The following is a 72,089-nucleotide window of genomic DNA, read 5'->3' as shown; positions in this document are numbered from 1 at the left end:
AATGAAAAAATAAGACATTTATAAAAAAAAAAGGTAAAATGAGGAATAATAGAGGTTCAAATGAACACCTACATCTTTCCCAAATTTTAAAGATTTTTTTTAAACGTACACAAAAAATGAAATGAAAGATAAAATCTTATCTTTAATCATTATCATTTATCATCTTTCATCATGAATATTGTTTATCATTGAAATAAAATGCTACTGCGAAATGCTTGCTGAAACAAAAATATTTTAAAGAAGACTAATCAAAATTATTTAGATACGAAATCCTTTCCTACTGGAAATCATCCCTGAAAACCTAAATAAGAACGAAACAGAATCTTTGATACAACTGTCTTGCGATGGAGATTTGAAAATGTAATTTATAAATTAGAGTTATGTAAATTTTTGCTAAATGTAATATCCATCGCTGTCCAGAAAAGCACTGTTATTTTTAATTTAATTTGTTGTAATAATATATCTTAGTGGAACTAGATTTTCTGTTATGGTGGCAGTAAAAAAAAAATTCAAATGAACTGAACCTTGACCCAAATTTGCGCTTAAAATTATGTTTAACTGAACCAGATATCTCTTCACTTATTTTAAGCATCTTCCTGAATTTTTAATCTTCTTCAAGAAAATTATAATCCGTAATTTAAGTAAATGTACAATGTAATACTAATAAAAATTTTGATAATTTTTTTAAATAAAATAAATAATAAACATTTGAAAAACGTTGACAACACAGTTGTAAGACTTTCCCGTTACGCGGCATTCTTCTGATGCACGGCTTACACACACAACTTAATTAAAAATATTTCTCATTATATTTAAATACAATATTTTTTTGTTTATTTAAATCAATGGTTCTAATTAAAGCGCGCGCGCACACCGTTAACATTCGCGCGGGTATGGCGGTACTAGCGGCCACTTTAAATAGTTTTTTACACTTTAAATATTATTAATTTATTTAATTCTACCGTTCATCTGTGTTGTCGCAACATAACAGATGCGGCCTTTCACCCGGAGGTCCTGGGTTCGAATCCCGGTCAGGCATGGCATTTTTCACACACGCTACAAAACATTCATCTCATCCTCTGCGGAATAAATTGTTTGAATACGGACCCGGAGGTAAAAAAAAAAAAAAAACGTCAGTGCTACACTAGCGCCCCTTGTGGTGAAAGGGGGTGCTATTTACTCAGAATACTTATTTAGCCGCTAGTTTATTTAATCATTTTTTAAAATAGGGATTGAGATTTTGTAAAACTTTTTTTTTTGCAAATATAATTATTTTTTAATCGTTAACAAATATGCCTAAGAAAAATAAGACCTTAATTAGGCAAAATTTCAAGATACTGAGGGTGACCTTACTGTATAGTCTCACCCCTTGATCTTTTAAGTTGAAAATTTAATGGCATCAATGACCCATATATAGAAGTAATTTGACCAAGTATGGTCAAAATTGGTCCAGTAGTTTTGGAGATATAAGGAGTGCACGTTCGAACACACACACACGTACGTAGGAAAATCCGGAAAATTTCCATCCCGTTTTTTGGGTTTTTTTAGGTGTCAAAACGTTAAGATCCAGTGAAACCCGCATATGCCCAAATTGGACCGATTACATTACTTTCCCTTCTAAATCTATAGCTCTAGACGGGAAAGTAAAAGAATGCATTTTTTTATTGTATTACAATTTTGAAATATTTTAAGTGTTGCTATCCTGAAAACATATTACATATGTAATATTCAATGACAAAAAAAAATAAAAAATTTAAAAACCGCTCTTATTAGGTTGTATTACAAATTTTATGAAATTTATTTATCAACATTATATAACAAAAATTTTAAGTTCACAAAATAAATTAAACTTTATAAAATTAATTAAAACAAATAAACACAACTGTCAGCAAAAGAAAATCTTTAACGCTAACAGCTAGTCACAGTTAGAAATGTTCTTATAAATCAAAGCCATAAAGATGTACCGTTATTTCAAGAAAAAATAGTAAAAAACTCAACAAAACCCAAAAAGATGACGATAATATTTCATCAGTTTCACAACTTCTAACTCAAAAAACATGGTTCATGATCGTGTAGCGAAAGAAGCTTTTTTGCAGCCTCCTTTTACTAATCGCGTTGTTTCGGACGATCTTGTCTTTTTGCTGTAAAGTGACAAAGTGATTGGAATGTTAATATTAACGATAAACCTCCCCGCAGTTAAGAATACTGGGTCACGGTGGAACTGTTCATGCAGGAATAATCGTCGAGAGGAGGTAATTCACCATTTGCGAATAGGTAACACTAAACATACTCATGGAAACCTCATGAATTGGACTGATTCACCCGTTTGTGTTCGCTGTGACCGCTAACTAACGGTACACCACATCCTTGTGGAATGGATATATTATGCGGCATTGAGCCGGAAATTTAAATTAGGTGCTAATATTCGAAATATTTTAGAGAATAATATGACGATGTTATCCAATGTCTTATTATTTCTCAAGGCGTGCTTCTGTATTCAAAAATTTGCTTATTACTACAATATGTTTCGTTTATGTCAATACATTCATGCCACTGGCGTATGCAGATGGTAATTTTGTTGTTTTAAGTTAGATTTTTAATATTGTATTTCATTGTGATTTTGTTTCGCTATACGGCATAGGCACTTTATATATTTTCTGTAATATATAAATAGTACATTTCACTGTTTCTCAATTTTAGTCCTTTAAACTAGGAATTTAAAAAAAATTCTTTTTACTGTGCACTTACACCGCAAGAAGAACTTTTATACAAATTTTCGTCAATTTATCTTCAATACATTTTATTGAGCGTTGATTATGAATACTCACGACATGTTTTACATTTATAGAAGACTTATTTACTGTAAATAAGAGATAAAAAAATCTCCTGTGTACTTATGTACGCACATAAGAAGTTATACATCTTTGACATGAATAAAAAAATAATTTTTCTACGTATTCAAACAAATTTGAACTGAGTCAAACTATCCGATAGACGATACCATGAATAAAAGTTTGAATAACTAACACTTAAATTAAATAATATTTATTTTATATAGTTTCAAAACTATTGAAGTATTCGTCATATAAAAAAAAAATTCATCGAATATATTTCGATTAGTTTAGTTCCATTAATCCTTTGGATGACGGTTGAATAGGCACGATGGTTATTGTATAAAAAATTTGATGCGAATATTTTATTAAAAATTTTGTTTTTGGTAAATTTAAAATTATTTATGCAAAATCGAGAATTTATCTGATATATATACTATTTTTTGTGTCATTAAAAAATACTCATGAAAAATAATACTTACATAAATATAACCTCAAATCTTGATACACAATTTTCACAAAAATATAAGCTGTAATATAAATAAAATTTTATGAATATGAACAACAATATTCACAGTTTAAAATATCCGTCTTCAAAATCCGTGTACATAATTAAATATTTATTAGGAGTCAATCAATATCTGTTATGTTTACAACACGTGCTGCATTGAACGAATGACTGAATTACACGCATGTGCGTGGAAACTCATCCATTTGGGCCTGCGCAAATCTTTATGGTGTGTTACATCGGCGCGCGCAACTTCCGTAACTTGCTGAAAATACACTCTGATCAGTTTTTCCTAACGCGTCAAAAAAAGTATAACTTCAAAAAGAAAGATAAAATAATGAGATGCAGTTGATAATATTACATAATCTATCTATACCATGACTAAAATTTAAGTTATCAATTTAAAATTTAATCAATTTCGTTTTTATTAATAGCTAAATATTTAAACTAGTCTTTACGCTATATTAATATATATATTTTTATATTTTTTTTTACAGAGACCGCTTGATTTAAATAAAAAATTCAACAATTCATAAATAAAACTATTCCATATCAGTAAAAAATATATTTATAGAAAAGCATCAGAAGCTGTCAACAAAATAAAGGTAAGTTAAAATTAATTCTTACGATTTTAATTTTTAACTAATAATAACTTAACCACTGACTATCATGATTGGGCCACCGTTTTACTTAACGCACTATTTTTGAACTAGGTAAAAAATATCCTATCTTTACTCAGATACTATCATGGTGGGATCATTTTTTGAATTTTCCTCTTAAAAAAAAAAAAAAAAAAAAAAAAAAATAAATAGACAAAATATATACTACGTACTCTCTTTGAAGATGATGCAAATATATCAGTTAACGGAAGAAGACAATTAGGCTGATGTATCTGCTCAACACATGTTTTTATAAAAGTCTGAATTACTGATCCACATCTGTATTATACTCACTTATATATTTAATTGTTATTCAATTAGTCATTGTGTGAATTTAATTATAATAAAACTTGCATTTAATGTAAAAAAAAAGGTCTGTAGATGAATTGTAAGGTATGTTTGTTTTGAGTATGAGCATTAGAATTATTACAAGAGTGACGAGTGCAATTACTAATCATGTATAAAAGTTTTGTTACTGTGAAATAATAGTTACAGAGTAGGCGGACTGAAAACATGGGAATATTTATGTAATTAATATTAATTTATACTGACCGATGTTTCAAACTGTGTAATGTGACGTGTAACTATGAATATATATATATATATTATTATTATTATGCTTTTACGGCCAACATGGAACCACTTAAGTCAATTTTAGTTAGATCTTTTCTGAGAAAAGAGTGTTATTTTACTCTTCCGAGCTGCCCAGTATTTCTTCATCCGTTCAGATCTTGCTTTCTTTTCTTCATCTGTAAACACCCTCTTCGTTGTATTTTGTCGTTTGTTTGTCTTTTGTTTAAATCTAATGTTTTTTGTCTTTTAGCTTTGTAATTTTTCCAGTTTTATTCTGAAGGTCAGTCAGGGAAATTCCCAATTCTGTCATATCTTCTCTAATTTCTTTGATCCATCCTATTTCTACCTTTTGGAAGCAGAGCTTTTTAATAATATTTCTTGACAGTCTTGTTTCCGGTGTCCTTATGAGATGACCAAAGAAAGAGATTATTTTTTCCGCATAGCGTCAGTAACAGGCTCTATTTTTCGATACACCACCTCATTTGGCACAATCCACCATCGGCCTTCTTTTTGGTGTTTTTTATTGATACACGTTCTGACAATTCTCCTCTCTATTTTCATAATTTTATCAATTCTGTTTTTCTGAGTGATTTTGAAAAGGGTCTCGCTTCCGTAGGTTGAACTACAGTTTTATAATGTTTAAGTTTTGTTTTAGCCGAAAGGCATTTTTTGTTATATGTTGACCAAGTTAATTTTTGGGATTTAATCATTTTATTTGTCCTGTTTTGCCATGTCACTTTTCCATTTAAATTATAAGTTATTATTTCCCTGAAACATATATTTTTTTTCGTTATGGTCTCTTTGGACCGCGTTGAACTTTTTGCACAACAGATGTCTTCCGTCTGTTTTCCCAATACAATTTCAATTCGTCTCGTTTAACTTGTTTTTGTTCATCAGTCCACTGCCTCCCAGTTCTAGTCTTATCTGTAAGTTTCCGGAAAATGTGTTTATTAATTTTATCTCTAAACTCAGTTCTGTTACACTCATCGCCTTCGTTCAGTTGTAGTTCACTGAGATCCTTCTTAACTTCGACTACCCAATCCGTAGTCGCTTTCATATTTGCTAACACACTAAAGACGCGCTTCGTTAACTTATCATCCGACATCCTGAGTATATGACCGTAGAACTTGACCCTTCATTTTCTCATCATCGACGTCAGCGGTTCGTTGTTCCCTTTATAAAGTTCTTCGTTACTTCTTAGTCTGTAAGATCGGTCTTCTAGTTTTCTCGTTCCCAATATTTTCCTCAAGATTCTTCTTTCACGTATTTCCATTTCCTTCAGTTCATTCTTTTTCCTGAGTATCAAACATTCTGATGTGTAGAGTGCCTCTGGTTTGAGCACGGTAGTGTAGTGTCTTATATTTGATCCGTATGATATACTCTTTTTGTTGTAGATATTATTTGTTATCCCGTATGCTCTTTCTAATTTTCTGGTCCTTTCCGTGTTAGCTGCCTCATCGAGCCCATTAGCTTGAATAATTTCTCCAAGATATTTGAAACGATCGACTCTCCTGATATTCCCTCCTTTTGTTTTTATTTCTTTCTCCTTGTGATGTCGGTATTCCATGTATTCCGTCTTCTCGTAAGATATCTGTAGTCCTGTCCTTATGGCTATTTCCTCTAGTAACTATCGATTCTCTAGCCTCTTCAAAATTTTTTGTAATTATTGCTATATCATCTGCAAAGGCCAAACAATCCACTTTTATTTGGTTTTTACCAGCTCCTAGTCGCATTTCTTTTAATCCGTTTTCCTCTTTCTTCTTCCGCCATTCCCTTATTATTTTCTCTGGAGGATTAGATTAAATGAAACATATATATATATATATATATATATATATATATATATATATATATATGCAGAGTGTTTCTAAAATGGTGGGCTCGCCATATTTTTTCGGATTCACAAAAAATACTCTTAGAAAAAATGGCGATTTTTCCTTTCTCCATTTTTCCTCTCCATTTTTACATTGTTAACATGATCAACAGTAATAGTCGCTGTGTAAAATTATTCAAAAGTGAAAAATTAATATCAATTGTTTTATTATTAAATTTTATTGTGAGAAAATTATTACTTAATTTGATACTAATTTACAATACTATATAATTAAGAATAAAAAAAAAACTATTAATATTTAATTGAATTGAACGTGTGGAGGACATGAAAATAGACAAAAAATTACAACATCAATTTTCTGCCATAACTCGGCTATTTATTAACCGATTTAAAAAAATAAAATGTCATTTTGTTCAAAATAAAAGGCTTAATATTTTAGACCATTTAATTTTGATAAAACTAATATTTACGGAGATATAACGGATTGAAAAATAAACATGGCCGCCACTTTGTAATTTGCGCAGGTATTTAATTTCTGATTTTTTTCTAATTTTAAAGATTTATTACCAAGACGCTCAACAAATATTAAATGTGATTCGTCTATTCGAACTTGAGATATAAATTTTTATATAAAAGTAACAAAATGGCGGACAGTGGGAGAACGAAGTGGAAATTGACATTTTTTCCTAAATATATTTTTTGTTTAGTTTTACAAGTAGAATATGGAAATGTATAGCCACCCCACATTCTAGAATCACCCTCACTCACTCTCTCTCCCTCTGTGAGTGTGTGTGTGTGTGTGTGTGTGTGTGTGTGTGTGTGTGTGTGTGTGTGTGTGTGTATATGCTAGTAATATTTTGTTTCAACAACCGAATGCATGGTATTTTTCACACGCAACAAAATTCTATTTTTATGTCCCATACACAAGCTTAAACCTTACGCGGCGGTATAATCAACAAAAATTATTATTTTTCTATCATTATATACTGTTCGTTAGTTCCGATCGATAACAAATAATCACGAAGATTTTTTTTTGTCTTCAGTCATTTGACTGGTTTGATGCAGCTCTCCAAGATTCCCTATCTAGTGCTAGTCGTTTCATTTCGGTGTATCCCCTACATCCTACATCCGTAACAATTTGTTTTACATATTCCAAACGTGGCCTACCTACACAATTTTTTCCTTCTACCTGTCTTTCCAATATTAAAGCGGCTATATATACGACTATATATCGATAAACTTATGTACTTTTAACATTATTGATAACTTTCAAGTTGGTTTAATATGAAAAACCCTTAATTCTCTACCAGTCGGTCAGGGCTCGTTCCATTCGACCTTCCCCTTTTGCGACGATTAAACAGAAAGTTATGGTAACTTTTGTTGGAAAAAGAAAGTTTTTATAAATGTTTAATAATCAGAATTTGATAATATATAAAAGTAAAATATAGCATTTAATAAGTTTGAAAAAACAATAATTATAAAACCCATAAATAATTTATATAATCGATGTAAATAAATTTTACTTATTAGTTTTATTAATTTGAATAAGTAAAGTTATTAGATTAATCAAATTTTATTCTTTATTGCAGCGAGGTTGATGTGTTGGTAAGTATTTTTAACTGTAATTTATATAGTGCTTATATTAATTAAATTGTATAAAAGCGTTGTAAAATGTTTGCAAAAAACATAAAGAAATATGTTTGCTAATACTATAGTCAGGAATTCTTCAATAAAATTTGTATTCTGCTTAAAAAAGGATACGTAGGATATTTTCAAACTGTCAAAAGACGGGTTGAAAATATCTAGACGTTAAATATAAGACGTTATTAATATCTAGCCGGTCAGGACTCAGCTTCACCGTTCCTGTCTAGCCAGCTGGACCCTTGTAGTGTTCGTAATCCTTATGATTGTGTGAATAATACTAATGAAAATAACAATTTAAGTCTGAAAAACTCGTTTTTCTAATGTTTCCCTCGTTCTTGATATAAGGGATCTGATACATTCCTCACACCTACTAAAGGGCGGCGCCTCAGTCGATGGCTTAACATTTTCCCTGAGATAACACAAATGTACCTTGAAAATTTGAAAGAAATCGGTTGGTTGGTTCTTTCGGGTGAAGTTCTATTACCCCACACATACCACCCCTCGATAATTTCGAAAACTATCAAGTTTAGTGCACAGTGCCAATTGGTGTCACCAGGCCATTTTTGGTTCTCTGTTAGAATATAACATTTATTTTCCTCCTTAACGTATTTGCATTACGCACACGCACGCGAATACATAAATGCATTTTTTATTTCCTTGTACGAAGTAAAGAAAGTATTGTAATCGCGAAAAATTTCGGTTTTCAGGATTCAACGGAAATATCCATTTTGACCATCCCTGTATCCATTTTTAATAGTTTCGGCGTGACATCTGTACGTACGTACGTATGTATCATATTCAATGTAATTATTCATTGGAAACAATTTTTATACAGGTTGATAATTATTAAAATCTCAATATATTTAAAATAAGAAAAAGGAAAGTTAAAAAAAGGAGATGAAGTCCTTTTCGAAACGATGTGCCTTCCCCTTTTAAGATCCAAATATATCATTAATTAAGATTTCATTTGGCTACAACTCTGGAACTAATGAAAATAGGTTCCACTTATGATATATTGTTGAAAAGCTCTAAATGAGGGCTTATTACTGCAGTTATGAAAAAGGCCAAAATCCATTTTTTGTTTTTAATTTTGGGCTTGCTGGACACTTTTGGTCCAGTCGATTGCAATGAAAAGGATAGCACCTATCCTTTTCTGTTGTAACATCTAGTTGTGCACCACAACTAGATGTTACAACAGTCCTAAATACAAAATTTCAACATCCTACGGCTAATCGTTTTTGAGTTATGCGAGATACATACGTACATAAAGACGTCACGCTGAAACTAGTCAAAATGGATTCAAGGATGGTCAAAGTGGATATTTCCGTTAAAATCTGGAAACTGAAATTTTTCGCGATCACAATACTTTCTTTACTTCGTACAAGGAAGAAAAAATGGTGGCGGTTTTCGCCAAAATAAAATAAAATAATTTTACTGGAAAATTTTATCAAGAAAAATTTGTTACAAAAGTTGAAGCTTTTTTTTTTATAGGATAACAATTTACCCAATTTTTTCTCTTTATTATTCATCCCCACACCCAAAAATGACTTGAATTTTTTAAAAATTTTTTTTGAAATTTGTTACTTCTGAAGTTAATGGGAAAATTTTACATGAATATTTTTTATATCTTTATATCAACGGGACTTTAAATGACGATAACAATTTTTTTCCCATCCATTCCTATAGTCTTTGACAACGAAAAATCATAGACTGATTTTTGGGACAATAATCAAAAATGAACAATTTGGAACAGAATAATCATTGTCTGACGTAGCGCCTACTGTATCGTTAATACTTGTTTAGATTTTTAATTATATTTGTTTTAATATAAAGTATTTATGTTTTGTTTTCTGCTACAAATATAAATTCATTTCTGATTTGATCTATTTTAAAATTGTGGTAGGTCCCTCAATCCGGCCACTTAACCATCCCGGCCGGAGAACCATGAACGTATGGTAGATTTTAGAGCGTGGTTGGACTGTATATTCATAGGTGAAGAATGAAGACAACGCCTTGTTGTTTATTAAATAATGGTTTAATGAATTGTCGTCTTGACAGTTAATGAAATGAACCTTAACTTGATACATATCTTTACATATATAATTAAATTAAATAACATATAACTTATACTAATAAACTAAACGTTCATCCGAACATGTCCATCCGGACTGAGAGTATGACTGAGTAACACTAATTGTCCATCCGGACGAAATGAAAATGCTACTCGCGCGGGATTTTAACGTAGAATGCTAGTACGAGCCTAACTCTCAGTTGAGCGCTAGCACCCACTAGATCGCAGCACCGGACGACTCGACGTGGAACGGAACAATTTTTTTTATTTGAAAGTACACACACACACACACATATATATATATATATATATTTATCTTTTATTAAATACTTAAGTTTCTGAAATACACTTTTCTGCTTCGGTTGTCAGAAAAAAAAATTATTCTTTGAGAGCAAATTTTGTTATAATTTAGGGTACCTTTTTTTCAATTATTTTATTTATTGCTTTATATTTTAAACTTATTGTGATAACTCAGTGAAGACGTAACAAGTATTAAATAGAGAATATATCGGTTTTAGTAGATTATTTTTCGCGTAAAAGTTATTGCGAATACGTTCACAATACTATTACGCTTTATGTTTCGTTATCTCAGAATATGCGTTACTGTTACTCGTTCATCAGAAAGAGATATCTATCTACATGTCCTTGCCATTGAAAATATAGAAAAAAAATATTGAATTTTATTTAATAATTAACTTTAAAAAAACAACCATTGGTCATTGTACCAAGAATGTATCTTAGATTTGGAATGACGTAATATTTATAGTAATTGCTTCTGTGTACTACATGTAAAATTAAAGTACGTCTGTAAATATATGTCCATTGAGTGTTGTTTACTTTTATGTTACCTTTGGGTTCCATAAAAAAGTAAAACAAAATTGCTTTTTTAATTTAAATTTAGACAGTTATTTCGAATTGTACCTCTTCTACTGTTTATAAAAAATTATGTATGAACGACGAAACAAGTTTTTGCAATACTAGAAAAATTAAAAAAAAAAAAAAAATTAGTCGATTGAATTTTAGCAATATTTATTACATCATCATTAGAGATAATTTTACTATTACTTAGTTGTTTCCTATTGACGAATAATCATTCAGGACTTTACAAAAGAAGTCCTGTTTTTCCTTTGGAAAACTTTTATTTTTAATTAATAAAAAGGTTTAAAAAATGAAAATTAAAATAAGTAGAAATGTATGTAATAAATTTTGAGGGAATTTGAAATTACAAAGGAGAATATTTTTGTGATAAGCGTTTCCTGTGTTTAGAATAGATAAATTTAACTAAAAGATTCCAAGTAGCTACGAATAAAAGTAAATAAAATTTAAAATAAATATATTACGAAATGTCTTCTTTTTTTATAATTATGACAGAATTCGGTAACTATTTTAAAAGAGATGACACGCGATCAAAAGTCAATAATCTTAGCATTTATTGTTATTTTCATCGCGCTGATTGTAAGTATATAAAAAAGAGTTGCTTTATTGTAATTTTTGACATATAAAGATTTTAAAATGAAAAAAAATATAAAAAAATTACGTATCCCATAGCGACGAGGGTAACGTATTGAAACTGTATCAATATTGTTGTGTTTGCATATTTTCTTTTAAGTATAATCCGTATCAAATGTTTATTAATTGTTCTTTCTTAAATATAATTCATTAAAATTTGTGTCAACTGATTTCAGTTATTGATAGACTGAAATAAAACGTTAACGCGATTAAATTACAAAAATGAAAACGAGTTTCTAAATTTTATATGTCAGCAAACAAAACCTAAAGCTCGTGTCACTAACTGACTTCATCTAATTAACCTTAAATACAGTGGCGGCTCGCGTATAGGCACTGTGAAATTGCAGCAACCCTATTTTCACTTTATTATCGATAAAATTTAATATATAGTCCTTTAATTTAATATATAGTCCTTTTTTCTTTAATTCTTTCTTTATACTTGAACAATATATAATCCTTTAGCTTAATATCAGTAATCATCTCCAGTTTATGAAAAATATAGAAAAATACTTATTTAGAACTGTGCGCTTCACAGTTCCAGCGGCACGGTGTTTGACTGTTGTGAACATGCGCACATAGGAAGCTGAACGCAAGGCTGTGAGGGAGAGTGATTACTATCGCTCCCGCACTGCCAACCCTGGCGTGTTGGTGAAAGATAGTTTTTTTTTTACTTCGCGCGTGTATGGAACGTTCTTTGTTCGTTCCCTTTTCTAGTTTAGTCGGTGGAAGAAATATGAAAGCGATTTATTTGTTTTTTTTTAATAGCGATCAAAAGATGACGGAAAGCAAGGGTTCTTTGATTGTCAAATCTGTCCACAAAGACGCTGGAAGGGCGAAAGAGAAGGTAATTAGTCAAATCAAATTACGTATTTGTTACTGTGAACATAGAAATTTAAATTAAGCTCCGTTGGACTGTAGTATTTTTAAGCGGACTTTTTATTAATTTATTATCTAATAATACTAAAAAATATTATCTGTATTGATATTTTATTATTTATTCGGTTAAACCGAATACTGTTTTTAAGCACAAAATGCTTAAAAACCGTGTACCATATTCCTGGATGTGATAAAATGTAGAATTAGATTACTATCGTGCTTCTAGCTTTTCTATTTGATTCATTTTTTCCGGATCTTTTATTTTATGAAAAACTTTAACCTTTAGCTTTGAAAAGGTTCAAAAAAATATTTCTGGAGCAGCAACCTCACTAATTTTATCTACCAGCCGTTACTGCTTAAATATTAAATTGGCCGATTGTTATGCTTAGTCAATGATTATATACAATACAATAACCAATTATTTAGTCTCAAAATAATGTATATTATATTTGTACACCCTTCTGAATTACGAAATTTTTTGTGAGGGTACTGTGTAACTTACGACGGATACAATTCGTGGGAAAGACATCGTACTGATAATTTTTTGATGTTGTATGTGAGTAATTTATATGAGAATACAGTATATAAAACATAGTTATTTGAATACTAGTGTTTGTGTCATAATTGACTTCTATTAAAAAAAAAAGAATCATCATTATTATTATAATAAAAAGATGTTAGAATTTAAAAATTACAGTAAAGTGACACTTTTTTCTTGTTTATTGATGATTAATACCATGTTCATTTTATTGATGATAAAAAATTAATAGAAAATACAAGACATAATACATATATATTATATATATATATATATATATATATATGTATTATGCATATTATTAGAGATAATATTACTTTTAAAAAAAAGGTGTCAAAAAACCTGATAAAGGTCAACTGTTATATAAGTTAAGAATAACGAATGTACGAGTATAGTTAGAAGACAGCGGCAGAAATACGAACGTGCTTTTATGATAAGGCATCAACAGTAGATGTATTATCTTTTCCACCAACCCTTCTAAAATACATACAAGTGAAGCGTCACGAACCGCAACTACTGTATGGTGTAACCTATAAACGTGTTTATGTGTGAGTAAGTACGTACATTTGTATTACGTATGTGTGGTAGACCAGTACAGTATTTTATTTCAGAAAAGTAAAGTCTGAAAGAAAAGATATTACTTAAGTACTATTTCTTTCCAACACATCTGAAATACGAGCCAAGCAGACATCTAACCGTATATCAGCCGACATCATTTCTTCTACTTCTTTTTTCTTTTATTTTCTTTGTAAAACTATAGGTTACCTTCCTTTCATTTATTGTTATACTCTTCGGTGTTATATCCACTCTACGCGTTAATTACACACAGACATCTAACACAAACATACAAAGATGTACGAGTACATACATATATTCTTAGTAAACATCCGCTAACACGTACTTCGTTAATAACATCACCTTGGTTACACAAACAAATGTTATACTACCGACTAAGTTACTCGTAATCTTCTAAGAACTTCATACTTATTAAATTACTTTCTTAACTGGGAGGTATAACCGACCATTATCTTCAGTAAAAAGGATCGTTTAGTTATCCTAGAATTAAACAAATAAAAAAATTGTAACTTTTTGAAAAATAGTTTATAAAAAAAAATAAATTAATAAATAATAATAAATGTTGAGGTCATTATTTGTAAGCAAAGTAATACTTTCAAATGGTTCGGATAAGAAGGCGTTTGAAGCAGAAAAATAACTTTTGACAGATTGGAATTTTTAACGAAAATTCTGATGTAGACCCTACATGACTTCCTTGTATGCCTATTAATTTACATATTCACATTTTTTTTAAAAAATGAAAAGAATATAAAATTCTATTTCGCTAATAACTTCCGATTTTTTTTTTTATTGTTATTTTTGAATTATTATTATAAGTCGAAAACTTTCCAATGGAAGTTAAGCATACATGATTCATATTTCTTTCGCTTGGCATTCTTCTTTTGCCTCCAAAATTCTTACATTCTTTCAGAAAAGGCCTTGTTCCGTTCTTCAGACTATTTCGGACGATGTTGTTTAGGCTTCTGCGCTTCTGTTTTACCTTCCCATTTATCTATTTTATTTCTGTATGTGTTTCTCTCTATGATCTCCTTTGTACTATTATTTACTGTAAAACGTTTTTTATAATCACATGTTAATAATTATTAATAAATCAATATATTTAAATTAAAAAAAAAAAGTTAAAAAAGATACATGTATATAAAGTCGGATTCGAACTGATGTTATGCCTTCCCCTTGTAAGATCCAAATATTTCAACAATTAAAATTTTAGTTGGCTATAACTATGGTACCAATGAAAATAAGTACCACATATAATACATGGTTATCATAAAAGAATGGTACGGTTTTGAACATGGTTTAAATTAAAACAGAATTACTTACAATTTATGTTTTTAATTTTTCAAATTTCTCAAACATGTTTTTACATAATTAATCAATTTCAATATGTGCGCCCTTAGTCGCTCGAAAAATGACCAAACGATACTCAACTTCTCTCCAAACATTATTTAACATTTCTTCGTTAATGGTTGTCATTGCTTCATTAATCCTGTTTTTTAAGCGGTTTAGGTCGCGAAATTTTTGTGTATAAACAACGCTTTTGATGTACCCACACAACAAAAAATCGCAAGGTGTCAGGTCTGGACTCCTTGGAGGCCAAAGTACGGTTTCATGCCGGCCTATCCATCGATCTCCAAATTTTTCGTTCAAAGCGTCCGTGGCCGATACATTGAAGTGCGGGGGAGCACCATCTTGTTGGAAATGAAGACGATGAATGTTTTCGAGTTCATCCGGCTGAGGAAAGCAATAATCGGTTAACATGTCAAGATACACGACTCCATTAATTGTTTTTTCAGCAAAGAAGAAAGGTCCTATTACACGATTTTTCATCGCACCACACCAAACATTAACTTTAGGCGGATCGCGTTGGTTCTCAATAATTGCGTGTGGGTTTTCAGAGCCTCGTATTCGTGAATTGTGTCTGTTAACACATCCATTCACATGGAATGTAGCTTCGTCTGTAAAAATTATATTAATAAAAATGATTCGTTTTCACTTATTCTGTCCAACATTTCAACAGCGAAATTGTAACGTTTTACACCATCATCGGGTTTCAATTCCTGCAGTGAATTATAAGAGTGTAATTTCAGTTTTTTATGTAAAACATTGGGAACCGTTGATTTTGGAATACCTAATTCGTCGCTTTGACGGGGGTTGGACTTCCCAGGACTTTTAATTGCCGATCGTCTAATTAGTTCGACCGTTTCGTCTGGTACACTTGGTCTGCCGGTTGATTTCTGTTTCTTAATCGATCCGGTTTCTTCGAATCGTTTGAACCAACGTGTTATGTTATTTTTGTGTGGCGGATCTCTTCCGAATTCACGTCGAAACGCACGTTGAACTAAAATTACGGATTTTAATTCAGTCATCAAAAAAACACACTTTGCTTTGTTTTTATCCGAGAACATAGTAACTCGCTAAACTCACCGCAATAACAATACAAGAACTGACGTTGTGGTTACAACTGCTGATAAACAAACGTTTGGGTTGGAGGCATTCAAGGATACCAATATAACATCTAGAAATTTCCCTACAATCTTCCTATGAATTACTGAAACCGCACCATTCTTTTATGATACCCCTGTATATCGTTGAAAACCTCTCAATGAGAGCTTAATATTCCACTTAAGAAAAAGTAAAAAATCCAAATTTGTTGAATTTTGGGCTTTTTTGGTCAAGTTGATTGCAATCAAAAAAGTTGTAACAACTAGATGTTGACAGTCCTAAATCCAACATCTCAACATTCTACGGCTAATCGTTTTTATGCGAGATACATAGATATGTACAGACGTCACGCCGAAACTAGTCAAAATGGATTCAGGGATGTTCAAAATGGATATTTCGGTTGAAATCTACGAACCGAAATTTTTTATGATCACAATACTTCCTTTCCTTCTATAAGAAAGTAAAAAAGTAGCATTTTAACGAAAAATGTTTTAAACTAAAAAATATTTATCCTTCGATGTCAAAACTAGATATTACAATAATAAAATGTAGAAAAAAAATTAAAAACAGAAAGAAGATCCCTCAGAATAATATAACCACCGAAGCAGGACCAGAATAAATAATAAACTAAGATCAATTAAAAAACTAATACACTAGAAATAGAATTCCGGCCATATTGGAATTTCCGGCAACGACAGTGCTTATAGTATGGTAAAAGAGGCTTGTTTGCAGCTTCCATTCACCAATCATGTTGTCTCGAACGATCTTACCTGTTTTCTGAAGAGGGTGGTTTATGATGGCTGGTAAATGAATGGAATGTTACCATCACTAATAAACTTCGTCCGGTTAAGAATACTGTTACCGTGGAGCTCTCCTTATATAGCAATAACCATCGTAAGGAGGTTATGATTTGCCATTCGCGAATACAGCTCACTCATGGATTTAACTTGTTCCATAGAGCTTAAAAAGGACAAAAGCTCAAAAGTTTGAGACAAAATTATTATTCGGAAACCCGGAATTTCGAGAAATTTTGAAGTACGTTTCGTAGAGGAAAATGTTTATGTTTTAAGCCAGCATCTGGGTGAAATAATTGTTTAAACAATTTTTTTGTGGGAAAAAATGCTTCTTTTCGTTTTGTCCTTATAAAATGAAAACCGTTCGAGCAATGACAATATATTAATACAAAAGTTGTACAAAATTGCCAAACCTGTAAAATGAGATCTTATGCGTTTTGATTAATGTGTTTTCCGCCGAGAAAAGACCGGAAAAACTACTTAAAATGGTTATTTTTTCGAAAATTTTCAACTCAGTTGTTTTGTATTTGAAGCATTGCCTTTTGGGGAAAATAAATATATTGTCTTATATAGCCTGCCTACGTGGCGTGAGTGGTAGCGTCTCGGTCTTTCATCCGGAGGGTCCCGGGTTCGAATCCCGGTCAGGCATGACATTTTCACACGCGCTACATCTCATCCTCTTAAGTAATACCTAGTGGTAGACCCGGTGGTTTAAAAAAAAGAAAGTAATGTTTCATAAAATAAGTATGCAGAAGCCGGATTCTAGCAGTGCATACTTTGTGCATAATAGACATTCTATCTAAATTTTTCATGCCATTTCTTGCAGCATTCAATGTATCTCGTACGATCGTTGAAATGAAAATTTAAAGACGTATTCGGAAACTAGAGAAGTTAAACAACAACTCATTAATTTACTTTCATTCGTTTAAATGACGTTGAGTTAGTTTAAAATGCACCCAAACCTCGAGTGTTAAATACTAGCGCGCCGCGGAAGGCGGTGGTAGAGGGGGGGTACACCTTTGGGGGCATATGTTTGATGCAAGCGCCGCGCTGCACTTCCCCGCCGCTGCCGTATACCCCCAATCATACAATTTCCATTTATGAGTAAAAAACGAAAAAAAAGCTTTTTTTGCACAAAAATATTGTTTAATCAATTGTAACACCGAGTTACGAGTTTAAAACATATACGTTTTCATCTGCGAAACGTATTTAGAAATATCCCGCAAAATGTTTCCAGGTAACAATTTTGTCAAGATAAAATGCCCTTTTGACTGGTCTAGATATCTGATGACACAAACTGATGCACCCGTTTGTACTAGGTGTGACTGCCACTGTGCACCATACCTTTGTAGGTTGTATCTGTTATGCGGTATTGCGTCGCAATTTAAACTAGGGGCTGACAAGTGAAGTTCGTTGTAGAACGATGAAACAATGTTATCAAATCTTTTACGATTTCTCCGTTATATTCAAATATAAACGTCCGTTTATATACAAATATTTGAATATTCAGTTGCAGCTTTCAGCTATTTATACCACTTGGCGTGTAGTATTTGGTAATTTAATTGTTTTTAATTTAGATTATTGATACAATATACTTCATTGTGGTTTTATTTCATTTTTGCGCTTGTAATTTTTAATTTAAATGTTAATTTTTAATTCTTAATATTTATTTTCGTACTACGTAAATACCGTGTCCGGGTGCTGATAACGATACTTCATTGTGAGCCCAGGAAAAAGATAAAACAAGAAATAAATTGTAAAAAAAAATTATTATTTCTTGAACAGAAGATGAATTAATCTAATCGAACAAATAAACCTTTGATAAAAGTTGAATATACAAAACTCATAAAGATTACATCAAACGAATTAAAACAGAAATCCAAAAATTCAACCTTATCCAAGTAAGTTTTCTCATGCAGAAATAAATTTAGAAAGTTTTTATACAATTTGAACATACCTATGGAATAAAAATTCTTTTTAATATTTTAAGAAATTTAAATTACACTGAAACAATTACAATTAACAATTAAAAGAGGTTTGAATACTTAATTTTTTTTATTAGCTTAAAATTTTCCCCTAATTGATCAAAAAAGAAAAAAAAATGCGAAAGTGACGAAACATCATAAAAGTATCGAAAATTTGCATACAACGTAACGTATAGAATTTTTTATGGTCTGCTGTAAAAAAAATTACAACAATTCGCATTTTCGATTAGATCGAAAATCAAATATTTTAGCAAGAAAAATAAAAATAATCACTTTCGGCACGCTGGAAGGTGTACGTAGATTTCACCAGTGCTAAGCAGGGGATAAAAAAGATTTCCACCTTAAAGTTAAGAAAAAAAATTTACTAAATACAATGATGGTTGCATATGAAAAAAATTTCACATGTTCAGCATACGATAAGCCCCATCTTATAATTCTAGCAAAATTTTGACCATCCCTTGCTATTAAGGGTTGGTCATATCAAAAATTGTTTCAGATAAAAGTTTTATGTAATGTTTCGAGGACTAACGACCATTTTAAACCGATTCGATAGTGTGCCTTTTACGGGAGGTATGATTTTTTTTTGTCTTCGAAATCCAACTTTTTCTACCCCCTGGGCCAATGATTGGTGATATCAAAATAATCTACTCAGAGAAGTTTTAGGACTTTATTAATGAAATAGTAGGAACTTTAAACGAATTCGGTATTTTTCTTAATAAGAAAGTTATAGCAATATTTTTTTTTTCTCAAAAAAGGCCTCCCATTTCGTCCCCAAATTTTGTCCGTTAAGGAACTCGACCGAGATTTTGGGTCTAGTTATTTTTACGGAACAATTTGAAAGTGATTGGTGCCAAACTACAGTAATTATCATGTCCACAAGAAAGTGAAATGTATATAAACGTTTGAACTGATGGTAGTTTTGGGGTCTGTAGGATGTGAAACACGAAGATATGTCGAAATTTTCCGTAAGTCAAATCATGGTACCTATTACAATAGGTAACTTTCTTATGAAATCTACATAAAAGCCTAGTTGAAGGAAATTCACTGAAGAAGATAAAAAAGATCAAATCAGAATTCTGGGAAGAAAATGAAAAAGGGCACTAAAAATGACATTTGCGTGATCCTTTGATGGCCTATTTGTACAAAGAAATGTTATTTTCGATAACTTGTAACTTCTTTTGGTTTTACACAGACAGTCCGTATATTAACATGCGTGAATATATTAACATATATGTATATATATATATATATATGTGTGTGTGTGTGTGTGTATGTGTGTGTGTGTGTGTGTGTGTGTGTGTGTGTGTGTGTGTGTGTGTGTGTGTGTGTGTGTGTGTGTGTGTGTGTGTGTGTGTGTGTGTCCTTCTCAATAATTTCTTTCCTTTCTTTCCGTTAAAAATTTATAAATACTTGTTACGATAAAATCTGATATAATTTCATGAGAAACGTTCAGCAGTAACTGACAAAGGTAAGATACTTACCTTACTAAGATATTGCAGATACTTATCTGCAACCTATAAGAGGGTAAAATACCTGTCTCTGATATACTTTTTCCTTTCTTTAATATTTGTAATTTCAATATTTCCCATTTCCTTACAAAACTAAATTTATTAACCATATCATGAATTTTATCTTAGTATTCAGGCTACACCAATACCATTCTTCGTCAGATTTTATCAAAATCTTTTCTCCTCACTAAATCGCCTTTATTTCGTAATCTATCCCATTTCAATATTATTTATGTAATATTACGTAAAAAAATCGCGTTCTTTTTTTCTGGTTGTCCCATGATATATAATTCAATACAGTAAAGAGTTAAAGTAAATAAATATATTTAAAGGGTTTCTTTAAAGTTTTTAAATCAATGTCTGATCCCTGGAGATTTTTTTTAGCATAAAAACTCTCCTGGACTGCGGAACTTTGCTTTTAATTTCATGTTTAGATCAGCCACCTTTTGTAACTTTCCTACTTAAAGAATCACTTTTTATAAATTCTGATTTATTGTGTGTTTTCCAGTCTAGATTGATTAACGTCAAATTTTATCTCATGATGGATATATCATTACAACGTATAAGAGATTTACTTGATTTTTTATTAATTTAAAATATCCAGAATTTTATCATTTTTATTACATAATATTTCTTGATTTTTAAATTCATTCTTTACTTCCTTGTACGAAGTAAAGGAAGTATTGTGATCGTGAAAAGTTTGGTTTTCAGATTTCAACGGAAATATCCATTTTGACCATTCCTGAATCCATTTTGATTACCCAAATGTGGATTTTGAACTTTTTTTAAACTGCAGTATAGTATAGCAATTTCTCAGTGATTTTTCTTTTTTAATTTTATGATTTTTGAAATCTAAGTATACTGTCAAAAAGTAGAGTATTCAAACATTAATTTTTTTTTATTCGTCTCTAAGCGAGTAGTTTGAATACAATCATATTTACATCCTTGTACTAAGTAAAGGAGGTATTGTGATCGCGAAAAATTTCGGTTATCAAATATCAGCGGAAATATCCGTTTTGACGATCCATGAATCCATTTTGACTAGTTTCGGCGTGACTAATGTACATAAATATGTACGTATCTCGCACAACTCAAAAATGATTAGCCATAGAATGTTGAAATCTTGGATTTATTCAAGATTGCATTCAAAATGGGGGGTGCACCCATTTTGAATGCAATCGACTGAACCCAAAATCCAAAAGACTGGATTTTGAACTCTTTTTTAACTGCACTAATTAGCCCTCATTAAGAGCTTTTCAACGATATATTATCATAAGTGTTACTTATTTTCATTGTTCCAGAATTAGAACCAAATAAAATCTTAATTAATGAAATATTTAGATCTTATATGGGGAAGGCACATCGGTTCAAATCCGACTTCATCTCCTTTTTTTTAACTTTTTTAAAAATTTAAATCTATTGATTTACTAATAACCTCTGATTGTAAAAGAAGTTTTACAATAAATAATAATTTTCAATAATAACAATAAAAAAAAAAATATCAGAAGTTATTGATGAAATACAATTTTATGTATTTTTAATTTAAAAAAAAAAATGCGTAAAAATCATTTAATAGGAGAACAAGGAAGTTATGTGGTGTCCACATCAGATATTTTTATACTAAAAAAATTATTTTCAATAACATAAATACAGTTTTCACAGTCCAATTTGAAAACTTTACATAAAAGAATAACCAATACGTAATTTGTGGACAGGAATAAAAAGAAGGAATCCAGAAAAATGAACTTTTACACAGCCTTCAAAATATTACAATTTTCAGCTTTTATTTATCATAAAGATAAGATTCTTTTACCTTGGATTGACACAATACAAATGATTTCAATTCTGCACACGACTTTTTTTTCCACGGTTCACAGCATTCTGGTTTCCGGTTACTCAACGATCGTGGGTAAATAAGCTTCATTTATAGCATATCTCAACGATATGCTCTGCTTCTTTTCATTTTTACGAAAAAAATAAAATATATTTCTTTACATTACAACGTTCTTGCTCAAATTCATTTAATAAAATTTATTCATAGAAAGCAATGTCTTGGTTGAAGAAAAGTATTTATATAATTAAAAAAAAAAAAAAAACTTTAAAAATATTTCTGAATTTTACTATCTGACGATATATTATTATTTTTTTTAATTTTCTTTTAATTATTATAAAAACTCATTGAATTTCAGAGAAATCGCTTTTTTTAAAAAGAATTTTAATTTTTTTTTCTTTTAAATAAATAAATCTTTTACTAAAAAATGAAACTGAATAAAAATATTTAAAAAAAATAATAAATATATAAAAACATTTAAAAATTGCATCAAATTAAGAACAATACAAAAAACCCAATTTGGAATTGATTTTAAAAAGACTTGAGATTCAAAAATTTGAAAAAATGCTGGTAAAATATTACATGACTTCTATCTGTATAAATAAAAATGTAAATGTTCGTTTGTTGAAAATCCTAAATCTCCGATAGTTCTTCACCGATTGCTTTGAAATTTTTACACAAAGTTGCATTCGAATACGAGCGTGTTTTTATATACCTACTTATTTATATACCTAAGATGTCACACCTGTGACAGGTAAAACCATGTTGTTTTTTTAAAAACCAGCGCTATCTGTTGGATCTAAAAGCAACACACGCTATACTAAATATTTTACGATTTACGCGCAGGGAAAAAAAGAGAAAAGGGAAAAATCGGAAAAGGGAAAATCTAAAAAGTAAAATGGAAGAAGGGGAAAATGGAAAAAAAAGGGAAAAGGGAATGGAAAGGGTAAAATAGGGGAACACGTGAAAGAAGACGAGGGAGAAGGAAATAGAAATGGGGTAAGGAAAGAGAAAGATTGAGGAAAGGAGAAATGGAGAAAATATAAAGGGGTAAAACGAAAGCGGGAAAGAAAAAAGGGAAAAGGAAGTATAGGGAAAGGTTGAAAAGGAAAGGTGGAAAGGAAAAGGGAAAGATTAAATTTTGCCACGTTCCGTAATGTTCATTTTGTTAATGTTTTATCAAACTTTCAATTGTGTTCAACTGATATATATATACACATATACTCCAGTTGAGCAGTACCAAAGCATTGCCGGGTCTGCTAGTTTGAGATAAATATAACAAATATTATTATTATTTTGTATAAAAGTAAACTTACGTAAATGGGTCTATTCATATATAAAGTCAATAGAAAACTAAAATTTATGTTTGGGAAAGGAAACATAAAATTTGAGAAATATATTGATAGATTTATAATTTAGTATTTTCCTTATAAGAGAAATTTATATAACGTTATAACAATAACACTAATAGTAGAAATTCAAAGGACTATCAAACATGTTAAGAGTAAAGGAAGGAGACAGGGTAATCTTAGGAATTCCAATCATGTAATGTGGGTTATCGGTGAAGGGTAAGCGGTTTGGTTGCGTGTATGCAACGGGTGTATAACGACAAATACGTGTAAAACCCACCTCCTTGTATTATTACGTAGTAGAATGGTAGGTGAATTGGCAACACTGACTGTAGAAGTAACAGGTTATAATTCAAATGACAGGATGTCGTTATAACGTATCATATGGATTTCTACGCAGTATCTTACAAGAGAAATTCACGACGGTTAATCGTTTATCAAACATACCTTATTTTAAAATTATAATTTACAAAAAATAATAATATTAATTATAAATTGTATGCGTGAAATAATAATTAGAAAACTAATGCGCAGCAATTCAAGACAAAAATTACTTGAAATTAGAACTAGTTCTGCGCAAGAAGGTCGATTCTCCGTTTCCGAACGTTTTGCTAACTATTTCGAGGTCAGAAACGCACTGATTTTCAGAGTATAACGCACTACTACATTCGTTCTTTAACCAGTAGAACCAACACACAAGCACCAAGTTTTATAACTCTCTTAACATTGCGACTCACTATGTAAGTGCGTACGAAAAATACAAATTAATATCTTTGAGATTATCTTGTCTGTTGTCAATAGGAACGGAGTGGAACGCAAGGATAGCGGAAGTTTATTGTCTCCCAACTAATCGTAGAGCCTTGATGAATGTCCCTTGCTACTGTGTCTTTACTTATCGGGGGTCATTATTTATTTATTGGTGGTTATAAATTTTTGTGTTTTATTTATGGACGAAATTATTATTTGCGTTCCGGTTATTTAGATCAGTGAGAAATAATTGACCGGAGCAGAACGTGAGAGACTAGACGCAAATGAGGTTCGTAGTCCCGGCATGATTCCCCATCAATCCGTCCCCTGAAGTCCTTTCGGTGTTAGCGCCTTTCGGCTTAACGGAAATACACCTTCTGGGGATCCTAGTGTTTGGAGGAAGCAATACGTTCCCCTTTCCGGAGGGAGTCGCATTTGGCTGGCTGGGGTTGATAGTCCATGCAGCCGTGAGGTGTAGCGGCATCTCGACGACGGTTTATAGTGGTGAATCTCACTCGGGACTCTGGATGGAGCTGATTGGGAATAGGCGATCAATCCGCCTCTCTTTAGTAGATCAGACCGGAGTCCGTAATTAACCTAAGTCAGAGGTTTATTTAAAGCGTCAGCTGTGTTCTCTAAGGGAACTAGGTCTAAATTTCGTTGTTACGATCAACGTGTTTGGTGGTATGTTGTGTTTGTTTTGCCTCGAATTACGAGACATTCACAAATTTGGCTCATAATAAGTAGGACTAGGCGCGGGGTTCGCGCTTCCTCGAGCTCGGTTAGCTAGTTTAGAGGGTGATGATGTAGGACATTCAATATGTCCGGACAAGGCCTTTTTTTTTTTTTTTCTCTACTCTCCTGGGCCGGACCGACTTGATGGTATTACGCCACCCAGGGGAGTGTCCGTTACTCTAATAGGCCCTCCCCGCCTACCGGCTATATACCGGCATGGCAGGTCAGGCCTACCGGTGGCTCTTTTGAGATTTTTTATTCTCTATTATGTCCTCTATGGAACCACATCATACCTACAAGTCGTGATGTGATCCCCGGAACTTTCATAATACTCTCTTGTCCCTACAGCACACCCCAAGGAGTCCTCAGCGGATCATTGAAACCAGCACACCTAAGCATGCTGGCTCTCACCGCTGAGGCTGTCCACCCAACCTAACATACTAGAAACCCATACTTCTTTCATCTTCATTCTTCTGTTTTAGTACTGTCTTTATATAATCAGCGACCTTCCTCCAGTTCTCCTTACTGCTGAGTATGAAATCCACGGTCTCCTTCGGCGTTTTTCCATGAATACCCGCGTCGTGTCTTAGTTTTATCCATTTATTACATACTAAAAACGTATGCTCAGAATCATCGTCCTGTTCGCAGTACATGCACGCGGGTTCATTCCTTCTTCCCACCTTACGGAGATAACCATTGAAACACCCATGTCCCGTCAGGAACTGGGTGATCCAATAGTCAGTTTATTCATGCCGCCTGTTTATCCATCCTGTTAATTCTGGAATTAAGGTTCTTGTCCATCCAGCCACTCCAGCCTCCGCTCATCTCTCCTGCCATGTATGTATGTTTTCCCTGACTTCATTTTCTGCTCTCCCTAAAAACATGTCAGTTCTATATCTGGCGATAAGGTCAATCGGTAACATTCCCGAGAGCACACAGAGGGCCTCGTAAGAAACAGTTCTATAGGCAGATACTACTCCCAGTAGTATCCCTCTGTGTGCTCTTTTCAACCTGTCTCTATTTCTGCTAATAGTGAGAGCACAACTCCATGCCGGCACGGCATACATCATTGTTGACACTACGGTTGTCGCTAAAACTCTTCTTTTTGATGCCCGAGGAGCGCTCTGCTTTGACAAAATGTAGGCCGGACAAGGCCTACATCGGTGGCCATCGGTGGCCATCGGTGGCATCCCAATGAGGCCAGGCTTATTACTATGGGGTTGATAGTAAATTGAGCATAACTAAAGAACAATTTAAACAATCTTCATTAAATTTTCATATAAATTATTACAGCATTTCTAAATTTCAATGAAATTGATCTAGTATTTTTGGAAATTATTGAGCCACAAAAGTATATGTATGGAAACCCTTTATTTAAGAAAAATGGGATTTTCGTACTCCACGTTTCTCAAAATCTAAAGAAAATTCAATTTCACCTTCCACTTCCACCATGCAACCGAAAGTAATACCGCACTTTTCTTCGAAAAGTTAGAAAAAAACTTCCTAAAATGTGACACCCCAAAATGTACTTCCAGTTTTAGTATTTCAACAAAAAAACCCACTTTTAAAAGAAAATTACTAATAGTTCTGTAGATAATTAATTCTGCTGATATTTAATTAATTATACAAAATAACAACTAAACTATATTAATAATATAAAATTAGAATTATATAAAACGGAATTGTATTCCGTACGTTTAGACCAATGTTAAGGATAATTTTGCGTATACATTTATTACCAATACCAAGTACTGTTTCCAGGACACTAAATATCATTGATTGATGACTATTGAGAAGGTACGATATCATCATGTATTTTATTTTTAATTATCATTATTTTTTTAAAAATAAGGATCCAAAGGTAAAATGATAAAAATAAGTGTATTATACATTAACCAATAAATTTTATTCAAGAATTAAATACCATTTAATATTATACAATGTAGAAGAACGCCGATAGGCACATACTTTTTACTGAAATATGGAGAAAACCCGGTAAAAGTGAAGTATATAATGGTATCTAATGCGTAGCCGTTAAAAAACTGGCTAGAAATTGTGGGTGACGTAGAAAGTGTAAAGATAACAACGTGTTACTGGCTTAGAAATAATGATTTTTCTTACATCATACCTCTGCATCACTTGGTCCGTAAAACTTCACCAGAATATTGAAACGGATATATCTTATTAACGTTACACATACGGTTTTCAATTAAAGAACAAGGAACTTCATTGAAAATTTTCATAAAATTAAAAAAAAAAGCGTTTTATCTAAAGCAGGAGCAGATAAATGTGAAGACTACAGAACAATTAGTTTAACTAGTCATGCATGAAAAATCTTAACTAGAATTCTATACAGAAGAATTGAGAGGAGAGTGGAAGAAGTGTTAGGAGAAGACCAATTTGGTTTCAGGAAAAATATAGGGAGAAGGGAAGCAATTTTAGGCCTCAGATTAATAGCAGAAGGAAAATTAAAAATAAAAAACAACATACTTGGCATTTATAGACCTAGAAAAGGCATTCGATAACGCGGACTGGCATAAAATGTTCAGCATTTTAAAAATATTAGGGTTCAAGTACAGAGACAGAAGAGCAATTGCTAACATTTACAGGGACCATACAGCAACAGTAACAATTGAAGAACATAAGAAGCCGTAATAAGAAAGGGAGTCCGACAAGGATATTCCCTATCACCGTTACTTTTTAATCTTTACATAGAACTATCAGTTAATGATGTTAAAAAACAATTTAGATTCACAGAGTAACAGTACAAGGTGAAAAGATAAAGATGCTACGGTTTGCTGATGATATAGTAATTCTAGCCGAGAGTAAAAAGGATTTAGAAGAAACAATGAACAGCATGGATCATACGCAATAACTACCGCATGAAAATAAACAAGAACAAGACGAAAGTAAAGAAATGTAGTAGAAATAACAAAGATGGACCACTGAATGTGAAAATAGGAGGAGAAAAGATTATGGAGGTAAAAGAATTTTGTATTTGGGAAATAGAATTACTAAAGATGGACGAAGCAGGAGAGATATAAAATGCCGAATAGCACAGGCGAAACAAGCCTTAAGTCAGAAATATAATTTGTTTACATCAAAAATTAATTTAAATGTCAGGAAAAGATTTTTGAAAGTATATGTCTAGAGCGTAGCTGTTATGGATGTGAAACTTGGACGATCGGAGTACCTGAGAAGAAAAGATTACAAGCTTTTGAAATGCGGTGCTATAGGAGAATGTTAAAAATCAGATGGGTGGATAAAGTGACAAATGAAGAGGTGTTGTGGCAAATAGATGAAGAAAGAAGCATTTGGAAAAATATAGCTGAAAGAAACAGATTTACAGGCCATATAATAAGGCATCCTGGAATAGTCGCTTTAATATTGGAGGGACAGGTAGAAGGAAAAAATTGTGTAGGCAGGCAACGTTTAGAATATGTAAAACAAATTGTTAGGGATGTAGGATGTACGGGGTACACCGAAATGAAACGACTAGCACTAGATAGGGAATCTTGGAGAGCTGCTTCAAACCAGTCAAATTACTAAAGACAAAAAAGTTTGTCTAAAGCGTCAAAAACACATAAAGAAAGAAAAAATGACAAGAGAAATTAGTAACCAGGATCTTGCTATGGTCCAGTCAAATATTTTCTTTTGGAAATAAAATAAATTTGAAAAACGAGGAATTTAATGTAGTACAAAATAGAAAAATGAATTTCCGTTTTGTGGCAAAATATGAAGAACTCATTAAAGAAAACACCAACTACTTCCTAGTAACTTTCATATAATTTGAGTAAAGAAGTAATAAATACATAAAAATTTTAAATAATACTTGAGAAATTAACACATTTAACACAGTTATTTTACGCCAAATAAAAAATAGCGTTTGTTTTTGGGATCGACGGCTATGATTTAGTCCTAACAAAAATTTGTTAGCGTATGAAAGATTTCGTACTTGACCGGGATTTGAACTCGGGACCTCTGAATAAAACGACGAGATGCTACCATTCCGCCACGGAGATTGGAAAAATATTGTGTTTTTCGACTCCAATGTTTCGTCTTTTACCAAAGATTTCTCGTAAATAATTCAAAATAGTGGTCTGGTACTTTTTTTTACAATTCTTTAGGTCATATTAAATCATTAAAAACACTTAAGTTGAGTCCCGGGAATTACAGACTGTATAATTTTACCAAAGTTGCAGAAATCAGGGCAAAATCTTCTTTCACCCGCTGACACTCATTTCTAAACCTATCTTTATACAACCATTCTTTTTTTATTTTGACCGTAGAATAAGTCCTGATAGTTTATTACATCATTCGTTAATTACTCTCTGTGTGTGTGGGCGCGCGCGCGCGCGTGTGTGTGTATATATATATATATATATATATATATGTCTGTGTATGTATCTGTATTTATCCCAATGCTGAGTTTTCTTATAATGATGAATATGGTTTTATCCCTTATATAAAGATATATTAACCAGAGATAACCTATTTAAATAGGTTCTTATAAAAGTTTATATAATAGAATTTTATGCAGGGTACTTCAGAACAAAATGTTTTTGTTACATTCTCTCATATAAGAGAAAATAAACATATTCTGCCAAAATAAAAATACCATTTTATTTTTATTTTCATGCCACTTACTTTTAAAAACATTCTTTAAATTTACCATTTTTATTTTACTGAAATATTTTTTATCTTTTATAACTCGTTCTTATTTTTTTAGTAAAACTGTGTTAAACATTGGAAAATTAGGAAGTTCTATTTTTATAAATTATTATCTAACCGTCCAATTACAGTTATTAACGAATGATGAATTTTATAAACTATTAAAAATGCCTACCCTATCCGGGATTTGAACCCAGAACCCTATGGATGAAAAGTAGAGACGCTACAAATCCATCACGAAGATTGGAATAATAAAACTATTATTAATTATTATAAGTATTATAAATATGGAAACCATTAGTAAAATATTCAAATATTTTAATATAAATATTCAAGTATTAGAAAATATTAAAATATTCCATACTAAAATATCAGTATCAGAATTATCCTTGTAACTTATATGTTACAAGGATAACATAAAAGCTGTCCTTGTAACATAAGTAATATCCCTTACTTTTCATATAGTAAGGGTTATTTAGTAAGTAGTTATTTAGATTTTTTTTTTTTTTTTTTATGTCTTCAGACATTTTCACAAGATTCCCTATCTAGTGCTAGTCGTTTCATTTCAGTATACCCTCTACATCCTACATCCCTAACAATTTGTTTTACATATTTCAAACGTGGCCTGCCTACACAATTTTTCCCTTCTACCTGTCCTTCCAATATTAAAGCGACTATTCCAGGATGCCTTAGTATGTGGCCTATAAGTCTGTCTCTTCTTTTAACTGTATTTTTCCAAATGCTTCTTCCTTCATCTATTTGCCGCAATACCTCTTCATTTGTCACTTTATCCACCCATCTGATTTTTAACATTCTCCTAAAGCACCACATTTCAAAAGCTTCTATTTATGTGTAAATATAATTTTAATAATGTTAAATTTTATCGAATCATTTTCGTACATGAAACAAGTAAAAAGAAAACCAAAAGAGTCAATCTGTAAAAAATAATTACTAACAATATTGAAGAACTAAATAGTAGATGTAATTTAAACAAATGAACAGAACAGTAAAATATTATATGAGTGAATTATATGACATTTATATGAGTGAATTTTTACCTTCTAAGACAATTGAGAAAATTAACGGTTTGGGATGCCAATAATATGAACCGGATACAGATAACTGTATATAATCGTCAGAACTCTTGAAGCTTTCCAATTAAATTTTAACATGTAAAGGTGTTTTAAGAAATATTAGAAAGAGGTCATACGGTATTTCAATTGAACTGTGGCTACCTAATAATTCCATAGCGAAGTTAAAATACATTGCGATTCCAAATCTAGTAAATAACTTGTGTAAAAACATTTAGTTTCTACTTTAATAGTCGAAATGTTGAAATCTCTATGGATTATCTTATTTGGTACATACAACGAGGCGTTGAAGGGATTATAATAATAATAATTTTGACCAATGCATTTGTAAAAATTTTATATTTAAATTACAAATATTCTTCCATTATTGGATACCATAGATCTAAATGGACTTTAGAATTAATTATTAGATTAAAAATTGGTTTTTTAGTTTTTTTTTATATTAACAAACAAAATTTCTTATTTATTACACAATAAAACCGAAGGGTTCACGAAGAAAAAGAATTTTAATCATATTTTGTCAAATTTACAGGAGCCTTTTTTACATAAAATCTGTAATATTAAAAAATTAATTTTTTTTTTTTTGGTAGGTAACCTGTCGTAAATGTTCCCTAAAAATACCAATCGCAACAAAAATTTACTTCAAGAATAGAAATATATAAAAATATTTCGTTACCTTCATGCAAAATTTATACTAAAAAAAAGGGGTTAATTTGTGGACTTAACACATTTCCGCTTGACAGCTAATAATAAATAAATAACATGTTAGTTATGAAATGAAAAAAAAATTGTTCAAATATTATATATTTAATAGCACTGAATAATGTTATTAATATAATTAAATTTTTAGTAATATATTAAAATATAATCTATAAATAAAAATGATTATTTGTCTGTCTGTATGTCTCTTATGCCTTCCTAAACCGTTCATCCGATAGCGATGAAACTTTGGGGAATGGTTGGACGCATGCCAGGGAAGGTTTAGAATTAGTTTGGGCCCGCTAGGTGGCGCTGGCGTCGAGATATTTCGAAAAATTGTATTTATTGTCCGATTTGCCTCATATTCAGAATACGTGTTACTTACATGAAAAATTATCTCTGCAAAAAATGAACCTGCTAGGGGCTAGGGGCTTCGAGATATTTCGAAAAATTGTATTTATTGTCCGATTTGCCTCATATTCAGAATACGTGTTACTTACATGGAAAAATTATCTCTGCAAAAAATGAACCCGCTAGATGGCGCTGGGGTTGAGATATTTAGAAAAATTATATTTATGGACCGATTTGGTTCATATTCAGAATATGAATATTAGTTACGTGAAAAGAAATATTTTTTCAAAAACTATACCCGCTAGGTGGGGCCGGTGTCGAGATATTTACGAAACAAACAAATATACAAACAGACTTTTTTATTATTATTAACATACCCTTTATATATATATATATATATATATATATATATAAAGGGTATGTTCGTATGTGTGTCTGCTAAAGACCAAAAAAACGCGCTGGCAAAAGGGAAAAAGGGGAAAATGGAAAACGGGGAAAAGGTGGAAAGAGAATAGGGGAAAACGGAAAAGGTAAAAAGGAAACTGGGAGAGGGCTGAGAGAGAAGGGAGAAAGGGAGAAGTAGGGAAGGGAAAAGGGGAAGGAGAATAAGTGAAAGGTAAAATTTGTGAAGGTCAGTTTTTTATTTTTTTATCAAATTTTTAGTTGTGTTCATTTAAACTCTCTCTCCCCCACTCACTCTCTCTTGCTCTCTTTCTCTCTCTCTCTCTCTCTCTCTCTCTATATATATATATATATATATATATATATAGCAATAGCGAAGCATTGCCGGGTCTGCTAGTTAAGTTATAAATTAAAGAAATATTAAAAAAATAATATTTTATAAATGTAATATACTATAATGAACAAGTTCGGCCTTTAAATGACGTATGACATTTTACCGGGTGATTGAAAAAGACAACTTTAAAAGCAAATAAAACATTATTGAGATAACTTACAGGTTAGGTTGAGGTCTCATTTCATAGAAAAATACATCAAATTTATCACCCAGCACTCACTTTAGTTCGGTATGACTTCTATTCCGAACGGTGGAATGCGACATACATCCCACCTGAAGTCGATTTCATTCCAGACTGTACCCAGCAAGTCGGGCGATACCTTTGCAACTGCGGCGTTAATTCAAAGTCTTAATTCAACAAGATGAGCAGGTAAAGGTGGTACACAAATTCTATCTTTAATGAAACCCCACAAGAAAACATCTAGCGGGATGAAATATGAGGAGCGAGGTGGTTATCCAATTGGACCTTTATGAACGATCCACCGATCTGGGAATCGAAAAATTAGAAAATCTCGGACTTCTAAGCGGTAATGAGGTGGTATCCGTCTTTCAGATAGTAATGGCATTCGTCTAGGTCATCTTTGTCTAACTTAGGAATCAGAAAATTTTGAAGCATGTCCAGATAAATGATACCGTTTACGGTTACCTCCTGGAAGAAGAACGGGTCGTACAGTCTTTGTTTGCTTAGGATACAAAAAACATTGACCTCAGGGCTATCCCGAATGTACATCAAAATTTCATCAGGGTTTCGGCTACCCCATATTAGGAAATTATGGGTGTTCAACTTGCCACTGATGTGAAACGTTGACTCACCACTAAAAATTACAATGTCTAAAAATGTATTTTTGTCTGCAATTCTATTCATCATTTCCACACAAAATTGCAGCCAAGCACTCTGTTATCATCAGTAATGTGTTGAAACACGTATGACTTCAAGAGCAATCGTTTACTTAACACGCGCCAGTCTTTTTTTTTTTTTTTTTTTTATCTCCGAGACCATCGTTAGGTATTACTTCAGAGTATGAGATAGATGAATGACAATTTTTGTGGCAATTGAATGCCATGCCTGATCAAGATTCGAGCCGGGGACCTCCAGATGAAAGGCCGAAACGCTACCAATTTCACCACGGAGGCCGGCCACAGTCGTTTGTGGAACAACCCACGTTGATTTCTTCTGGGACTTCTGCGTGGGACTCACACCCAGTTGATTTCTTCTGACTACGTGTAAAGCTATCTCTGAGTTGTTCCACGGGCCTCGTGGGCGTCCTAGTGATCTTGTATGTTGAGTACAAAAACTTTCTTTCTTTTTCCTGTTTAGCCTCCGGTAATTACCTTTCAGATAATACTTTAGAGGATGATATATACGAGTGTAAATGAGGTGTAGTCTTGTACAGTCTCGGGTTGATCATTTCTGAGATGTTTGGTTAATTGAAACCCAACTACTAAAGAACACCGGTATCACGATCTAGTATTCAAATCCGTGTAAAAAAATAACCGACTTTACTAGGACTTGAACGCTGGAACTCTCGACTTTCAAATCAGCTGATTTGGGATGACGCGTTCACCACTAGACCAATCAGGTAGGTTTGAATAGAGAAACCTATCTCAACGAAGGTTTGATGCCTAGGTGTAAATTGCATGCCTAGTAGGAGGCTTCCTAGCGTACTCTCTACAAAAATAACCCTTTTTAATTCCACACCAATAAATGTATTCATTTTTAACAACAATGATGACATACAACACTAGTGGCCAAATTTTGTACTAATGAACTACGTCAAAACTATGTGAGGTGCTTTGCTATGATATAAGACCTCAACCGAATCTGTAATTCCGAATCTCTAATCACCTGTTCACAGTTAATGAGAACAAAGAGATGTATGTTGAGAGAAACTTAATTAATTTTTGAGAATTCAATTTTTTCGGCTTACTCCATAAATAAAAATAAAACCTTTTTTGTAGTCTTTAATCTCTTTAACTATCTTGTCAATGTTAAATCTTAGGAAAAAATTTATGTATAAAGTTTGCAACAATTTTATATTGCAGATTACGTCTACGCTGGAATACAACGACACTTATTAGGTTATAAAGATAATAACTTTATTCAACATTACTATTTATTTCATTAAAACATTTAAGGATACGCATTCTAACTTTAACTGGAATAGCCTAAAAATATTTAATTCGTTTGCATCGGTAATCATCACCAACTTATACTTTATAATTAACTTTTTACTTATGCCAGCTAATTTGATATAGCTCTACATTTGATAGATAAAATAATTCTATCATTTTCTTTACTGTCACTACTTCATATACTCCTGATAATATAAAATAAAAATTACTTACTAAAAATGAAACCAAAAAAGAAACTAAATAACAACAAAAATTATACGTTTTTGCAGTTTAACAATTAGACAAACAAGTTGTTGTATGAGGCTGATTGTATTAATCTGTATTATCAGTATTTTTGGTTAGATTATACTGAATATTTGAAATCAGTCGATCGGTTGGTTCTTCGAGATTTTTGGAGATGATATATATCTAAGAACGTTTTCAGTTATGCCAAGAAACTTTTTTTTTGTGGTGGGGGGGTTTACGGAGGAGGAGGCGGCTAAAAAATCTGCTCACCGATACCAAAAAGCGCTCGTATGTGGTTATCGGGTTCCAGCCAAACCGACCCGGGTCGATGAAGCCAGGACCGATAAAAATCCTCCCCTGTCAGCGATATGCTCGATACCAACCATTCGGCATCAATCAGAACATGCCGCGTCACCAGACGTCAGGAGAAGGGAAGCCAAGCCGAACAGAATGGAAACCACCATGATTCCTAACCCCGGCGACCAGACAATTTACTACTCAGACGCAACACAAGACAAGACTAAAGAGCGTAGATTCCTTAGCCGCTAGACTTGAAAAAGCCTGTATTCCATGACAGTGGCAGAACTTAAGTAGTTCAAAGCCTCGCGCAGCTTACTATAGGCTTAAAAGCCTGTTTCCCAAAAGAATGAAGACTATTAAGGCTCGACCGCATTCGAACCTTACTTTCTCCACTCACACTTGCACACCCATGCACTCATACATACTCACTCGCACCGTGGTTGTCTTCTGTCCGAGTTCAGTGGAGTCCTCACAGTTTCTTCGACAAAGGCGACCCTGTAGAACCCCCCCCATGCCTCAGCTGTCGAGCAGTCCCCCCTTCAAAGGGTCCTACGAATCCTCCTCATGCAGAGACACGGAGGGAGGAAGAAGAAGAAAGAGAAAAAACCTACTAACATATAATTCGTTTGAATTTTGAAAATCGGTCGATTGTTGTAAAAATATTATACGAGAATCCCATTGGACCTCCTAAAACAGCTCTCCAGCGGCACCCCATTTGTTGGTAATGATTGATCTAACTTTGCACTAGGAGCTCGCATCAATTCATCACTCTAGCCTCACACACAGTCCCTACGCGAAACCCATTATTATTAAACAGAAATTTTTCAAATTTAATATTATTTTATTTAACGTAAATTTAATTCTATTATTTTTATAATATTACTAATTTGATTGATTCGAATCAATCAGTTCAAACCCAGTTAACACAGTAATAGAGGCTTACAGTTCACAGTTCACGAATTTTTACATGTTCACAGTACGTACATACATATATGCACCCTAATTCATTACACTCCTTTTTGGGTAGTCGTTTAAAAATAAGTCTTACATATATTCATTGATTTGAAGAACAAAATAAGCGATAGTCGGAAAAATTTGATTGAATGTGTTCTTAACAGTGTTAGGTTGGTATCGGTTAAATACAAGTCTTCTTTCTTTTTCCTGTTTAGGTTCCGGGAATTACCGTTCAGGTATTACCAGAGGATAATATATATGATGAAAATGAAGTGTAGTCTTGTACAGTTTCAGTTCGACCATTCCTGAGATGTGTGTTTACTTGAAACTCAACCACTAAAGAACACCGGTATCCATGATCTAGTATTCCAATCCGTATTAACGTAGCTTCCTTTACTAGGACTTTACTAGAACGCAAGAACTCTCGACTTCCAAATCAACTGATTTGTGAAGACGCGTTCACTACTAGATCAACCCGGTGGGTTGCATAAATAGAAGTCTAGCGTAGATCTTTAAATTCCTTGCGGATTGCGTCTTTTCGGAAGTTTACCGAATGAATAACAGTTTGATTTATAAAATTGTAACGTTGTATATATGTACGCGTACATCATCTTTAACTTTGCCAACATCAGAATTTAAATTCGTAATAGGTCTGGTGTATTCTTTGATAACACTTATTAACGTATCTTTCGTTCGATAGGAGACCGTAAATACGAAATATTTTTTTGTTTCTCTGCAAATTCCTGAAAAACTCACTGTAGTGGATAAACCGTTCCTACATTGTATTTCCTCCTTGACTAAAAGAAATTCCTGTATTTCCACGTTTAGACCACTCCCGCCTATTATTACTTGGTTATGGAATAACTTGTTCACACAAACTTCAATAAAACATTTTTCCAATCATCTACAGCTATTCATACTAAATTATTCGTTATAAAACCTAAAATTTGTATATTCCGTACTTAACCCACCGGGTTGGTCTAGTGGTGAACGCGTCTTCACAAATCAGTTGATTTGGAAGTAGAAAGTTCCAGCGTTCAAGTTCTAGTAAAATCAGTTATTTTTATACGGATTTAAATGCTAGATCGTGGATACCAGTGTTCTTTGGTGGTTGGGTTTCAATTAACCACACGTCTAAGGAATGATCGAACTGAAACTGTACAAGACTACACTTCACTTACACTCATACATATCATCCTCATTCATCCTCTGAAATATTATCTGAAAGGTAATTATCGGAGGCTAAACAGGATAAGAGAAGAAGGGATATTCCGTACTCAATTATTACAGGAATAAACAACAATTTTCAATTTCAGTTCGCAGGATCGCTCTTTAAAGAACAGAATTACAGCAACTCGCCTTTGCATAACACTATTTATCTTCCCCGTCGCTTAACAAGAGAGATATTTCATGACCCTGTACGTAAAACCTGGCATCATATCAAATCCCTTTGGCTTGTAAAAATACAAGCACCGTGCTATTTATCTGGAACGTCATGGATTATATCAATCAAACGAACGTCGATGAAAATAACGAATATTGACAAGCACAGCAAACAAACGCAGTGCACGACTGAAATAATTGACGGCACCAGCGAGTTCATAGCTAGCGATATAATTATGATAAGACAGAATGAAATATACTTTCTACAAAGATAGATAAGATAAACATTAGCGATTTAATATTAAGCATTATTATTTAATCCATAAATAATTTACGTTATATTAGAAATATCGTTATGAAAATTAAGCCAATATTCGCATTCAAATTAATATATATATATATATACTTACAAATAGAAGTTAAAGATACGAAGTAACATAGTTGTTTAACAGAAGTAAGCATGGTTTTTATACACATTAAAAATACGTTAACAATTTAATGAAAAAAAAAAACAGAAACTATTAAAATGATGAAAAACAAAAAATATTTCAAATTATTAATACATATATCACTGAGTTCGTTAGAACTTCGTCGGTAAGAGGCGACGATATCAACGAACTACGTTTAGAGTTCTAAACATGGCCTGACCTATCAGTGAGATGAAAATGGGGATAAATAAACGTGAAAACATTATTTTTCAATACAATTAGATTAATATCAAAGAATACTTTCATAACATACTTTCAATTTTGTTAGACAATATTTTTTTTTCCATTTGATGAATTGCGGGCTCCGAATATTTCATTTTATTCATTTTTAATGTAACTCTACGAATTGCACCGCTAGATAGCAGTATTTCATAGTACTAGGTAGCTTACAAAAACTTGATAATGTACTTGAAATAATAAAATTTAAAAGAAAATATACTACAGCTTGTTTTAATAGTAAATGTTCTTATGTAAATGAAAGTAGTAAAGTTGAAATTTTTTTTTGTAATTCCCATCAATTCTTTAAAAAAAAAATAAAAGGCTCAATTTAAAAGAGATTATAATAATTTTATTAAAAAAGGAATAAATAAAACAGAAATAAATTCGATTGGTAAAATCGAATTTAACAATAAAAATCGAGGGTTACACTTACAAAGTAATAAGTGCAATATTACATCACAGGTTTTTGATTCGGAAAGGACATTATACTATTTAAAAAAAAAAAAATATATATATATATAGTATGAAGTGAATGATATGACTATCAACAAAAAAAAAAACTGGCCGTGAAATTCAATTTGTTTTGTTCTAAATCAAAAAAATTTAATAATAAATCCATAAGATAACAATCAGTAATTTATAAAAAAACAAGAATAATCTAACAAAACACAGTCATATCCAAAAAAAAATTACAATGAAATTGTAAACCGTACGGTAATAGTCTCGCAGATATTTTCTCCGCTCAAAAAACAAAAATTTCTGGTACTTAACGTATTAACGCCACCGCAGCTACAGCTTTATTTAAAAACAAAATAGTCAATCGGATTTCGATGAAAAATGGGCCGATATAGAGTTTAACATAAGATTCAAAACAGTCTCTTTATTTATTTTATAAATATAATTTAACCAAACTTAACCTACGCTCGCTTCGCTCGCTAACCTTGACTAATTAACACCGTAATTTTTTGAGTAATTATTTAATAAATTCAGTAATTATTGCAATTATTTATTATTTAAATAATCAAACACTCCTGTTAATTAGTCAAGGCGAGCGAAGCGAGCGTAGGTTTAGTTTAGTTAAATTATATTTATAAAATAAATATAAATAACCATTTATTAAAATTAATAAAGAGACTGTTTTGAATCGTTAAACTCTATATCGGCCCATTTTTCACCGAAATCCGATTGACTACTTTGTTTTTAAATAAAGCTGTAGCTGCGGTGGCGTTAATACATAGGAACAAAATTTCTTTAATATAAATAAAACTGTTTTTAACAAAACGATACTGATATCAAAAAAGGTAAGATACTACATTTCTATTATCAATATCTGTTATTAATTTAGAATTTTCTTTAAAAAAAAAAATTCATGTTCAATTTATGTAATAGACAATAAATATACAATAATATATAATAAACAATGTTTAATCGTTACATAAAATAAAATAAAAATTTGTTTCACAACTCTCACCGGCCCCATTTTATTTATTTAACAACGAATTGTATTATTTCTGTAAATGTGATATGTATTACATATAAATGAAATCGGGCCGGTAAGAGCTTTGTAACAAAGTTTTCTTTTTTTTCTTATTATATCGAACGCGTACCAAATATTACATATTTAACATGTATTTTTCTTTAAACAAAATTCTAAATTAATAACAGATTTTGATAATAGAAATGTACTGTATTAGCTTTATTGATAACAGTAACGTTTTGTTAAAAACAATTTTATTTATTACAGAAATTTTTGTTTTTGAGCAGAAGAAATGATATCTACGAGACTGTACGGTTTACAATTTCATTGTAATTTTTTTTGGATAATATTATATACTAAAAATAATCAGATATAATTGATAATGAAAAAGATAATGTGTGGATAAAGAACAAAATATAAAATAAAAATATACGTTTTCAAGAAAAAAGAACTAATTTTCTTCTCATGAAGAAAATTGAAGAGAAGGGATAACAAAATGATGTTCATACAACTGAAAACTTTCATACAAAAGATCTTTAATAGAAAATTCTACGATGTTATTAGACATCAATTTCCCATTCTTTATTCAAGAATGAAGTTTCTGCGTCATTATTGATAAAGTAAGTTTTATAACTATCCAATTCCAATTTTATTACAGATTTTTTTTTAAAACTTTCAAAAAAGCTCAAAAAAAAGTATTATCCCATATAGTTATTTAATAATGAATTTTCTAAATTACTATACATAAAATAAATTTTAATATCTTTTTTTTTCTTCTTCCAACACCGGTTACTGTAGGACAACACACAATAGTTAACTTCTGGCTAGATTTTTAACTCTCCATTACTCCTTCATTCGTTTACTATGCCGTTTCATTCTTTCTTCCGACTACTTTAAGTTAACGCATTCTTTCTTCTCCTTCTGGACCCCTTAGAATTCTACGATTTTTTCCTAAGCATCGTTCTGTCTTTTAAATTCGTCACGTTTGTGTTTGCTAATCTTATATCTTCTTCAGAGGTCCCGGGTTCGAATCCCGGTCAGGCATGGCATTTTCACACACGTATAAATCATTCATCTCATCCTCTGAATGCTTAACTGTGGACTCGGAGGTTAAAAAAAAAAAAAAAAAAAAAAAAAAAAAATCTTATATCTTCTTAACTTGCTTGAACCATTTAACGTTATCTTATTACCATAACCAAAAATTATCTTCGCAATTCTCTTTGTATCCATTCTAGTCAGATATCCGTAGAATACCAGTCTTCGGTTAGGTATTGTTTCCGTAATTATCCCAGTAAAGTATCTCATTCTTTCTTAATTTCCAACCATCTTTATTTTTCTGGATCCTAAATTTTCCTTAGTATATATCTTTCAGCACATTCCAGTTTATTAATTTCCCCTTGGTTCAGAGCTATCCATTCTGTCACGTATAAAATTCCTGTCCGATTACCGTTGTATAATCATATCCATCCTTGAAATAGCTGCTTATTGTACACATCCTTTGTTAGGCCATAAGATTTTAGAATCTTATCGATTCTGAAGATGTTTGCTTCTTTGTCCATTCCATTCGATTGGATAACTTCATCCAAGTACCTAGATTTTGTCGTCTTGTTAATACTTCCGGCCACTTTCCGTAAAAATCTGGTGGGTTATTAATATTCATCATCTACTCTATTTTTTCAATGGAAATTTTTTAAGTCTGCCTTTTCACCTATTCCGTATAGTATATTTAGTTGTTTTTAGCCGTATCTATATCTTCTGCCAAGAGGGCAAGATCTTCAAAGACATGATAATCAATATATAAATTCTCCCTCCCATACTCCAATTTGACTTGCTTTAAGCATTTATCTCTGTAAAAAGTTAATTCTGATGGTTGTGCTTTTGTGGTTGGCAATAAAAGATAAATGTTTGGCCTTCCCAGTGTCGTCAGTATTTTTGTTGTAGTGCTGTATGCTATTAATAAGATTTTAGATATAATTTTTCCAAACGTGCCTGTCTGTTCAGATTCCATGAGTGCCTTACAGGCGATTAGAAACATGTACTCCAGACAAGCTGTTGTTTGTAACATACATACATGTATCTCTGAAGTGACTCGGCGTAACCTAACTGTCGGCTACTACTGGATCCCCAGCCATACTGGAATTTTAGGCAATGAGCGCATGGATAGTGCGGCAAAAGAGGCTTGTTTCCAGCTTCCTTTCACTAATCGTGTTGTTTCTGATAATCTTGTCCGTTTTCTAAAGACGGTGTTCCGTTACGCATGGCAATGTGAATAGAATGCTACCATTAACAGTAAAGTTCATCGTATTGAGAATACTGTATCACCGAGGAGTTCCTTATGCAGAAATAATCATCGAGAGGAGATTATGATTTGCCGTTTGCATATTGGGCACACTAGGCTCACTCATAGATATCATATGGTTCAGATAGATGCACAGGATCGTACTAGTATTCGCTACGACTGCCGACTAGCTGAACACTACATTCTTGTGGATTGAGTCTGTTATGCGCATTGCTCGGAAGCTAGGGTCTAACTTCAGAAATATGTTGGGAAAAAATGAGTAGACATTATGGAATTTTTTAAGATTTTTTAGGGCCTCCTCTTTTTCCGTTTAGCCTCCGGAACCACCGTAAGTTATTACTTCAGAAGATGAATGAGAATGATTAAGTATGAATGTAAATGAAGTTTAGTCTTCTACAGTCTCAGTTCGACCATTCCTGAGGTGTGTAGTTAATTGAAACCCAACCACTAAAGAACACCGGTATCCACGATCTAGTATTCAAATCCGTATAAAAGTATAAAACCGTATAAAAACTTTACTATGATTTGAATCGTATAACTTTTAACTTCGAAATCAACTGATTTGTGATGACGAGTTCACCACTAGACTAAACCCGATGGGTTATTTCTTAGGGACGTCCTTTTATATTCAAATATTTGATTTTTACTATACTATGTTTAATCTATCCATACCATTTATTTTCTTTTACAATACGCAACAGCCGTTTTAGATCAGTCTAATTTATGTTAATTGTAATTTCTTACGATAGTAATATTGTGACCGGGCGCTGATAATGGCATTTTGTTGTGCCCCCAAAAAAATACTCTTTTCCAAGAGTACACTAAAGAAAAATGTAGTCAAACTAATTTTTTTGATAAGTTTTCAAGCAATACTAGGCAATAGCAATTTTTCTAGTTTTCTAAATCTATAATCAGCCAAAAGTTTTGATTTATTCTCAAATATTCATCAATTTCTTTCTTTGTTTCCGAGATAAATTTTTATCTGTCACTTTTGAAGACAGCGTACCAATCCTAGAATAATAAAAATCACATGCCAGGCTTACCGATTATGAACGAGGAATTAAATGGTCTCCAGTTGTCATTAAATGAAATATACTATAAGCCTAATGAAATCTAAGTATTGTAAAACATAACCTTGATTAGTACAACTTATATCTATCTAAAACGTTTTATTTGTGTTATACTAATAAGAAAGTTTGTAACAGATAATTTAAAGAAACAAATTGATATACACCTTCCTTTAGGAAATAATACATTATACATTGTCTCTATTTAGCTGGGTAAATTTTATTTTATCGAATTCTATAAGAATCGTACAATAGGCTCTGAAGGGCAATCTAAGAGGTTTTTAGACTGTTTTTAAGATAAAGTTAAACTTTCGTTTCGGGTTACTTAAAACCGATCGATATTGCTTTTATGTTTATTTTATAAACACTTGTTGAATTCTCTATTTTATGGTGTTTCAAAAGTCATGTTTACTTCTTAATCAATATTTATTATTTTTCCCCCACACATTTTCCTATATATATATATATATATATATATATATATATATATATATATTAGTTTAACTAGTCATGCATCAAAAATCTTAACTAGAATTTTATACAGAAGAATTGAGAGGAGAGTGGAAGAAGTGTTAGGAGAAGACCAATTTGGTTTCAGGAAAAGTATAGGGACAAGGGAAGCAATTTTAGGCCTCAGATTAATAGTAGAAGGAAGATTAAAGAAAAACAAACCAACATACTTGGCGTTTATAGACCTAGAAAAGGCTTTCGATAACGTAGATTGGAATAAAATGTTCAGCATTTTAAAAAAATTAGGGTTCAAATACAGAGATAGAAGAACAATTGCTAACATGTACAGGAACCAAACAGCAACAATAACAATTGAAGAACATAAGAAAGAAGCCCTAATAAGAAAGGGAGTCCGACAAGGATGTTCCCTATCTCCGTTACTTTTTAATCTTTACATGGAACTAGCAGTTAATGATATTAAAGAACAATTTAGATTCGGAGTAACAGTACAAGGTGAAAAGATAAAGATGCTACGATTTGCTGATGATATAGTAATTCTAGCCGAGAGTAAAAAGGATTTAGAAGAAACAATGAATGGCATAGATGAAGTCCTACGCAAGAACTATCGCATGAAAATAAACAAGAACAAAACAAAAGTAATGAAATGTAGTAGAAATAACGAAGATGGACCCCTGAATGTGAAAATAGGAGGAGAAAAGATTATGGAGGTAGAAGAATTTTGTTATTTGGGAAGTAAAATTACTAAAGATGGACGAAGCAGGAGCGATATAAAATGCCGAATAGCACAAGCTAAACGAGCCTTCAGTAAGAAATATAATTTGTTTACATCAAAAATGAATTTAAATGTCAGGAAAAGATTTTTGAAAGTGTATGTTTGGAGTGTCGCTTTATATGGAAGTGAAACTTGGACAATCGGAGTATCTGAGAAGAAAAGATTAGAAGCTTTTGAAATGTGGTGCTATAGGAGAATGTTAAAAATCAGATGGGTGGATAAAGTGACAAATGAAGAGGTATTGCGGCAAATAGATGAAGAAAGAAGCATTTGGAAGAATATAGTTAAAAGAAGAGACAGACTTATAGGCCACATACTAAGGCATCCTGGAATAGTCGCTTTAATATTGGAAGGACAGGTAGAAGGGAAAAATTGTGTAGGCAGGCCACGTTTGGAGTATGTAAAACAAATTGTTGGGGATGTAGGATGTAGAGGGTATACTGAAATGAAACGACTAGCACTAGATAGGGAATCTTGGAGAGCTGCATCAAACCAGTCAAATGACTGAAGACAAAAAAAAAAAATATATATATATATATATACTAGCGGACCCGACAGACGTTGTCCTGACGCGGCATTATTCTGTAATAAATGCACACACATAAATATAAGTAACTTAATTAAGTTACTTAATTAAATTAGCAGGAATGTGTTCTAAATTTTATTAAAATGACTATTGTCATTTTTTATTGTGATTGTTGTAAAATACTCACTTCAATACTGCACCTTACAAATTTGCACAATGTACATTTTTTAATTAAACTTTAAAACGTTATTTCAATAAATAATAATATATTATAATATTCTCAATAAGCGCGCAATTCTAGCAGACTCGGCAATGCTTCGCTATTGTTAGATCTGAGTATACATACAGATTAAATGACAACAATTGAAAGATTCATAAAACCTTAAAAAACTGAACATTAGCAATTTAACAAAATTTAACCTTTCACTTTATAAAAGTCAGAATTTAAATAAATCCAAACGGCAAAACAACAGCACTACCTATCGGATTTAATTCACACCACTCTCTAATCACAGTATTCGGTGGAAAATAATTTTTTAACGAAAAGTGTTGTGGCTGCAAAATTATTATAATTAATACTGAACATTAAGAAACTTACTAAACATTACGGAACCTTATAAAATTTCACCTTTAACTTTATAAAATTCAGAATGTAAATAAATCCAAATGTCAGAACAGCACTACCTATCGGATTTAATTCAAACACATTAAAATTCTCTAAATACGAATTTTAATGTAAGAACAACACTAAGCTACGACGCAAGTAACTGGTATGCGAAAAAGCAACAAAATAAAAAAAATCCTAGAATCCGATCGCAGAACCAACTAAACCAAAAATTAAAAAAAAACTTCTAAAACGCGATCGCAGCTCTGCCTACCGGAACCACACGCTACCTACCGGACCCAATTGTGAACCATAACCTCCCCAAGATCAACAACACACAAATAAATTAAAAAACATTTTCACTTCAATACTGTACCTTACAAATTTGCACAATGTATATTTTTTAATTACACTTTAAAACGTTATTTCAATAAATAATAATATAATATTTCTCAATACGCGCACAATTCTAAACGCGATCGCAGTGCTGCCTACTTGCTACTTAATCAGTTTTGATTTTGTTTACATTGGCAACGGCCATACGGGTTCTTTGTGATTGGTCGTTGTGTTTGACAGCGGCCATCTTGCATTGATCTGATTGGTTTTCCTTTGTTTACATTTCCATCTGATTTATTAGCCTCTTATTTATTAAAAAACTGTTTTCTCGCGATTTTTTGTAACACAAAATTACGAAATATTTTTGTCTATTTGATCACAGCACCAACTGTCGGGACAAACTAAAATTAAAATAGAATATTATTCAACATTCGATACTGCGATGGTAGTGCAGTCTGCCGGATCCAATGTAAAACATTCCGAAATCAACAACTACTTATAAATAAAAAATTAATTAAAAAAACGTTTTCCAGTGGACCAAATTGTGAATCTAAATCATTCTCGAATCCCCTTGAACATACACACAAAATTTCATCAAAATCAGTCCAGCCGTTCAGGAGGAGTTCACTTTCATACACACGCACACAAGAAATATATATATAAAGATATATATATTGTTAGAAATAAGAGTAGGATCTATATAGTTATAAAATTACTACTGAATGTTATATTAGAAATTTTTGTCAGCCATCTTGGATCCGCCGTATTGAATAATTTTTTTTTTTTTTTTAATGGGAAGGTAGACATGATTCCCCCATTTTTACGAATGTAAAACTTCACGAGAAAAACTATTTGTTTTTTTTGTTTTTTTTTTTTTTAATCGATTTTATATTGACATTTTATATTTAGGTCAGGTAAATGAAAATTTTACAACTTCTTAAAATTTCGAATTAAAATACTTAGAATATTACCGTGATAAACACTGCACAATTGCCGTGCAATTTCACTAAAAAAAATTTTCGTGTGTACTAACGTACGCCCGTAAGAAGTTAAAAAAATAATTCTTTTTATGCATTCAAACAAATTTGGACTGAGTATTACGGTCGATAGACGATATTAAATATTATGAATAAAAGTTTGAATAAATACCACTTAAATAATATTTATTTTATACAGTTTAAAAAGTACTGAAGTATTCGTTGTCATATAAAACAAAGTTCGTCGAATATATTTCGATTAGTTTAGTTCCATTAATTCTTCTTTATAGAGGAAGAAGAGGAAGTTGAGGAGGATGAAATGGGAGAAACAATACTGAGATCTGAATTTAAGAGAGCATTAAAAGATTTAAATGGCAGAAAGGCTCCTGGAATAGACGGAGTACCTGTAGAATTACTGCGCAGTGCAGGTGAGGAAGCGATCGATAGATTATACAAACTGGTGTGTAATATTTATGAAAATGGGGAATTTCCATCAGACTTCAAAAAAAGTGTTATAGTTATGATACCAAAGAAAGCAGGGGCAGATAAATGTGAAGAATACAGAACAATTAGTTTAACTATTCATGCATCAAAAATCTTAACTAGAATTTTATGCAGAAGAATTGAGAGGAGAGTGGAAGAAGTGTTAGGAGAAGACCAATTTGGTTTCAGGAAAAGTATAGGGACAAGGGAAGCAATTTTAGGCCTCAGATTAATAGTAGAAGGAAGATTAAAGAAAAACAAACCAACATACTTGGCGTTTATAGACCTAGAAAAGGCTTTCGATAACGTAGACTGGAATAAAATGTTCAGCATTTAAAAAAAATTAGGGTTCAAATACAGAGATAGAAGAACAATTGCCAACATGTACAGGAACCAAACAGCAACAATAACAATTGAGGAACATAAGAAAGAAGCCCTAATAAGAAAGGGAGTCCGACAAGGATGTTCCCTATCTCCGTTACTTTTTAATCTTTACATGGAACTAGCAGTTAATGATGTTAAAGAACAATTTAGATTCGGAGTAACAGTACAAGGTGAAAAGATAAAGATGCTACGATTTGCTGATGATATAGTAATTCTAGCCGAGAGTAAAAAGGATTTAGAAGAAACAATGAACGGCATAGATGAAGTCCTACGCAAGAACTATCGCATGAAAATAAACAAGAACAAAACAAAAGTAATGAAATGTAGTAGAAATAACAAAGATGGACCGCTGAATGTGAAAATAGGAGGAGAAAAGATTATGGAGGTAGAAGAATTTTATTATTTGGGAAGTAAAATTACTAAAGATGGACGAAGCAGGAGCGATATAAAATGCCGAATAGCACAAGCTAAACGAGCCTTCAGTAAGAAATATAATTTGTTTACATCAAAAATTAATTTAAACGTCAGGAAAAGATTTTTGTAAGTGTATGTTTTGAAAGTGTCGCTTTATATGGAAGTGAAACTTGGACAATCGGAGTATCGGAGAAGAAAAGATTAGAAGCTTTTGAAATGTGGTGCTATAGGAGAATGTTAAAAATCAGATGGGTGGATAAAGTGACAAATGAAGAGGTATTGCGGCAAATAGATGAAGAAAGAAGCATTTGGAAAAATATAGTTAAAAGAAGAGACAGACTTATAGGCCACATACTAAGGCATCCTGGAATAATCGCTTTAATATTGGAAGGACAGGTAGAAGGGAAAAATTGTGTAGGCAGGCCACGTTTGGAGTATGTAAAACAAATTGTTGGGGATGTAGGATGTAGAGGGTATACTGAAATGAAACGACTAGCACTAGATAGGGAATCTTGGAGAGCTGCATCAAACCAGTCAAATGACTGAAGACAAAAAAAAAAAAAAAAAAAAATTCTTCGGATGACGACTGAATTGGCACGAGGGTTACGATATGAAAAATATGATACAAATAGTTTTATTTTATAATAGTGTATTTATACAAAAGTTTTATTTTTGTTAAATATAAAATTATTTATTCAAAATCAAGAATTTATCTGATATGTGCTATTTAAAAAATTATAATTTTACTCATAAAAAATAATACTTATATAAATATAACCTCAAATTTTGATATACAATTTTCACAAAAATATATGCTGCAATATAAGTTTTATGAATATGAACAACAATATTCACAGATTAAAATATCCGTCTTCAGAATTACGTATATATAAATATATATTTATTACAACTCAATATCTGTTATGTTTACAACACGTACTATTCACTTAATCGCATTGAACGACTGACGGAATTAGACGCTACACACATGTGCGTGCAAACTGATCCACTTGGGCCTCTGTGGCGCGAGTGGTAGCGTCTTCGGCCCTTCACCCAGAGGTCCCGGGTTCGAATCCCGGTCAGGCATGGCATTTTCACACACGCTACAAATCATTCATCTCATCCTCTGAAGTAATGCTTAACTGTGGACTCGGAGGTTAAACAAAAAAAAAAAAAAAAAAAAAAAAAACCTGGGCCTGCGCATATCGTCAAGAAGTGTTACTTCGGCGCGCGCAACTTCCGTAACTTGCTGATAATACACTCTCATCAGTTTCTCCTAACGCGCCAAAAGTTTCTATAACTTCAAAAAAATTCAATATTAAGGACTGATAAAGATAATATTTTAAATATTTTCTTATCTTTTTGCATATCACGAAATTTTTCTTTTCAATTTAAGTTTTATCTGAAAAAAGAGACATCTTCTTTTGTAAATTTAAAAGAAAAATCATTTGAAATTTTCTTCACTTCGTAAAATACAATCCCTGAATGTACATTTAAAAACACACCACCCAAGTTTAATTTAAAAAAAAATTTTTTTCACAGATTTTTGAAGAAAAGTACAGATTTACATTCGGTCGCTACTCGTTACTGAAATGAACTCGTCCAACATCTGAACATCGCGGCGACGCAGTAGAACACTACCGATAGTAACAACAATTCAATCATAACTTTCAGTTTATTGCTAGAGACAAGATGGTGTTTTCGCTAGATAAACGTGTTTTCATTGTCGAGTCGTACTTCAGTACGAAATCAGTGGTTGCAGTGGAAGATTTGTTTTGCCATAAGTACCGAGATAAACCAGCTCCTAACAAAACATCAGTATTAAGGTCAGTTGCAAAATTTAGAGAGACCGGTTCTGTTAATAACAAGGAACACAAAAGATCTGCGTCAGTGTTGAATACAGATACAGTCACTGAAATCAAAGACCGATTACTCGCCTCGCCAAATAAATCGATCAGACGTTTGTCTGCTGAAATTAATTTGTCTAAATAAACTGTTCATCGGGCGATTAAGTCCTTATCGCATTTAAGTCCTTATCGCATTCAAACGGTTCATCGACTTCTTGAGCCCGACAAAAAAAAAACGGCTACAATATTGTCAACGGTTCCGTCGATTTCTGCGTGAGGGAATTAACGTTATGGATTCGTTATTTTTCGCAGATGAAGCACGGTTTCATTTGGATGGCTACGTAAACAGCCAAAACAGTAAAATTTGGAGCGCTGAAAATCCCCACGTTTATCCCGAAAAACAATTACACCCGCAGAAGTCGGGCGTGTGATGCGCGATATCGCGGAAGTAAATAATCGGTCGTATTTTTTTCGAGTACACCATTAATGCAGAACGATATCAGGATATTTTATTTCAGTTCATTGCACTCTTGGAAGAGGAAGACAGACACTGCTGGCTACAACATGACGGTGCGACATCGCACTACGCAGGTTGAAATTCTGATTTCGTCGAGGAATTCTTTGGTAATCGTGTTATCGGTCGAGGCTTGCGGCCACCAAGATCTCCAGATTTGACTGAGGCAGATTTTTTTCTATGGGGTTACCTCAAAGAAAAAGCCTACACCAACAAACTATGAACACTTGAACAAGTGAATGTCAATATTGAGCAAGCTGTATTCAATATCCAGCCACAAACATTGAAAAAAGTTGCAAGAAACGCTGTAAAAAGAAAGAATTGAAGCTTGTATTCAAGAAGATGGCGGCCACTTCCAACATTTACTCTAAATGTAAGGTAATAGATGGCAATAATAAAAATTACATTTACATTTACACATGCCTTTTTATTATTTCAATACCTACCAATATATAGGGTTGGGTTGCCTTTTACATGGGACACCCTGTATATATATATATATATATATGTGTGTGTATAAAATTTGTGGCTCGCCAATTTCCAAACTACGCAATCAATTTCATAGAAATTTAAATATGCTATAGTAGTCTATCTGAAGTTGTATATTTGAGAATTTGATGAAAATTCTTCAGTTACGCTAAATTTAAGGTCTACAACAGACAACATAACCTCAATTTGTGATTATGCTGAATTAGTATTAATGTATTTTTCATACGTGCTTATGCAGTGAGAGAGTTTATATTTGATGCTTGTGTATAGGGTCTACCTCGTTATTTTCACCTAATTATTTAATAAAATTACAGTTATATAATTTAATTTTCTTATAAACAGAATGTATATTTTAATGTTAAATTAAAAAAAATAAACTAAACAAATTTTACGTTCACGAAAAAATAAAAATTGGCACTAAAATTAAATTCATGAGTACAATCATTTTCATCTTAGCAGATGATATTGCAATTTATGCAATGAGATATAAACGAGGCTAATATCAATATTCTAAAACTAAGGGAACTAGTCTTCTATTATTAATGAGTGCTAAAATTGTTTCCCTAGTCCATATATTTCTACTTTCCTCTCAATTGACTCTCATGACAGTTAAGCTAATTTTTCTGTATTCTTCACATTTATCTCCACCTGTTTTCTTTAGTATCATTACAATAACACTCTTTTTAAAGTATGACGGAACTTTCACTTTTTCGTAAATAATTTACCATAATTGTTGTCAGTTAATAATAGAGTTACGTTTCAAAGAAAAATAAATAACCATTCAATCGTATATTTTCCGTAAACTCGATACTCAATCGATACTTTGATTATATTTTCCTCTAAAATCGTTTTATTTATTATTTTATTGTTCCTTGTACGAATTAAAGGAAGTGTTGTGATCGCGAAAAATTTTGGTTTTCAGATTTCAACGGAAATATCTATTATGACTATTCCTGAATCCATTTTGAATAGTTTCGGCGTGACGTCTGTACGTACGATGTATGTATCTCGCATAACTCAAAAACGATTATGGTAGAATGTTGATATTTTGGATTTAGGACTGTTGTAACATCTAGCTATGCAACTCCCCTTTTGATTGTAATCAATTGGACCAACTATCCAAAAACGCCCCAAATCCAAAAAAAAAAAGAAAGTATTTTGGACTTTTTCTTAACTGCAGTAGTAAGCCCTTATTTTTCAACGGTATATCATAAGTGGTACTTATTTTCATTGGTTCTAAAGTTAGAGCAAAATAAAATTGTAATTAATGAAGTATTTGGATCTTACAAGGGGAAGGCACATCAGTTCAAATCTCATTTTTTTTCAACTTTTTTTTTTTAGTTTAAATATATTGATTTATTAATAATTATTAATCTCAGATTGTAAACATATTACGATAAATCATAATTCAACAATAACAACAAAAAAAATATATGAAAAAATATCTGAAGTTATTAATGAAATAAAATTTTACGTACTTTTCATTCTAATAAGAAATGTGTATATGTAATTTAGTAGGCTTACAAGGAAGTCATATGGACCCCACATCAGAGTTTTAATATTTATCTCTTGTTATTAATAAATATATTTTATTTAAGTAATAATCTAACGTTCTTCTGTGTACTTTTCCTAATACTTATTATTAAATCAGGAGATTATTAATTAAGAATATCCTGTTATATTTTTTAAGGAATTTAATTTACTTATTTTTAATGATTAATAAAATGTTAGATAGTTCCAATTCGTGAAGATTTTTAAATCACTTTAATTATTTAATAGTAAAATCTCAACTAGTGTGGCCGACCGTTATCGTGCAACGCACTCCCTTGGTCAGCTGACCTCTTCCTTTGTTTTGAATGACCCGACGAGGTTTTTGGAGGGCTCACAGTATAATTTTACGTCATTTATGGATTGATCTGGAATCAGAAAAAGATGCTCTCTTTTCACGAGCAGAGGTTTGCGTTGTATAAAGTCTTTTTCAGTGCTATTTTTGAGCTGGTGATCGAGTGTGTACCTTCCCCAGTTTCACAATCCTGCTGTCTGAGAACTGTTACAACGGTTTTGCGACCTTATTGATGAGACGATTCATACCCTTTTCACGGGGATTTAGAGAATTTGGCGCACGATTTGTTCGAGCACCCGCCGGGAATCTGGTTAGGCATCGGTTAGAATCTGACTTCATTTCCTTTTAACTTTTTTTTTTAATTTAAATATATTGATTTATTAATAATTATTAGCCTCTGATTGTAAAAGAAAATGTGTATATGTATTTAATAGGCGTACAAGGAAGTCATGCAGTGTTCACATCAGATTTTTTTATCTCATTAAAAAGACCCGCGTTGATCATCGTCAAACATTCTGTAGCTTACTCTTTCTAAACAATCACTTTTTTGAAAATGCCTTAAATTTGCTCTTACTTAGACAAGTCTTTTTGTACATGTTTTGTGTTAGATTACATGTGTTCATGTTTTTCATGTTTTGTGTCCAATTTCATTTTGGTCATATGATTTCTTGGGGCTATTTTTTCTTGACCGTTCCATTTTATAGTATCTCCGAACCGTTTAAAGGTACATTTTCGGAATTTCACAGTCAAAATTTTATATAAAATTCATTGTATACAAATTTTATTTTTAACGTTAATTAGACGGAGTTAGGGAGCGAAGCGAACGTTTTGTTGATAAACGTATGATTCCTTGGTACACGGAATCAACATATTAATAAGTTATTAACTTACTAATAACTTTTTTAATAATAGAAGTGATATTTAAACTACATACAATTATTTTAATTACTATTATTTTACATTGAATAAAAATACATTTTTGATATTTGTTTTGGCTGTGAAATTCCGAAATGTTCCCGTTAATTCATTTCTTTTCCCATACTTAGTTTTTAAAAAAAGTTGAGACAATCTTGATATTTGTCAAATATTGTTTTTATTTAAAAAAAAAATATATATATATATATATATATGTAGGTTTGTTCTTTCTGCTGTTTATTTTTAATATGTTTAATCTTTCTGTTGCTATATTAGGATCGTCTAAAAATGTAACTAAATTTGCTAAAGTGAGATAATAAATAACCATGTGGCTGACATCTTTCCTTCCATACCAATTTTATAGAGATTACTGTTTTGTGATCAATGCTTCTTTTATGACTTTCGCAATTACAAATATATTTTTAAAATTTTTGTAAAATATATATTTATCCTTTTTTTTTGCTATATATAATTTAAAAAAAAAATTAAATATTCGATTTTGCCAGTCTTAAAAAAATGATGACAATAAAAATAATAAATTTTTTAACACAAAGGAACTCTTTTAAAGAACATTCTAGTAATTTTTTAAATATATTTATTTACTACATAATTTTTATTTTAATTTTAAAGCCCTTTTCAATTTATACAAATAAATATGTAAATGTTCGTTTGTTCAAAATCTTAAATCTCCGAAACAAAGATTGTTTTGAAATTTTGACACAACGTTGCATTTGGATAAACGTGTGTTTTTATATACTTACTATTTATATACCTAAGATGTCACACCTGTGACAGGAAAAACATGATTTTTTTTTTAAAACAGCGCTATCTATTGGAAGTAAAAGCACACACGCTATACTAAATATTTTACGATTCAATTTCAATGTTTCCGATTTGTGTGTCCGCTATAGACTAAAAAACTGCTGGTCCGATTTACACGCGGGGAAAAGGGAGAAAGGGAAAAATCGGAAAAGGTAAAAGCGAAGAAGGTGAAAGGAGAAGAAGGAGAAATTGGGAGAAAAGGGAAACGGGGAAAAGGAAATGGAAAGGGGAAAGGATAAAAAGAAAAGGAAGAAATGGTGGAAGGAAAGAGAAGGGTAAAGGGGAAATCGGGGAAAGGGAGAAAGGGTAAAAAGGTGAAAGGGAAAACGGGAAATGTTTTTTGTTAAGTTCCGTAATGTTTTATCAAACTTTCATTTAACTTGTGTTCATTTAATCTATATATATACATATATATATATATATATATATACGAGGTGGTACAATAAAGTAATGAGACTGATTTTTCTTTGCAAGATGTGGCAACCCTCCAGCTTACGTAGGCACACCATCTTTGACCTTGGTCTATAAGCTACTTCTAGTCCAAGCGGCACATTGATGCAACTGCTCAGTCGTGAGTTGTACTGTAATAAGTGAACACGTGTTTATGTCTCTCATCACAGAAATGAAACCGCAAAATATTGCACAACGGTATGCCATTTTTTTTTTTTTTTGCGTTAAATCGGGTGAAAACGCGACGACAAATTTGGTAAGCTTCAGAAGGCTTTTGGAGAGGAGGTTATGACAAGAGCTCAAGTTTTTCGGTGGCATAACATTTTTAGTGAAGGGAGAACGAATGTTAAAGATGAAGACCGCAGTGGACGACCATCAACCTCACGGACAGATGTCAACTTGACCAGGGTGCGTGAAATCGTACGATCTGATCGAAGATTATCCGTGAAAATGATTGCAGAAGAACTCAACATCGATCGAGAAACGGTTGGTCTAATATTAACTGAAGCTCTTGGTACGAGAAAGATTTGTGCAAAAATGGTCCCCAAAAATCTCACACAACAACAAGAGAAACACGGAAAAATGTGGCAGCCGATCTGTTAGAGCAAACGGAAATCAATCCAGATTTGTTGAGCCGTGTTATCACTGGTGATGAAGGTTGGTTTTTTCGATACGATCCAGAGATAAAACGCCAAAGTTCGCAATGGTGCTGAAAGAGATCACCCAGACCAAAAAAAGCTCGCATGTCAAAGTTAAAAGTGAAATGCATGCTTGTGTGCTTCTTCGATTCCAAGGGAATTGTTCATAAAGAGTGGGTGCCTCCTGGACATATAGTTAAGCGACGATATTTCTACAAAGAAATTAAAGACTTCGTAAACGAGTTCTTCGTCTGCGTGCCAACATTGCTGATAATTGGATTCTGCATCACGATAATGCGCCATCCCATACTGCTCTATCAGTACAGCAATTTTTAACCTTAAAACAAATTTCAGTACTACCACAGCCACCTTATTCACCAGATACCGCTCCGTGCGACTTTTTTCTATTTCCAAGAGTCAAAATGGGGGTCAAGGGACACCATTTTCAAACAACACAAGATGTCCAAAAAGCTGTGACTAGGGTCTTGGATGATATTACAGAAGATGAGTTCCAGAAATGTTACCATCAATGGCAGAAGCGCTGGTTGAAGGAGACAACACTAAACATGACTAAAACGGTAAGCAACATTTTTTTTCACATCAGTCCTATTACTTTATTGTCGCAACCTCGTATATACACACACTCAAATTTAGCAATAGCGAAGCATTGCCGGATCTGTTAGCATTAAAATATACTTTTACCGCTGAAAATTTTTCTTTAAGAAACTGTCAGTGGTATTTATAAAATTATTTCATTTTTATTTCTTCAGAAAATATAAAAATAAATTAACGGATCAACACAAAAGTTATGTACGAATAGCCTATATGTTTTAGGAATTCTAAATCATCACTATCCATTTCATTTTGTGTCTTTCTTTTTATTCATTTTTTATTTACCAGTTTTATCACAAATAAACTTTTTCTACCGCATTTTCATCACATCAATTTTATGATTGTTTCCCTCCCCGCTTTAATCATATTTCTCTCCTATCATTTTCCATTTTAACACTCGCTTATTTTAAAGAGTAGATTCTCCAATCTTATAGCTAATATTCATCAACATATTGCGTGTCACTTTAGATAACAAAAATATTCCTTCTTCATCAACGTTTGAGTATTTTAACTAGAAACTAGAATTATATTTTTTTTAAAAGTCGATGTGTCTTTCTTTTATTTAATCCTTTAGAAAATGTTACTCTAATGTTTAAGTTAACAAGTTTTCTCACAAATAAGAAAAGGGGAAAAATTATTTAAAGGGATATATATATATATATATACCCTACTCAGCTTTTATTTGTTATTATGTCATCATTCAAAATAACTGTCTTCTTTTTAATAGATTAGGAAATTACTGAAAAAATTACAATTAACGATTAAAAGAGGTTTGAATACTTAATTATTAGCTTAAAATTTTCCCCTAATTTATTAAAAAAGAAAAAAAAATTAAAACGCGAAAGGTAGTTAGTGAAGAAACAACATAAAAGTACTGAAAATTTGCAATACAATTTAACATATAGAATTTTTTATGGCCTACTGTAAAAAAAAATAATTATAACTCCCATTTTCGATAAGATTGAAAATCAAATATTTCAGCAAGAAATAGAAAAAAAAATCCCTTTTGGCACGCCGGAATGCGGAGATAGATTTCACCAGTACTAAGTAGGGGATAAAAAACAATCCATCTTAATGATACGAAAAACTTCAAATTTACTCAATACGACAATGGTTCCATGTGAAAAAAGTTTCAAATGTTTAGCGTACGACAAGCCGGTCATTCACGGGAACCGGATGTTTTTAAAATAATTATAAAAAATTGAATATTTAGTTTAAAAAAGTTTTATTGGTACTGAAACACTTGTTAAATCAAAGCATTTGTTACTTACTCATGAACGAAAAATTATGTCCGGCAATTGATGTCCATTTTGGGCAATAAATTGTTGTAGCCTTTCACGGTAATTATCCTCAATTCTTTGCAGTATGTCTACATCAATCTGGGTGACGTGATTACGAATTGCGATCTTTAGGTCCTCCAATGTACGCGGTTTATTGCCGTACACACGCGATTTCAGAAACCCCCGCAGAAAAAAATCACTACTCAAGTCGGGGGACCGAGGGGGCCAAGGAATGTCACCGAATCTGGAAACGATCCGTCCCGGAAACAAGTTACGGAGAACAGCCATCATTGCCCTCGCTGTGTGCGCTGTAGCTCCATCCTGCTGGAATATCACATTTTGAAAATCGATTCCCCGGTTTCGTAACTCAGGGATTAAAAACGTATTCAACATCGCAATGTAACGATCAGCTGTTATAGTTACGGCAGCGTCATTTTCTTCAAAAAAATATGGTCCAATAACACCGACCTTTCCTATTGCACACGAGACAGTCACCTTTGGGCTATGAAGTGGTATCTCGTGAAGCCGATGTGGGTTTCTTTCTGCCCGATACCGGCAATTCTGTTTGTTGAAGAAGCCATTCAGATGAAAACCGGCTTCGTCACTCATTAATAACAACAAATTTTCATTTTCTTCAAAAACGTTAAGCATTTGTCGACAAAATTGTAATCGCTGCGTGAAATCTTGTTCGTTTAACTGCTGCACGACGGCTATCTTGTAAGGATGGAAATGCAGGTCTGTATGCAGAATTCGTCTTACCGCACTTGTGCTCATTTGAAGCGCTGCTGAATGCCTCTGAATAGAGCGGCGTGGTCTTCTGACAATGGCTTCCCTTACTCGTTCGATGTTCTCCGGAGTGCTAGCATTTCGTCGGGGACCCGGTGGTTTTTTCTTCAATATTGAACCGCTTGTTCGAAGGTTGTTTACCAATCGCAATATTGTGTTACGAGAAGGGACACTTGCATTACGATGGATATTAAACTGACGGCGGAAATCTCGTCGAACAGCAGTTACGGATTCGTCATTTCGCACAAAACTGTCATACGCGTACAGGCGTCGGTCTAGCGTCCTCCGCTCCATCTCAACGACTAAAATGTATATGCTATGAACAAAGGAAACGTCAGACACCAGCCACGTGCCCCTCCCACCACGAACGCCCGAGTACAACCCACTTCAAAAACATCCGGTTCCCGTGAATGACCCTGTATGAATATAAATGAAATGTAGTCTTGTACAATCTCAGTTCGACCATTCCTTAGACGTGTGGTTAATTGAATCCCAATCATCCGTATAAAATTAATTGCCTTCACTAGAATTTGAAACTTACACTACTTTGAAATCAACTGATTTGGGAAAACGCGTTCACTATTAGGCCAACCCGGTGGGTTTTAATTGGTATCTAACTACAAATAACTTGCGGAAATAATAAAATATAACAGTACAGATAGAGTGACAATAGAAGAGAGAAAAAATAAATTTGATAAATTACACTTCTTGACCGACGATATCTACAATAAAAAAGAACATCTCAAAAAGGATGAAACTCGGATATTACGTTACAGTGGTGAAACCAGGAGCACTATACGGAAGTGAAATGTTTCACTTTATTGACAAAACCGTTAAAGTAAAACGCTGAGAACAATATTAAACCCCAAGAAAACAAGAGAAGCATACAGACTGAAATCCAACCAAGAACTACTTGAAAAAATAAAGAATAAAAGAAGAAAAAGAAGAAGAAGAGGAAGACAAAGTCCTGAGCCATTTGTATAGAATGGAAGAAGAGACTAAATCAACAAACGTTCATTAAACTCTGTGAACAAAAGAGCAATCATGGATACCGACAACAAATAAAGAAAGAATTACAGAACCCAGGGAAAATTCATCTTAGAGTTCAATTGTATTTATAATAATCATTTAATTCTAATTGGAAAATTTTTTAAATTTATTTATATAAAATAGTAAATGACAAATTTGATTTCCTTTTTTAACAAAAATCATACTATACTTAAAGTGTCTTTTAAATTTATCATTCTGCTAAATAGAATATTTTAACAACGATATAAATTTAACAACTAATTATGCAGAAAAAAAATTACTTTCCAGGTACTGGTTATTTATTTCTACGTAGTGGAAAAATAATACTTGAATAAAGTTACCTAAGATTATTTTGGGGATTGAGGATAATTGATGTTGAATTTTTATTGTTAAATTGTCACTATATGTTTAAATAATCTAAGAAAAGTTTACACAGTTTAAAAAAAAAAATCGGTATTTTTTTCTGCTCCTCTTCTCCAAAATATCTTCCAAGAATGTTTTTTTATTTTTCTACGTTTACTATTTGAAATGGAAGAAACTAAAAAACTCTACCGAAAAATGTACAACCAAAAAAAAGCTACCTAAGAATTGTTTTTTGAGAGTAGGGGTAAATTACGATAACATTTTACTTTAATAATATCATTAAAAGTTTATTATTTAAACATTAAATAGTTAGCAGAAGACCAATTTGGTTTCAGGAAAAATTTAGGGACAAGGAATCATTTTCAGCACTCAAATTAATAGTAAAAGGAAATTAAAAAAAAAACAAATCAACATAGTTGGTATTTATAGACTTAGAAAAGGCAAATTCGATAACGTAGACTGGAATAAAATGTTCAGCATTTTAAAAAAAATACCGTTCAAATACAGAGATAGAAGAACAATTGTAACATTTACAGGAGCCAAACAGCAGCAATAGTAATTGAACAACACAAGAAAGAAGCCGTAATAAGAAAGGGAGTCCGACAAGAATGTTCCCTATCCCCGTTACTTTTTAATCTTTACGTAGAACTAGCAGTTAATGATGTTAAAGAACAATTTAGATCCGGAGTAACAATACAAGGTGAAAAGATAAAGATGCTACGATTTGCTGATGATATAGTAATTCTAGCCGAGAGTAAAAAGGATTTAGAAGAAACAATAAACAGCATGGAACATACGCAATAACTACCGCATGAAAATAAACAAGAACAAAAAGAAAGTAATGAAATGTAGTAGAAATAACAAAGATGGACCACTGAATGTGAAAATAGGAGGAGAAAAGTTTATGGAGGTAGAAGAATTTTGTTATTTGGGAAGTAGAATTACTAAAGATGGACGAAGCAGGAGCGATATAAAATGCCGAATAGCACAAGCTAAACGAGCCTTCAGTAAGAAATATAATTTGTTTACATCAAAAATTAATTTAAATGTCAGAAAAGATTTTTGAAAGTATATGTTTGGAGTGTCGCTTTATATGGAAGTGAAACTTTATATGGACAATCGGAGTATCCGAGAAGAAAAGATTAGAAGCTTTTGAAATGTGGTGCTATAGGAGAATGTTAAAAATCAGACGGGTGGATAAAGTGACAAATGAAGAGGTATTGCGGCAAATAGATGAAGAAAGAAACATTTGGCAAAATATAGTTTAAAGAAGAGACAGATTTATAGGCCACATACTAAGGCATCCTGGAATAGTCGCTTTAATATTGGAAGGACAGGTAGAAGGGAAAAATTGTGTAGGCAGGCCACGTTTGGAATATGTAAAACAAATTGTTAGGGATGTAGGATGTAGAGGCTATACTGAAATACTGAAATAAAACGACTAGCACTAGATAGGGAATCTTGGAGAGCTGCATCATGAAGAAAAGATTAGAAGCTTTTGAAATGTGGTGCTATAGGAGAATGTTAAAAATCAGATAGTTGGATAAAGTGACAAATGAAGAGCTGTTGCGGCAAATCGATGAAGAAAGAAGCATTTGGAAAAAATATAGTTGTTTTCTGATTCACGGCTTACACACACACACGCGCGCGCACACACACACACACACACACACACACTCATTTTAAAATATTTACCATTTTATTTAAATATAATATTTTTTGTTTACTTAATTCAATGATTCTAACTAAAGCGCGCTCGCGTACCATATTTCATTCGCGTGGGTGAGGCGGTATAAAGGTTGTTAGGTAGATTTCATAAACCCACCGGGTTGGTCTAGTGGTGAACGCGTCTTCCCAAATCAGCTGATTTGGAGGTCGAGAGTTCCAGCGTTCAAGTCCTAGTAAAGCCAGCTATTTTTACACGGACTTGAATACTAGACGTGGATACCGGTGTTCTTTGGTGGTTGGGTTTCAATTAACCACACATCTCAGGTATGGTCGAACTGAGAATGTACAAGACTACACTTCATTCACACTCATACATATCATCCTCATTCATCCTCTGAAGTATTATCTAAACGGTAGTTACCGGAGGCTAAACAGGAAAAAAAAAGGTAGATTTCATAAGAAGCTACCTATTGTAATGGGTACCAAGATTTAACTTCCGGAAAATTTCGACATATCTTCGTGTTTCACATCTCCAAGACCCCAAAACCACTGTCAGCTCAAAAATTTATATATACATATATATTTTTCACTTTCTTGTAGACACGATAACTGCCGTAATTTTTCGCCAATCATTTTCAAGTTGTTCCCTAAAAAAACTCGTCCCAAAATCTCGATCGAATTTGTTAACGGTCAAAATCGGACCGTGAGGGTGGAGAGTGGCTTTTTCGAAAAAAAAAAATTCCTATATCTTTTTAATTAAATAGAATATCGAATTCGTTTAAATTTCCCACAATTATTTGGATAAGGAACTAAAGCTTATGTAAGAAAAGTTTTTTGATATCCCAACCACTGGCTCAGGGGTTGGAAAAAATGAGGTTTTGAAGGCAAAATAATATGTTCCTTAATATGCATAGTATCGCATCGGTTTAAAGTGGTCGTTAGTCCTCTAAAGATTCCCTAAAATCTTTGGTCTGTAACAATTTTTGTTAAAGCCAGCTCTAACGGCAAGGAATGACCAAAATATTACTGGAATTGTAAGATGGGGCTTATCATATGCTAAACATGTGAAACTTTTTTTCACATGTAACCATTGTTGTATTGTGTGAATTGGAAGTTTTTCTTAAATTTAAGGAGGACATTTTTTCATTCTTGGGTGAAATCTCTTTGTTCAACTTTTTTTTTTTTAAATCTAATTATATGGATTTATTAATAATTATTAATCTCAGATTGTAAAAAAAATGTTTTACAGTAAATAAATAATAATAATTCAAAAACAATAAAAAATCAGAAGTTATTAGTGAAATAAAATTTCATGTACTTTCCGATAAAAAAAAAAAAGAAGGAAATGAGGTCGGATACGAACCGATGTACTTTCTCCTTGTAAGTGCAAAATATTTCATAAATTAAAATTTTATTTATAACTCTGGAACCAATGAAAATAAGTACTACTTATGATAAATCGTTGAAAAGAACTCAATGAGGGCTTATTTCTGCAATTAAGAAAAAATTCCAATAGTGTTAGATTTTGGGCTTTTTTGGACACTTTTAGCGAAGCCACCTGCAGTCAAAAGGGAAGGTGTACAATTAGATGTTATAATTGTCCTAAATCCAAAATTTCAACATACTACGCCTAATCGTTTTTGAGTTATGCGAGATAGATACGCACATATTTACGTAAGGACGCCGAAAATAGTCAAAATGGATTCAGGGATGATCAAATTGAAATTTCCGTTGAAATTTGAAAACCGAAATTTTTCGCAATCACTATACTTTATTTATTTTGTACGATGTAAAATCGAGATTTATAAATAACAGTTAATTATTTTTATTGGTAACTGGTCCCTGGTTATTGAATTCTCTGCTGTAACAATTTGATTTCGCAGATCTTGAAGAGTAGCAAGCTTAATTGGTAAACCCACCGGATTAGTCTGGTGGTTAACTCGTCATCGCAAATCAGGTGATTTCAAGTCGAGAGTACTAAGGTTCAAATCCTAGCAAAGGCAAGAATAACGTTTTGACGGATTTGAATACTAGATAGTGGATACAACTGTTCTTTGGTGGTTGGGATTCAACTAACCACACATCTCAGGAATGGTCGACCTGAGACTGTACAAGACTACACTTCATTTACATTCATATTTAGCATCTTCATTCATCCTCTGATTGAAAACGTTACGGTAGTTCCGGAGGCTAAACAAAAAAAAAAGATATCCCTGGTATAAAAGGTTATATATATAATGTTTGTTATTTCTATTGTCGACATATTACAAAATAGAATTACGAACGAATGTTCCGGTCTAAAGTAATAAAAAATATTATATTTGCTATTTAAAAATTAAATTATCTATTTAAAAAATAAAGAGATAAAACATTTCGTTTAATAGAACGTAATAATATTAAAAAAAATCTTATAAAAACAAAATTTATAAAAAAAATACGAATAATAAGCTTATAATAAATTATGATATAAAATAACAAGTTTAAATTTAATATTATATTATAATACAATAAGAATAGGATAGAACAACTTGCACTAATTATATTTACGCATCACTTTATATTTAAATGACTTGAAAATAATGAATTTAAATGACAAATAATGAAGTGATATTTAATAATTAAAAGTCCGATATTTACTCTAATATAAACGAGGACTTTTATTCAAAATCAGTAAAAGATCATTAATAATTAAAAATAAATTATCCTTTTTATTTTTACGTAAAATATTTTTTTTTCAAACGAATGAATTATCCAATTTTAAGGGGTTGTAATTGGGTAAAATCCCCCAAATTACAAAATAGTTTATTTCAGTATATTTTTTGACAATATAATGTTTTAAGTAGATTTCATAAGAAAGCTACCTATTGTAATGTGTACCATGATTCGACTTCCGGAAAATCTCGATATATCTTCGCGTTTCACATCCCTTAGGCCCCAAAACCACCGTCAGCTAAAAAGTTTATATATCTATATATATTTCTTTTTCTTGTGAACACGATAACTGCCATAATTTTCTGTCGATCACTTTCAAATTGTACCTTAAAAATAAATTGTCAGAAAATATGGGTCGAGTTCGTTTACGATCAAAATCGGACCATGGGAATGAAATTGTGGGGATTTCTCGAAAAAAAAAACAAAATATCGCTAAAACTTTCTTATTAAGTAAAATATCAAATTCGTTTAAAGTTCCTACAACTTTTTCGTATAAGGGCCTAGAACTTTTGTAAGTTAAGTTTTTAGATATCAGCAATCACTGACCCAGGTGGTGGAAAAAATGGGGTTTCGAAGGGGTAAAAAATCATATCTCCCTTAATAGGCACAGTATCAAATCGGTTTAAAGTGGTCGTTAGTCCTCTAAACATTACCTTAAACCTTTGTCTGAAACAATTTTTGATATGACCAATCCTTACGGGAAGGGATGACCAAACATTTGCTGGAATTGTAAGAATCGTATGCTTAACATGTGAAACTTTTTTTCACATGCAACCATTGTCGTATTGAGTAAATTTGAACGTTTTCCTAATTTAAGGTGGAAACTTTTTTATCCCATACTTAGAACAGATAAAATCTACCTCTGCCTTCCGGCGTGCCGAAAGGAATATGTTAAATTTTTTTTTACACTTTAAATATTAATCATTTACTTAATTCTACCGCTCGTCTGTGACGTCACAACATAGTGACAACTACAGCAGTTGAGAGTTCTAAGGTTCAAATCCTATTAAAGGCTGTTACTTTTATACGGATTTGAATACTCGTGGATACTGGTGTTCTTTAGTGGTTGAGTTGCAATTGACCACAAATCTCAGAAACGGTCAACCTGAGACTGTCCAAGTCTCAGATGTCAGTCAGTAGTAGTCTCAAATCCTAGCTGTATAAGTCTCCGTAAATGACTGCACTTTATTTATATTTATATATGTCATTCACTGAAGTAATACCTTACGGTGGTTCCGGAGGCTAAACAGTAAAAGAGAGATAGAGGAGTACAGTAGCTAAACATCGGTGCTATACTAGCGCTCCTTTTGATGAGAGGGTGTACTGATGACACACTATACCCAATTAGGACTAATTTATTTAGAGCGTTTTTTTGGGTTGGGGGTGCGATTTTTCAAACTTTTTTTTCTAATTTTACTATTAACAAATGTGTCTGGGAAAAATATGACCTTAATTAGGCGAAATCTCAGGACACTGAGGGTGACATTGCTTTACAGACTCACCCTCTTGACGTTTTAAGATGAAAATTTCATAGAATCAATGCCTAATATATACATATAGGGCATATGTATATATATATATATATAGGGCTTATATATATAAGTAATCTTCACAAGTTTGGTCAAAATCGATTGAGTAGTACTGAAGATATAACGTGATTTAGAGTGACACCTAACACCGAACACACACCCGTTACACGTACATCCAGAAAATTTCCATCCGGTTTTTTGAGTTTCTTAGGTGTCAAAACGTAAAGATCCGGTAAAAACCGCATATGGCCAAATTGGATCGATTACCATACTTTCTCTTCTGGCGCTAGGCGGGAAAGTAGAATATTATTGTCTTAATATAAAAAAAAATATATATTAATTTTTTTTGATACATTCAGTTTTTTTAGATATAATTTTATTTTATTATTCTTTTTATGTGAATATTATCAGTAATCATAAAGTTAAAAAACAAAACAGTATTTAGCGTTTTACAAAAAATGTAAAATGTTTTTAAAAAACATTTTAATGACGTATAACGTCAATAAAAACTTATTGAGCTTAATAATTATTTATTTTTTTTAATATAAGTTGAATAAATAACTGCATAAAAAAATGGCCGAACTTTTAAAATGAAGACCATTTTTCTTACATCTATATATATATATATATATATATAAAAATGAATGTTTGTCTGTCTGTATGTCTCTTATTCCTTCCTAAACCGTTCATCCGATAGCGATGAAACTTTGGGGAATGGTTGGACGCATACCAGGGAAGGTTTCCGAATTAGTTTGGACCCGCTAGGTGGCGCTGGCGTCGAGATATTTCGAAAAGTTGTATTTATGGTCCGATTTGCCTCATATTCAGAGTACATGTTACTTATATAAAAAGAATTATCTCTGCAAAAAATGAACCCGCTAAATGGCGCTGGGGTTGAGATATTTAGAAAAATTATATTTATGGACCGATTTGGTTCATATTCAGAATATGAATATTAGTTACGTGAAAAGAAATATTTTTGCAAAAACTATACCCGCTAGGTGGGGTGGTGTCGAGATATTTACGAAACAAACAAACAATATACAAACAGACTTTTTTATTCTATATTTATATATATATATATATATATATAAAAGGCATGTTCGTATGTGTGTCCGCTAAAACCAAAAAACTAATGGACCGATTTACGCGCGGGCAAAATGGAAAAACAGGAAAATGGAAAACGGGGAAAAGGTGGAAAGAGAATAGGGGAAAACGGGAAAGGGTAAAAAGGAAACTGCGAGAGTGGCGAGGGAGAAGGGTGAAAGGGAGAAGTTGGAGAGGGAAAAGGGGAAGGAGAATAAGTGAAAAGTAAAATTTGTGAAGTTCAGTTTTTTAATTTTTTTATAAAATTTTAAATTGTGTTCATTTGTACTTTCTCTCTCTCACTCTTCGGCAATAGCGGAACATTGCCGGGTCTGCTAGTTATAATATAAAAAAATTATAAGCCAAGACAATACCACAAAAAACAAAAAATAAATGAAATCGTTTCCATTTAAATCAAATCCTGATATTAAAGGCTTAATGGGATAATTAAACAAAAAGTTACAGTAACTTTTGTTGGAGAAAGAAAGTTTTGATAAATGTTTAATAATCAGAATTTATTAATTTATCTGTAAAAGTAAAATATAACATTTAGAAAGTTTGAAAAAACCATTATAAAACGCATAAATAAGTTACAAAATCGATGTATATAAATCATACTTATGAGTTTTATTTGTATGAATCAGTAAAGTTATTAGTTTTTCAAACTTTTATCTTTAATACAGCAAGGCTGATGTGTTGGTAAATATTTTTAAAATATGATTTATGTAGCGCTTCTATTAATTAAATTATATAAAAGCGTTGTAAAATGTTTACGAGAAACATAAAAAACATATTTACTATTATTATTTTTAGGAATTCTTCAATAATATATGATTTTTGCTGAAAAAAAGAACTACGTAGGATATTTTCAATCCTTTACAAGAAAGATTTAATAATATTAATATCTAGTCAATCAGTGCACACTTCGCTCGCCCTTTCACTCTAGCCAGTTGGGCCTCCACTTTAATCGTTATCCTCATGGTTGTGTGAACAGAAGCTCCAATACGCTTCTACTGTAGAAGAAGATGCCGTTGTTCAGGTTTTTCCGATATACGGATGATTTAATTTTGACTGCAAACAAATTCAGTAGAAAGACTCTGTTTATAGGTCCTTATATTGTTTAGAAAATCGTTGGATTTAGAATGATAGTCTTCATTTAACAGCGATTCAAGACTTGAAGCCTTCACTGATTCAGTTCCATTAACCGGTTAATTGTATCTTTCCTGAAGCACAACATGTCCTTTCTTTTTTTAACACTACCAAGGGCAACCGGTCCCCGCCGGTTAGACATAACTCGGTCGCCTGAGGGTGTCATGGCAGAACCCTGCTCGCCCTAGCTTGGCCCAATCCAGAGGGCACCCACCGGGGTCCCCTCTGGATCACAAGGACTCCCCGACTTCCCCTTTTGGGCAGCTGGTTATCATTTCCATTTATGAGCGTGACAGTATGAACATACTTCTGTTATGGTGTCTATAAGGTGTCCATAGGGGGCGTGCTTAATCTATACGTTATAGCTAAAGCTATTTCTGTCGTTACGTAACCATGGTAGCTCTAAAATGACATCAGTATGAACTCATAAGGAATTAAGTGCAACTCGCGTTGTAAATTTATTGCAGCTCGAGTCTGGGCGTTGCGTTCTCGGTCGACAACTGACCAAGTATTATGCACTTCAGTTGTTTCAGAGACCGAGATACTCTCTCATTCATTTAGCAGACTCTAAATAGTAAGAATACCTCACTTCCTTGAATACACATTTTTTAACTTTTGACAATCTAATATCGATTCTGAATATTAATTTGTATAATCTCATAATAATAAAAATGATAATAATAACAAACCAATAAAATATTTAAAATGTTAAATATTAGGTTAGATCAGTGATTCCCAAACTGTGCGCCGCGCCGGCATCCGTGGCGCGAGTGGTACCGTCTCGGCCTTTCACCCGGAGGTTCCGGCTTCGAATCCTGGCCAGGCATGGAATTTTCACACACGCTACAAATCATTCATCCCATCCTCTGAAGCAATACTTAACTGTGGACCCCGAGGTTAAAAAAAAAAACTGTACGCCGCGGCCCCTTCATAGAGGCGCCGCAAAATATTGTAAAAGCTTCATAGTTAACTGAACCAACACGTTTATAATTATTAATTTAATCTTAATAACCCACCGGGTTGGTCTAGTGGTTAACGCGTCTTCCCAAATCAACTGATTTGGAAGTCGAGAGTTCCAACGTTCAAGTCCTAGTAAAGCCAGCTATTTTTACACGGACTTGAATACTAGACGTGGATACCGGTGTTCTTTGGTGGTTGGGTTTCGATTAACCACACATCTCAGGAATGGTCGAACTGAGAATGTACAAGACTACACTTCATTCACACTCATACATATCGTCCTCATTCATCCTCTGAAGTATTATTTAAACGGTAGTTACCGGAGGCTAAACAGGAAAAAAAAGTACTAGTAAAGTAATTGCGACCTCTGCAGTGAAATTAGATTAATATTTTAAACATTATTGTCTGTGTGTGTGGTCCCAGATGCATATCATGATTGTGTTACATAACATTATATTATTTATTCGGCTTTAATTATATGTCATTTTAATTTCAATGTTTAATAATAAAACATCAGCTTTTCTTCTGCATAATTACGGCTGATATTTAATAATAATGAATTTTATCTCTTATTTTGTAATAAGAGCAATTGTTTTTTTTGTAGTAAATGTGATTTAAAACACATGCTTGATGAAAATATATCGTACTAAAAAATATAAACAAATAAAGTATAAATTTCTTACATCAATTATTTTGGTTTAAATAATGATAATATTATGAACAGAGACAAATCATAGAATTATGCGTTAAAACTTTAAAATAGGCGTGTAGTTATAAACATTATGTAATTTGTAGACGTGTTGTTACTAATGAAAACAAATAAAATATAGTAACCTATTTTAAACGGACAACATTTCTCGTTTAGTACGGATCAACAAGCATGTCGCTTTGTTCAACAGGACTAAGCCTAGACTATACAGTTGTGTTTTATCTCCATCTCTGTCTACAGCTAGGCAAAACAACAAAGCTGCGCTCCTTCACGAATGTGAACTTCGCTTCATTGAATAGTACATCTGATCTTACAGATGTTTTGTTTTTAATTTCGTAACGAAAATATAATGAAGTAACAGGATTTTTTCTTAAATGAATATCTATAATATCTCAACCCACATCAGGAATATCGTGATAATTATAATTTGAGATAATGACGAAGTCTCTTTAGTATAAATCTTCAAAGTTTTATTAAATACACGCAACAGGGATAATACAAGTTATTCTATTATATATACAGATTATAAGTGATTACAAAAATATCTAATTTTAAATAGATTTAATTAAAGAATGGGTTCACAATTCAATACGCATGTATTATACAAAATTACCAGGACGCCCACGCGTCCGTGAAGCTGCTGAAAAACAATATAGAGAAAGCTTTGCACGTAGTCCGAAGAAATCAACTCGACTTGCGTCAGGTGACACTGGCATTCCACAAACAACTGTTTTTTTTTTTTTATGTATACAATTTCTTTTGTCAGGTTATAATTCGCTAATCAACTACCTTATTTTTTTTTTTTTTAACCTCCGGGACCATCGCTAAATATTTCTTCAGAGGATGAGATGAATGATTTGTAGCATATGTAAAATGCCTGACAGGGATTCGAACCCGGGCCCTCCGGATGAAAGGGCAAGACGCTACCACACACGCGGGGCTTTGGGAACGGCATAGCCGGGTCTAGGATTACTGCTCAGTTGGTTTGAGGCACTGGCACCTCCCGGAGCTGTGTTTACGATTAACTGCGAATCCGGCTTTGGTGATTGGGGCAAATAAAGAGGACAAAAAACAAACGATTGTTTGGTGCGTATTACGTAAACGATTGAACTTTTTTTTTTAATGTACGAGTCCACCGTTAGGGATGCTTCAGAGGATGAGATGAATGATTACTAGCGTGTGTGAAAATGCCATGCCTGACCGGGATTCGAACCCGGGACCTCAGGATGAAAGGCCCGAGAGGCTACCACTTACGCCACGGAGGCCGGCAAAAACGATTGAACTTGAACTCGTACAAACTAACCGTGGTTCAACACATTACAGATGACAACAAAGTAGCTCGGTTGTAGTTTTGTGTGGAAATGAAGGATAGAATTACAAATAATGATACACTTTTAGGCAATGCAATTTTTATTGATGTAATTTTCAACGTTTCACATCAGTGGCAAGGTGAACATCTATAACTGCAAATATGGGGCAGCGAAAACCTCATACTTAAACTTTGCAGCACTTTCTTGACAGCTCTACGGTCAGTTTTTTTTTTTTTGTGAACTAAGCAAACAAAGAATGTACGGCTTCTTACAAGAGGCAACAAGAAATGGTATCGTTTAACTGGACATACTTCAAAATTTTCTAATTCCTCAGTTAGACGATGATGACAAAGAAGGATGTCATAATTATTAGCAAGACGAGTACCAGCTCATTACCGCTTAGAAATCCGAGACATTTTTGATACTCGATTCCAATTTCCACGTGGATTGGTCGTGAAGGTGAAATTGCACGGCCACCTCGCTCCCCAAATTTGACCCCGCTAGATTTTTTCTTGTGTAGTTAAATTAAAAATCGGGTTTATATACAACCTTAGCTTGCTGATTTTGTTTAGTTATGACTTCGAAATAACCCCAAATCTTTGACCCCGTAGGGGAAAATACCCTCCGCCTCCCCCTCCGTTCCTAGCTTTATGGGCTTTACCGGAGGTCATCTTCGAAACGTCGACTTTTGGTACATTCCAGTCCGCCTCGGCCACGAGTGTGACATTCCCAGCAGTGTACTACCATTTAATGAACTAAAAACAAAACACATCTTACCGAGATTTAAGTAAAACTGAAAGGCCTTAACGAAACAAAGGAACTAAATTATCTAACCGTAGAAGGTAAAAGTGAGTTCAACACGCAACACGAAACATTAAAATATTACACGGAACAATAACAACATATTAACAATGAAACAAAACAAAGGACAAAAACAACAAAACATAATTTATAAAACAAAGCATCAACAAAATCAGAATATAAGAGAAATCCAAGTAGGTCTTCAGATTCCCTCAGCAATCCTTTCCTTTGCCAAGTTCATTATGAAACTCTCCACTTCTGCCCATTCGGCCTGACTCCTCCAATTTACACGGAAATACAACGCCGACCCAATAAGATCAACCGACAGATGGTCTCCGTGCGCATTAACTCCTACTTCGAGCACTCATAAAAAACATGGTAGGTAATTATCCAGTTGTTCACACTGAGGACACGTACCAGAATCTACCAAGCCCAATTTCTGCAATC

This window comes from Lycorma delicatula, chromosome 11 (assembly GCF_047948215.1).
Source record: "Lycorma delicatula isolate Av1 chromosome 11, ASM4794821v1, whole genome shotgun sequence".
Taxonomy (NCBI): Eukaryota; Metazoa; Arthropoda; class Insecta; order Hemiptera; family Fulgoridae; genus Lycorma; species Lycorma delicatula.
The sequence above is the reverse complement of the archived record's forward strand: the minus strand, read 5'-3'. Positions refer to the sequence as shown.